This window comes from Xiphias gladius, chromosome 3 (assembly GCF_016859285.1).
Source record: "Xiphias gladius isolate SHS-SW01 ecotype Sanya breed wild chromosome 3, ASM1685928v1, whole genome shotgun sequence".
Lineage (NCBI taxonomy): Eukaryota > Metazoa > Chordata > Actinopteri > Istiophoriformes > Xiphiidae > Xiphias > Xiphias gladius.
The window spans coordinates 12,977,529-13,049,617 of NC_053402.1; the positions used below are offsets into that span (position 1 = coordinate 12,977,529).

Here is a 72,089-nt window from a genome sequence, read left to right on the forward strand (position 1 = left end):
CAGCCTGTCAGTCATGTATCTGTTCAATAATTCAGAACTACATTTTTCTTTCTTAATCTGATGGAGAGAAATCGCGGCCTATTGGAGCTGCGGAGACTGCCTCAACCTGAGACTGGGCCGTGAAATTGGAGTGCTAGGCAGGCATTAACCTGGCTGGGTATGTACATATTAATATGCTCATTATCTGCCGCATGTGGCGACATGTGGTCTGTGGCACACCAGTGACATTCAAGAGGACACAATGCAAAGGCACATGTGTTTGCACTGGAAAATATGTGTGAGCAACCACACAGGGAGTATATGCACAAAAGCTCTCCATCTTTAACCCGGCACACAAACACAAAGGAGACATGACCCAGTCCCCTCTCATGCAGCCAGGCTCATTTTCACTATTTTCTGTTAATTCCCTCAACAGAAGGTGTAGGACAGCATTATTAATCATGTGCAGCTTCTGACAAAAAGCCAGCCAAACAAAACCCCAGGAAACAAACTGTAACTTGTTTACGCAGAAAATTAATTCTCTGTCATGCACATCTTGTTTAAGAATTAAAGAAATTAGCCTGGGGTGAAGACATATCCATAGTGTGTGTTCGACCTTGTTCTCTGCACAGGGGTATATTAGGTTGCTGTAACAGACCAAAGACAAAATTAATGTGCAGTATCACCAAAGGATAGGAATTGTTTGGAGGACACAGTGGAGGGTGTAATGGGGAACGGCAGACTAAAACAAACAACAATCAAACACAATAGCTTATTTATGAATCACCTCACATTTGATAAGACACTGTTTTTATGCTGCTTGTGTTTTTGTAATGCTTTTGCCTTGTGGATTATCAATAGAGATTAGTCTTTTTGAGTAGCATATCATATATATTGTTTCAGCCTGTGGCAATGTATCAATCGCTAAATCTTCTTTGTTTCAGTAGCTGAGCTTACCCACTTAAGTTATCAGCTGCCCCTTTACCCCAGTGATCTTACGGTAAATGATTAACTCCTGACTGACAGTTTGACGCACCAGGGCTCTGCCACAGATGCCTGTTGTTGGGATTACCACAGTGAAGAGTCAGGGAAGATTTCCGTTTAAAGAGCACCTAGTTCATTCGTACTTTATTGCCCTATCCTGAAACACCGCTCATTTTGTGTGGGGCGGTTATAACTACTGAAAGCTGTTGGATTAGCATAATGACCATCTGCAGACTTTAAAAGCTGTAATCAAGTTCCCTCCATGAATCTATAAATGCTAATTAGACTAATCGAAGACTTAATGTTCAAAAAAGAAAAACACATTTTAATGTTCCTTTCAGTACAGTTTCATTGCAGAGTGAGCTGAACAAAGGAATCTGCGGAAGACGAAAACTTACTGAGACTGAAAAATTCCTTTTTTCTCCCCTTTCTTACATTGTATTTGTTTCTTTATCAAGAAAACATTACTTTTCAAAATATTATAGAATACTCTTTTGATTATGTCCATTTAAATATCTCCATTTACTATTCACAGAACGGACATAAACACATTTCTTATCGCCTGACTCATTGTCCAGTCTATCAAATGCCCTCCCAGTGGACTGGAGAAACATTAGTGCAACTCACTCAGCTTCGTGCCAGAGACGACAGGATAGGAGGGATGTATGTGGCATCCACACTAAATCTAAAGGGATTAAATCATCAATCATTTTATAAAATTAAAGGCTGATATAATATGTTTCATGCAAGAAACACACTTAACAAACTCAGAACTACCAAATCTCAAATTTAAACAATTTCTATTTGCCCACAACACATCTATTATTTATCCAGATGGAAGGTTTGTCATCATTAATGCATCTGTTAACCACACAACAGCTGCACTCGCGAGCATTTACAGCCCCAACAATGATGACCCATCCTTTTTCCACAACTTTTTCACCTTACTGTGTTACTCGACAAATATGATAATAGCTGGCGACTTCCACTCTGTCATTAGCCATTCAGTTGACCCCTCAAGTACCTCCAGTAGCTCAAGAAACTTGCACTCCACTGAAATAATAAAACAATACATGAATGATTATGGACTTGCCAATAGTTGGAGAATGAGAAACCCATCGAGAGAATTTTCGTATTTTTCCTCCCTCCATCAATCTTCCTCCAGAATTGACCTTTTTCTTGTTCTCAACCCGCTCACCCAATGTATCCTAGAAAACACAATTCATTCAGTCATGATCAGCTACCACTACCATCCTCCTACAAGATGGTGCTTCAATACATCACTTTTAGAAGATCTGGATTTCAACCAACTGATCAAGAGAGAGTGGTCATCCTTCTTGGAGATGAAAAACTCCCCAGAAAATTCATGGGAAACAGGCAAAGCAATAGTATATAACCAGCAAGCCAATATATAATATAATACCTCTCTCTGTTCTTCTTTTTTTCTTTTTCTCTTTCACCTCCTTTTTTTTCACCCATTGCTGTCGAAAACACTTGCTATATAAGACTGGTCTAATTACTTATGTTTTGTTTTGTTTTTGTTTTTTCCATTTGTCATAAAGGTGTTATTTTGATGTGTATTGATTAGTATTAGCCCTGTGTGTGCGTGTGTGTATATGTATACATGTTTATTTGTGTGTGTGTGTGTGTGTGTGTGTGTGTGTGCGTGGGTGTGTGTGTGTGTGTGTGTGTGTGTTTGTGTGTGTGTGTGTGTGTGTTTGTGTTTGTGTGTGTGTGTGTGTGCATCTGTTTTTGTATATTTGTTTAAGAGAGAGGAGGAGGGGAGAGGAAGTCAAGGGAAAAAAAGGGAAAACATTATACTCACACTCAGCCATTTGTTTATTTTTTTTTTCTTCTTCTTGAATTTTTGATAACATTATGCGTTTGGAGTGGCAGGTTGGCCAGTGTCCATCATGAGTTTGGGGTACATGCCCTCTGGGGAGGTGGAAGAAATGAGAGGGAAAAAAAAAAAAGTTAAAGTACAGAAAAGACCCCACACAGAATTAGCTCCCTCCTTGAGGATATAGGGGCAGTTCAGGTTGGGAGACAGGGTCTTGTCACCTGCTGGTCGGCCTCCTCCCAAGGGTCTGGAGCACGACCATTGTAGGGGAAGTTCTGTATTACTGTCCTCAAGAAAACATCTATTTATTTATTTATTCTACTACAAATGTATTTAAAACAAAATGAAACGAAAAGAAACACCTCTCATCTCCCCAGTGCTGCGCGCCCTGGGTCAATCTAAAAGCCATCTGTTTTTATCTTTTGTTCTTTCTTTCCAACACAGTTCTTCATCATATCAATTGTGCCGAAGTCTCTTTCCAATGTAATGCTTGTCCCACTGTTGTATCATATGTATGTATTAGGGGTGGGCGTTATGTCAAATATACTTGATGTATTGTGGCTTGTTCTACGTGGGATGTAGTAAATGACTATATTGTGAACATCAAATACAAAGTGTCGCATAATTTTTTCAAGCCGCCGGCACCAGACTCGCTTTGGCGTTTCGCTTCTCTTGCTCTCTCCTATGGCTCTCTCCTTCTCACAGACACAAAAAGAAAAAAAACTCATATATACATCACGCACACACTTGTCCAGCCATCCTCTCCTGGGAGAGTGTGTGTGACGTGTATAGGTGAGACATGTGTTTTTTTGTATCCGGAGGGAACAGGGAAAGAGCCTGGAGAGCGTGAAAGAAGTGAAGCACCAAAGCATGTTTATACGTGTTGAGTTCGGAAACAGTAATAGGAGAGGCGGACCAATTGTTTCAGAAAAGAAACAGCGCTGGATCTAACGTCTGGCAGTGGTTTGGGTATCGCATGGAAGATGTTGAACAAACAACGGGTTATCTGCAAAATATGCAGCAAAACCATTGCCACAGACGTAATATTACCACAAATTTATTTGACCATTTGGTATGCCACCCACTACATAACGAAGAGCGCCTGGAACTTTGCGTGTCCACATCCCCAACCCCACCCAATAAAACGCCAAAGAAGCCAAAAGCAAATGACTCCGGCTTCTTTGTTTTTCAAATCAATCACTTTTTTGTTGCTTTTAGCTCTGTTTTCTGTTAGGGGTCTGTGTTGAGCTTGAGCTCTATAGAAATAGGCTACAATATATAGGCCTACATCATGCCATTATTTATTTTCATTTAACAGCTGTTAAAAGCCCATGAATGCAGTTCACTGTTTTGAATAAATACGGTTTTGTTCAATTTAACTTGGTTGAGATTTCTCCCTCTTTTGCATGCAAGTTTAAAATTGTTCCAATAGAAACCTCTGATGAATATAAACAAGAATGTTTAATGCAGAAATATGTTGCAGGGACAATTAGAATCATTATACTGATGTGATTGTATACATCAAAGGGCTAAATCGAGCATTTATGAAGTGTTTTAGAGGACATTTCAAAATATCGAGATATATATGGTGTATCGCAATATTGCCTAAAAAATTGCAATATAATTTATAGCCCATATCGCCCAGCCCTAGTATGTATGTGGTGTCATGTAACATCTTTCTATGTTAAAACAGTCATTATGTGTTCATATTCCTTCCCCAATAAAAATTAAAGGATTGGGGGGATGGGAGATGGAGCATAAGGACAGCCTACAGTGCTGGTGAGTAAAGGCATTTAGGGCTACATTAATGTAGGACAGCCGGAGGTGTGGTTGTGAGTGGAGGGCATTTCCCACTTTGTCAGCAAGTCACATAAAGCTAATTTGAGATACTCCACATTATACTGCATTAGTAAATGTTGTAGATGAAATATGTATTATACGCAATAATGTATGAAATATTAAATATGCACATAATGAATATCCTACATATCACGTCAAAATAATATGGTACTGTGGGTGATAACACTGTTTGCTGCACCACTGGCTCTTAGCTATTGCTGCTATCACATTTTGACCTTTGCAGTTGCACAAACAAAAGGCTGTTACACACACAGTACATTTATGGGAAAAGATATCTAGACGTATGATCCCTTGACATTATTGTGTACTTGAATGACCATAATAGTTAGGTAGCGTCAACAGAATTTGCTCACAAGTAAATTTGAAAAAAAGTTTTGCTATTAAAGAATGGGAAATCTCTTGTTCAACTACTCGAAACATTTGTAGAAAAAGAAATTGAGAAAATGAGAAATAAAATGAGCTCAATGTTAATTACATGCTTACCAGCCGTGTATAGCTTGCCAAATTAAAATATAATTTAAGAATCAAAACACCAATAATAACTGGGGACATAAAAATTATGTGTGCAGAGTCTTATGAATGTTGAATAATGTGTTCCAATAAATTTATATTAAACAAGTTTGAAAAATACACTCTCCTCCAAGATTTGGTCTACAACACTGCTACTTATTGTACACAACTATGCGTAAGTCCAACTGTATTATTATTTCAACAAATCTCCACATGTTCCCACATAACCTGTATTGTAATGGACATCAAATCCAGACATTTAATTTATTCCATTGTTTAATTTTTTTTTTTTACATTTATTTATCTCTTGTATTTCACTCTATTTTACATATTTTTCTTATTGTGCAGCAACTGAATTTGGGTATTTTGTGGTCACAAACACACATGTGGCACAGTGGATTAGGAGTAAAACATGACTGATGTGGTGACGGGTCCTGCTTCAAGCTTCAATCATAATCTGTTTTCAAACCCTTTTTAAAAAGGAAGCTGATTTTCAAATTTAGGAAGAGGTGACACAACAGCACCTGGTGAGGGCAGATGAGTAGATTAACTCGGTGGGAGATTATACATTTGCTTAACATGTTGCGTTGGTCCTATGAGAACTGTGATCTAATATAGACCTGCGATAAGGCAAGTAAAAGCTGGCATGGGACATTTTGCCTTTGAGAGGAAGGCAAACATTAGCCAGTTCTTGATATTTACTTTACAGAAGACAAAATGTTAAGGGAGAATGATCATGACTAAAGAAAGTCCTTTGTTTGATTACACGTTTAAAATCTGTAAATGAATCTCAGACCACTGACCTTGTTGGTTTAATTATACTTTTTATTCATTTATTTTTTCAATCTAATAATTTATTATCGCTTTACTTTGAGTAAAGGCCTGAAAAATGATGAAAAATCAATAATACAAATCCAAAGAAAGACACCCTAAAGAGGCAGTTTTCGTTTTGTTTTGTTTTTTTGTAAAAATTAATTAAAAGAACTTTTAACAAGTCTAAATGATTTTGTTTATATATAAACAACCTAAAACTAAAATTTTATCGCTGTAACCTTGTTGGCACTGGAAAATGGGTCAGGGGAAGGCCATATCAGTCCCAGTGTAACAAGATGGTGAGGAAATAGACCTTAGCTGAATGTTAAACAGACAATACACACAGACAGATCAATTAACACAACAAAAGCAACAGTACAGACTTTAAAAAATTAAACAAGGTGAGGCAGTGCTAGTTTAGCAGGAAGTGGAACATTTTGTTATAAAGTTCAAACTGAAAGCTTTGACTCATATTGTCATATTGGTGACATCCAACCTTATAAATGTATCTTGAGCTGGAATTTTCCCTTAAAAGCAAGACAAGTGCCATGACTTTCATCATGTTTTAACATACAGACTGACATAATCTGAAATGATTGCATTAGTTTGTCGACGCCCATACGGTAATTCCTTAAATTGGCAGTGTCATACATAATCTGATTATATCAAAATTATTCTGTCTGTTTGCATTGCATGTTAATTTGGTGATACCAAACTCATTTTGTCTATTGCCATTGTAATGTACAAGCATGAATATGCATGACGGACAGTTTAATACAGTAATTTCTTCTGACGGTGCACTAATGCCTGTCAGTGGCAATGCTGAGAAATTATGCTGATGAGATGTATTTAAACAGCCCTCCCACCCTCAGCACATAAAGGCCTTTAGACTATCTCTAATAATGAATATTTTATCCCAACAGATAACACAAACATCTGGACCGAGTTGAGACATGAAACAGTCAACATTTTCTAAAAAAGCTTCAGGAAGAGAGCAAGCTATGGGCCCATCCAAACTTTTAAGACGTCTTGGCACATGCACATAAACATACACAACGCCCTTGTATTGGCTGCCCCGAGCCACCTTTGGACTAAAACCACTTGTTTACTCAGTGATCCCATGTTCGCTTCCAGACCACAGTGACCTGGGAGCAGGGTAACTTTTTGCGGCCTTGTCTGTCCTGTAGCCACTGTCCCTGGCTGAGTATCAAGGCTGTCTGGGTTTGCTTGAAACACACTACCAGCGAGAAACAAGGACCAAAACATTGTAGGAGGGAGAGAGTGAAACGGGCAGGGACACAAGATGTTGTTGAAAGCACAAATTGCATACAAAAAAACCACATCTGTAACTGTGGTCCTGTCTAAAGCCCACAAAATGTGCCTGCTCTATTATTTCTAATTAAAAATAGAGAACGCTAATATTATGTATTGGTGCGCAATAGTACATCTCCCAAGAGATATTATGTGTTCAAATTGTTTTTCATCCTATTTTCTTCTATTGGTTTGCTTTTTATTAGCTATGAAGTAGGAGTAGTGATTCAGGTGTTCAGAGCAAAACTGATTAGGCGTGGGATGATAAATATTGTGAGCAAAAGCAGAGTCAGCTGGACACATATATTGTAACAGTTAGCATAAGGTTTTGTTTATATTTCTCGAGAGGAAATATCGGAAGATCGATGGACTGATGGTGCAAAGGGAATTGCAGACCCAGCACTGATATCGCAACCACAAATACCTATCGACAGTTGCCCGAGGTGACCCAAAGGTCACCAGGAAATACATTGATCATAGTCAAACTCAAGCCTAATTGGTCGGTAATGGGAAACCTGGAGAATGCTTGGCGAAAGGTCATGTGGGATAGCTGTAAAAATGGGGACACAAGGAGGAATCATATGTACACATCGGACTGTGAGGGGCAGGCTTCCATAAAACACAGAGGAAAATCCAATGGACCATCTGTATATCTGTGTTAGAAACATTCAAACAATTCACCATGCAGTGGGTGAGAATTTATACAAACACTGAAAAAGTCTCAAATGTATTTCACAGTTAGAGCTTTAAACAATGTTCAGTGCATTCTGGGGTAAACAGGTTTCACACCTGACACACTGCAGCCTCATCAACAGGGCCAAGACTCACCTCAGCCATCAATAGGCAATTATTCTAATGCAATTAAACATGACTCTTCCTCTCCTCTTACAATCAATACAGATGATTTCCTCTAATCAAAGGAAATGTGTCATCAAGGTTCAGCGGGGGTGTCACTCCTGTAATTAAGCCTCAACACTCCCCATCGTGCTTATGAAAACCAGAGAGCAGACAGGTCACTCGCCTCCACCCCTTAACCTCATCCTTCCTTGGCAGCATCCGGTGCTGTCTAATTATGGGCTTCCAGGATGAGAAGTCATGGCCAAACACAACATATCCCACAAGCAGGAGAGCCACCATCACACACACACACACCGGCACTGTAATGAAAGGAGAAATGTCTGCGTGTTGTTCACTTGACAAGCTAAGCTGTGTTTGTGTGTGTTTTCTTATATATTTGTGTCTGCCATGTCTTTTTATATCTGACTGTTTGGAAGCATGGCCAACGCCCTGCAATGACCTGTATGTCAACAAGCGAGTGGGAGCAGAGCGGTAACAGGATGTGGCCCATGAGGGACACAGCAGTAGGACTAGAGCCATGCCAGACTCTTGTGTAACAAACAGCCTGTTAAATCAGTGAGAGCCAAAAGGAGGAAGTGAGGGCCAGTGGCTACCCTGTTGCAGACATATCCTGCGTGTACAATGAAATTAGTGCAGAGGATTGCCACATCATACTTGCTGTCTCTTAAGTGTTCTGATTACCCACAACATGTCATGCTAACCTGGCACTGCGGGTAAAACCATTGCCAGGATATCTTGTCCCAACAAGAGGCAGAGCATAGAGTACAAATGAACTTTAAAAATACAGGGTGTAACATACAGTACCATATACGGGTATGTATCTGTTGCTTTTAGAATAAGATATACGATGAGGCAAGATATCTTAAAAATGCTCCTCACATTGCCGTGCAATTGGGCATGGTTATTCCTGGCCCCAGGCAAATGATTTCTGTTAATTTTGGTAACAGCTATTATGTGAAAGTTGGACCTTGACCAGCACTTTGGTCAATGACAAACTAATAGCTGAATTTTCTTGCTTTTTTTATTTATTTATTTATTTATTTATTTATTTTTTTGTGAACATCCATGGTGCCCAGACAATTATCAGGACTACATAACTCTTCTGTGCCTTTGAAAACCATTACAAATCACTGTTGAAAAATAAATCCATTTTATGATTTGACAACATTATGATTGAGGTTAGGTTAGGTTAAGGCACATACACTGCTTGGTTAAGGGCAGAGAAACATTAAGATTTTGGTTATAACAAGTACTCAGGGTAGGTTAGGGTGACTATTGGTTGGAAAGAGGAAAGTCCAGTGTTTTGTTGACCCTCCCATCCACCCCAACCATTTGGGGCACTTGCACTTTGTTTTTCTTGGGAGGACAGTTTCTTGGATTTTGGACTTCCGGTATAGGTTAGGAGACACCAGTAACATATACAAACCACTGCAGTATTTTAGTCCCTCTTGCCTATGCCTTAAAGTTAGTACTGCTACCTTATGTATAGGACCTCATTGACCTATGATTAGACCATGCCAACAGTCTCTGGAACTGCACTGTATACTGCACTGGTCCACTAATTACCTGTATCCCATATAGACATTGATTTGGCATTGATTTGCTTATTGGCCATTACGAGCTATTCATCATTTTACTCCATGTACTGGATTTTTTTTCCACAGCATCGAAACCAAGGCAGGAATACTGTGACTCTAAGACTTTTATCTGGCCAGCTCAAGGCAATATCCAAAACATGCATTATTGGAAGTGACACCTCGCTAACAATATCATCATTATTCACTCATGCGCATTACTTTTGTTTGGTTGAGCAGTGATCAAGCTTCAGCCCTGCTGGAGGAAATACAGCCCATGATCTCCCTCCGAGGCATCACATTCTGACATCCAGAGAGCTAATATGACAGCATATTACCACTGCAACCCATCTTACAAATAACCTTGCTGAAATATAAGATTCTATTCTCCTACAGCGAGTGGTCACAGGCCTGTCCTCTCCCACTGTCAGGTTATTGTCATGTCTTTGGACAAGATGTTAATTTAACCTTCTGAGCGACTGAATGTGATGTGAAACAATAATAAATCTCTTTTTCAAGTCATTAAAATAAGTTCCTGTGATAAGCGTAACAACCTTTAAGTCAAATGGAAATTGAAAAAATATTCTTCTCACCTCATTTTCAATGTGCATGCATGCTGCTTAATTTAGGGTACAAGTTGTCTGCTCTGGCTGGCCTCACCTACCCTTTGGTGTACAAGACCACTACCACACAAACATGCATGCATGCACACACACACTTATACTAAGACATGTACATTTGAAGAACCAGAGAAGATAAAATCTGACCCAGGATAGATTGACAGTGGCTTATCTCTGTCCTTCCAACCCACATTAAAGAACAAAGGCTACACTTTCGAATCAATTAGCAGACACGTGGCCCACTCATTCATTATTCTGCTCCTGATCCATGTGTGTCAGCATTTGATGTCAAGAGAGGAAAGATGATCCTTTTGTTGGTAATTAGTCAGTTATTAGGCCCAACAATGAGAGTTCAAGATGTTCAATCAAGACACTCCAACATCAACATATGGTTTGAAATAGTAATCGACAAAGTTTGTGGGAGGCATACTAAATGTTTGATTCTAACAATCAGTGCAGTAGGTGACTTATTGTGCAGTTGCTCTTATGTAATTTCTCTTTGGTCAATATCTAATCCACATACTCAACAGCTTTAAGTCCTGCAAACAATTTTATATCTTTGAGGCAAGAGCATTAGGGGTGGTGGTTGGGGTGGATAGCAGGGGCGCAAAACGCAGGACTGGAGTTGTGGTTCGCATTCATACTAATCAAGAGCTGCCAATGCCTAAATAGAACCATTAAAAAGTGTGATAATGCTGTAGTTGCTACCAGAGGGTATTGTAGACTATTAAGATCAGACATTTTGATGGAAAACAAATGAAATATATTGGCAGTGAACGTTTTGCCACTTGCCAGATGTATAAATGAACAAGATGCCCCCATATGTTACTATAAAATGTAATCTGGGTGGCATTATGTTTCTTTCAAAACATATTTGTTGCTTCAAATTAGTTTTACATAAATGTGATTTTTAAGAGACAAGGCTGAGTAGCTACATTTACCTTGGTATTATAGGTGAACAGGTCATTAATAAGAGGAACTGTCTTGCTACTGAAAGGTGCTGCACATGCAAAGGCCATAATTTTTATCAAGAGCTTTGTAGCTTGGTCAGCTGTCCTTAAAAATCAAGTAGCTCCGTGAAGAAAACTCCTTCAATCATTTTGAAGGCATCAGCCTAAATTACAAACAGAGGCTGCAGCAGAGAAGAAAGTCTATCCCTTTGATTCATGTAATGCTCAAGTATATAGTGCTTCTCCCTCGACCGAATGTGTTGAATCAAGAGTAAAATAGAAAAATTTCCCAGTAAGAAAGTTATGACAAGAGATGTGTTCACATTGTTGTACTTTTGGTATTTTTTGCTATTAAGCAATCTCTCAGCAGGGTTGGTAAACATGAGTGTGCTCTCTGCTGCGCACTTATAACAAGTTAAATCATTTCTTCTCCACCCTGTGGGCAACCAACGGGATTGGAGCATATTCCACCATGTCTTTGGTGCAGACATGGTAACACTAGGTCACCAGTCCATCGTACCGTCTACACCCTACAGAAATCTTAAATTCACCTGCGTTGCAATTCTTCAGATAGCAGAAGAAAAGACGCACAAACACAGTGAAAACAAACAAACTCCACATAGGACCTTGGGTGACAACAAGATGTCAACTACTTTGTCAGTGGATGATGGACCACCCGAGCATTCTGGTGATAGATGGGCCAGTAGCTGTTGTAACACTGTCATGTCTCTTTTAGGAAAAGTCCTTTCATATACACACACATTTGATCACAGAAAGCACATACAACCGTCCTTTCTGTGCCTTTCAAGGTCACACCGTACTATCCCCTAATTTAAAATCCCCAATCTCAGTTTTACTCTTTGAGTCTTTGAGATAAAGAAATCAACACAGCAGGACCACCGTACTGCTGTGCATGACGCCAGTAGACTCATTATTCTAATTCTGTGTCATGCTGTGATTGGCAGAGGGTCCAAATGAAAGACTAATACATTCCATGTGGCAGAGTGATGCTTTATATTGAAATTCATTTTACACATTAACAAGCATGTAGCCTGTAACATTAAATGTTCAGTATATTCCATTTGATAGTATTATGCAGTTGAAAATTGAAAATGAAAGCATGTATTAATGTGCACTGACACAAATTTAAATCCCCACTCACACACACACACTACAACTGATTCTACTGCTGAGGTTGCAACCTGAAGGAAAACGAGTGATTTTAAAAGGTGCTATATGTAAGTTGTTGCTATCGCTACATAGCCAGCATTAGCATTAACAGCTGTTTACTTACCAGTCTAGAGGAAACGTTGCGCTGCCCAGGGGGCGTATTCTAACCTCTTGTCTTGTAAATGCAACAATGGCTGAAGCATTTGGTAAGTAAACAGCTGTTAATGCTAACGTTGGCTATGTAGCGACAGCAAAAACCTACACATAGCACCTTTAAGGTGAAAAGAAAGTGGGAGAAAATAGTTCTGATTAAAACTGGGTCTGTGCAAAAGATATTTCACAGAGGTAGTAGGTGGACTGATGGATCTTTTTCACACAGTTTTCCTCACTTGTCCCCAAAGAAGTCCAATTTTAAGCTTGTTCTCAGTCAAGTGAATAACTTATATTCACCACTCTCCATCACACTCGTTCTCTCTTTCTCCTTTGCCGTCGATAGTTCAGACTCGTACAGCCACACCCTCCTCTCTTTTAACATGCCGGCGCTGCCCAATGACAAGCCATTTGTCAAAACACAATTTTTATTGCTATTACTAGGTCACATTATTCCTCCAATTATAACTTCTATACTTGTGACATTTGCATTAGCCATTTATCCCTCAGCTTGAAATTAGCTGTTAACAAATCATCAGGCTCATAAAACTGCCTAACAGGACTTGATGTGACTGAGCTTATAGCCTTTTATTCAACACAGTAATAAAAACAGAAATATGTTTTTTTAATATTGCTCCCCAGAGAGATATTGTGAATGCTTTATTAATTGGATTCGGAAATAAGTTTTGTCCTAATCTGGTACCGAAGTTATACGTTTATGTTGTTATATAACCTTGATTCTTGCAGACCAGTTTGACATTATCGAGGTCTGGAAGCTCAAGTTGAACTTTGCAAAGTCTGCTTCTAACCTGAGGAACAGACGAGCCCTCGGGTCAAAATTTCAGACGCACAGACAGACACAGAAATATTCCTCAGTGGATCCCAATGGGACAAACCAGACCAGAATCCAGAGTATGCACTGATTTATTTATCCTTAGTTTTAGCTCATCTGTTTCTCCCTCTCCACCCTTCCTATCTTATTTTAAACACAAGGTGAGTCATTCTCTAATACCCAAGACTAATCAAAATGGTATAAGACCAGGTTCAGCTATGAAATGGAGAATGACTTTGGGTCCCTGCATAGCTGAACCACTCTATCATTCGTCACTGTTGGTTCCTTGGGTCAAAGGTTACCAAACTCAAAAATTTGATGCAGAGAAATTGCCCTGGAACCAAGAAATATGGTGTATACTGAATAACATTAACGCACTATGCTATCATCCTTCACTTTAGTTGAGATTAATAATAATAATAATATAATATAATGTAATATTATGGGCTTAAAAATCGATTATTTTAAGTATTATTAACCAAAAAAAAGGTCATGCAAAAAACTCAAACAATTTGTTGCTCATTTTTATTACAATATGTCACACTTAATAAACTCTTTTTCAAGCCAATGTAGAGTCACTGCAAAGATGATAACAAAAGGCTTGTGTGGCAGAAGCACGTTCCCATATCTGTCATTAGTGGATTATTGCTGTAGTGAAGGCGTATTCTTCGCTTGTTTGTTAATTGTGCTTTTGCAGCAGCTTGTGACTTGCTTATCTGTTAGATAACTACAAGATGATTTCTACAACAAAACATCTGGCACAAACTTTTTGTGGAAATTGCTGCTGGTTTAGCTATTCATTTAATACCTGCAAGTTGCTTAAGAATTGAACAAAGATTAAATTTAATGGGAACGCATATAGAGTAGCAATGCTGGATGTAAAAAGACCAACGTGATATTTTCATTTCTCTTGTGGTGTTTTATAAAATATCCAAATAGTTACAGCTTGTTCTAGAACAGTTTTACCTTTACACATTTCTCAGTTATACTGAGATCATTTCACTGAAAATTATACGAACATAACGCTTTGGCATGAATCCAAAGCAAAGGAGACACATCATTTTGTTGCTTTCTTCAGGTCATTTGGACAAATTGGATGCATGTTACTTTATTTGTTACCCTCTTGACATTATAATTCACCATTAATTTAGATGAAAATGGCATCCAATCTGAATCTCTCAATTCCCCTTTCCACAAGTGCTCTTAATTTATTTGTTGCCAAGAGCATAATTGATATAATTTCTTCATAATTAAAATATTTGGGTGGTTTTTTGTTTCCTATTTTTTGACAGTCACCATTTGCAAAAAGAGGTGAAACAAAACGTTTTTGCCATGAATTTATTTTTTAAACATGAAGTTCTAGTTCAGTGGGTGAAAACTGCGGTTTTAGAGCAGACAACCACAGTTTCTTCTATACTGTAGATTATGTCTGTGCTCATGTTAACGTGTATTGATGTTGTGTGCCAAAAGCAACTGTAGCGTGCTTACAGGCTGAGACTGCTGCCACAATAAAATGTACAAATTCTCATATGTGGTTAACCTTTTATTCTTACTCTTTGAACTGAAGCACATTGTATATTCCATGGAATGTCTTTTTAGTATCAGTGGATTCTAACATGTCTGCACGTGCCAATTTGTTTTGTTTGGAGCACAAGATGAATTGGGACAGCAGGGTCGCCTTTGGGAGAACAATTTATTTGCTTGTTAGATTTAAGATCCTGTTTAATTTAGATGCACAAATCTGGCAGTGGCATGAACTCCAACTCAGTGCCTCTGGGAGGAGGGGCAGAAGCCAAGCAAAGCTCTTAAAATCTAGCCCAGTTGGTGAGCCTTGTATATCTCACACACACCAAAGGAATGTGTATCATTTGCTCATTTTATTATTTTGTGTAATTCCAATGAGCTGAAAACATTTCCCGCTTCCCATCTATATCCTGTCTGCTTTGTGACAAAATGGTTAAAGAGATTTTCTGAGTGCGTTTGTGTTGTTTTGTCTGGCAGTCGAAAGGCCTGCAATCGGCAGCTTAAGTGAACTCCATGACACTTAAAATGTGATTCATTTAATCCTGTGAAGTCTCAGAGAAATCTAGTCCAGCCTAGCTATAGCAGTAATTGCTGTGGGTGTTTTGTCCCCCTGCAGTTTAAATGAAAGGTGTGTTAAACTTTATCAGCAAATAGAAGAAATAGCCTCTGAGAAGGCAGGTAGGTGTGTTTTGACTGCAAAACGTCCATGAAGAGGATTAATGTATAGGGGAAGATAAATAACCTGATTAGAATCCTTTTGATCAAAATGAAATTAATCAAGTTTTGAAAATTGTAAATGTTTAAAAAAAAGTTATTTAAGTTTAAGGGGAAAGCACAGTATGAGCCATTAACTTGGCTAAACTTTTAAGATTAAAGACACACACACACACACACACACACACTCATATTGATTATGATGGAGTATGTATGGTCACTCCGCGTTATAGATCAGTGTCTTCCTGATACATTTATTCTGTATTTGCATTTAAGTATCTAAATCTATTTTAAAACATATTCTTCATATTAATACCGATTCAAATGACCCTGTATAATGTGAAAGTCACTTAATGTCAAATCCATTCAGGTTAGAACCCAACTCTGCAGCTCTACGCTATGTTCAGTTCTTATTAAGGTTGTCTAGGCTTCACCTATATTGTATATGTCTTTTGCTTACAATGCTCACGGCTCAAAACAACTCACCAAATAAAATTGTAGACTGCCACTCCCTGCAAACAAGCACAGACGGGCCAATTGTACAGCTGGCTGGCATAGCAAGTCAAGCATCTACTTGTCAAAAATAAAGTATATCAAAAAGGCACATTATGTCAAAAAGAAAAACAGGGCAAGTGCATTTATCAATACATTTGCAACAAATGGTCACTTTGCCTTGTGAGTAGCTTGATAAATGCAGTTTTACTTTTGCACAGCTTGACACAATGTGCCTTTTTGGTGTTGGATATTATAACTGTGCACTGACTGGCGACCGCCATTAACCATTGTTTATTTAATCTCTTTTCTGTCATTATCACATTTGTGCTTTTAAATTGTTTATTTTGTGCACAAATTCACGTTTGTAAACTTGTTTAACTCAAATTGCCTCCTCAGGGATTAATAAAGTATTTTGAATTTAATTTAACTGAATTAAACTGACTCAACTGAAAGTTGCAGACCCAGATTTTGAAAGACCAAAACAGAGCTACAGTAAAAGATGGCTCAGTGTAGGACTTAAATTCAGGTGGCCATGAACACAACTCCAAACTCAGTTTCAGCTTTGTTGTGTGTTTACTGGCTTATTGTCAGATTGTTTGCTGAGCAGCTCTATTTATTTAATTATTGTACTGTTGTGCTAGAGACATGCAGTGCAGTTGGTGCTGAAACAATTTTGGATGTATCTATTAGTCAATCCACAAATTAGCTTGTTTTTTTAGAATCACTTAATGGCTGAAGCCATTTATTAAGATAAATATTTGCTGATTACAGCTTGTCAGTTCGATCGGAGGTTTTGCTGTTTTTCAGTTGACAACTGAAAACATTTGGGTTTTGGACTGTGGCTCAGACAGAATGTCAGAAAAAAGATGTTTGATGATCTCCCCCTGGGCTCTGTCATATAATGACGTGCTTTTATTTCTCAATTTTCAGAACTTTTATAAACAATGATAATCAATGAATCCAAAAAAAAAAAAAAAAAATCAACAGATTGATTCATAATCAAAATAACTGATAATAAACACGTTTTCGGTGGCGTGGCATGACCCCGTATGACAGAAGCTCCCAAAGACTTTTAGACTCACAAATGAAAGAAATTACAGTTTGTTCCAGCATAATATTCTCCTTCTGTCTATACGAGAGTGTAGTAAGTACAGTCCAGTACAGTGGTCATTCTGCTGGTGACCCCCTTGACTCGTCCTCAAGGACCCGTCGGGGCCCCCAGAGCCCACTCGGAGAGCCAGTGGCTTATTGCACTTTGAAGAATGGCGTCTGGTAGGCAGGCCATACATACACATTACCTCTCAGACCATATATTATATCTGCAGCATGGCGTTTCGGGCGGTTGCGGGTTGTGCCAGCGCCCCCTGGCGGCGCCCAGGGGCCCCGCAGCCTCGGAGACTTGCAGTCCACGGCTTTTCCTCTCCGAAGCTCGCCTCTCGTGTCACTAGTGCTACTTGTGTGTGCAGACGCAGCCAATCTCGTCCTCGTGACGCCGCCGAGGCTGGGCTCAGAGGACTCTGATCATAATATTTAACACACCCACCCTGGATGAACACTTGGAAGGAAGACAAGGCGGTGTTAGGAGGACAAAACGACACACAGGATCCCTGCACCTGCAAGCCGGTCCCCGATTTGACTTCACCGAGGCTTCGCAGACGGCAGCGGCTCTTGTCAAGACGCGGGACAGTATCCGAGCATCTTTGGATCCGCGGATCACCTGTTATTCTCGTGGAATTTTTTCCTTTTTCCTTTCTCGATTATGAATTTATCCTAAGTACCAGGGAGGCTGTGTCTTCATGGACTGTATCAATTTCTCTTGCTACTCCCCCCCCCCCCTCCCCAAAGAAACAGTTGGGACACATTTGACATCTCACTCCGTGTTGGCAGCAACACAAGGAAGCAGGTTTGAGGAAGAATATCGTTGCTTTTAACAGGGACACCCCCCCCGCGCCCCCATCCTGTTAAATCTTCTTAACGATTTATTTAGTGGTCCTTCCTCCTGAGACTGTATCCTGTTCAAGAACGCAATGAATGAAGAGCACTTTTTGAGTCCCTGCCGGTGAAATGTCCAGTGCTCACAATGTGTCGGTCTGTCCACCTGTCTGGGAAGAATTGAGACTATTGTTAAATAAATTAAAGTAAATAAATAAGTAAAAATAGATGAAAATAAATAAAGACTGAGCGCATCATGGAGTTCCTCCCATAGGCTGACACGCATTCGCCTGTGTGCAATGATCCTAAATCGTCAAACCAGCATCGCCGCTTTGTCATCGAATAACGCTGCCGGACATCAAATGTCGCTGCCATAAGGTTTCCTGCGCCTAAAGCTCACTCAGTGTAAGGAAAATTGAGAAAGATGATATTGTTTCGTAAATTCCGAGTGCTGATACTGATGGTGTTCTTGGTAGCCTGCACCATGCACATCATGATAGACTTGTTACCAAAACTGGAGAAGCGGGCGGTGGGAGCGGACGGCGGGGACGGCGGCTGCCAGTGCGCTCATCACCCGGGCGGGGAGTCGCAGGGCTGGGGCAAGCAGCGCGCCAGGTCGGCGGCTGAGGCGGGCTGGCCTAACAAGCACACGCTGAGAATCTTGCAGGATTTCAGCAACGAGCCGAGCTCCAACCTCACATCCCATTCCCTGGAAAAGATCACCGCGGCCGGGGACAGAGCGGACTCCCTCAGGCGGGTGAGACAGTCGGCGGGGAAGGCGGAGGACCACAAGCCGCTCATCGGAGACGCAGGCGGGGGTCGGACCGTCCCTGCCAACGGGGTTTCACGACTGGCTGCCCTGTTTGAGCATCCCTTATACAAGGTTGACCTTCCTCCGCTCACGGACGAAGACACTTTGTTTAACGTCAACACTGACATCAGGTTTTATCCCAGAGCAACAGGGAACCAAGGATGGTAAGATGACGGGAATCTGTTAAACTTGAAGGGTTACAAGTGGGACAGTGAACAGTCAGACTGTCTTCAACATATGTGATGGCAGTGGGAAGGTTGAGGGGAATCCAGTGAGCAGTTCCATCAGCTTTTATGTTTTTTAGGCTGGAATGCCGCTATAGTTTGAAACTAGTTCTAGTTTATACTGGGTTCTATTCCTGCAGGCCTACAAATGATGAGACATCACCCTATACGCCCTCTTCACACATCTATCTATCTGTTTAAATACTATCAGCCAGCAAACAGGTCCTTCCGTCCATCCTGTCAGTTTATGTCTCTTCTCTGCCTCCAGTATAGTGTCCACTTATCCAGCTGCTGCATCCACCCATCTCTCCGCTCGTCATGCCATCTTATCCATTTGGACAAACCAACTTATGAGTTATCATCCTGTTGGATTGTTTGATAAACTTGGATTGTCTGTAGTCAGTGTAGCTGCGTACATACAAAAAAAAGTAATCTTAACAGGAATCTGCTTGTACCACAACCTCTCATTAGACCTCCTCTCCTCTCCTCCTTTTCAGGCACAATGAGGACGGGAAAGAAGAGGAGGAGGAGTTCTCTCCAACGGGAGAGGTGACGGCAGAATCGTACCCCAACTGGTTACGTTTCCACATTGGGATCAACCGTTATGAGCTGTATGCCAGACACAGTCCTGTGCTTGACGTCCTACTGAAGGACCTGGCCACACAGAGGATCACTAGCGTGGGTGAGTCAGTCAGGGAGAGCTGTGTTACCAGGGTGTGTGTGTGTGTGTGTGTGTGTGTGTGTGTGTGTGTGTGTGTGTGGAGTGTAGCTGATGATAGGATGTATGGAACATGTGCACAGGTTAGCCTAAGCATCTGGCTGATATTGATTATTTTTTACCTATTAGAAATTGACCTGTGTGTTCTTCAACATTAATGTGATGGAGGTTTGTTCCTTACCGGTGCAACAACAGTCCAACGGTGAAATTTTACTTAATTTTCACATTTATTCACATAACTGATCAACTGTCAGTTTAACTGGTATAAGAGCTGCAAACTTAGATAGTCAAAACCTTTAGTAACCCATGATATAAATGCAGCTAAAATTCATTGGGTTAAATACAATAAAGAAAATTTATACTTTTGGCATTAAAAAGGAAGTGATAGTCTTTAGAAACCCAAACTGGTTAAACCCCAGTGTGATGTGACTTGTGTGAGTGTACCATGAATCACAATATGGATGTTCCTCTGTGTGTAGGATGACTGTGTGTGAGAAGGAGGGCACAGTCACACACATCTGTTTCTTAATCTGCATTTCTGCTTATGTGTGCGAGTTTATAAATCTGTGTTCACATGCCTTTTCCCTCCGGGGCCCAATTTAGATCCTAACTATCTATATTTGTCAAATGATGTGGGTGTGTCAGTGTGTGAGAGAAAAGTGTGTGTGTATGGGCCAGCATGTTGGTTAAGATATGTGACTTAATTGTTAGCAATGATAGACTGTGAAGTTTTGTTTCTGTAAAAGCTATGATTTTATTCAATAACGTTTAAGTTTTTCACATCCCCTAAAATAAATAAATATCACATGTGCCTAAAAAAAAATGTACACAGCTACTTAATATTTTCACATAAACTTAATGGCAAATTAAAGGGAAAGAACATTTAAGAAAAATTTGCTTCTACCAGTCTGAATGTAAAAACATTGCTTTCATTCCTAAAATCCATTACTGTCTGTCATTTGGAGGTACTTTGCTTTTGAACCAGCCATGAAATAAGTGCAAATTCGTTTCGGAAGTGAGTGAACGTGAGCATCGAGACATTACACTGTAACTGCAGAAAGTGAGCAAAGTAAAAATGTGTCACGGTGCAAAAGTACCATTAAAACAAGGTCCTCTCTGTATGTTATTTGACTCTTGTCTGTACTTTGTAAAAGACAGCTCTGCTATAAGACCGACCAGTATTATTCTCCACTCTTTTTTTCTGAAAATGAAAAACACTGTAAATGTGCTTTATTTTGTTTTTTTTTAGCTTTTCATTATATTGATACCATCTTGGCCGAACCTTTGTTCTTCTCTGTTAGTCCACGTTGGTTATCTGTATCGGCTGTCTCATTGTTATTAGTACCTCCATCCCTGGCAGGCAGCCCACACCATTCATACTTCACATCTCGTTTTTTTTTTTTGTCCCCACTGTTTATATTATATAAACCATCAATCTGGTTTGCCCAGACACACCTATAAAAACTGTCTGTCTGAAGAAAAGAAAACCCAGTGCAGTGTGTGTGTGTGTGTGTGTTTGTGTGTGCTTGGAAGCCTGCATTACAGCTTTCGTGCCTCTTAATTGGTGCACACACTTACCACTTATCTGTCTCACAGAAATTACAAAACAGAGCCAGCATTAGAAAGTTTCCCCGCTCAGCATTTTCTCTGCAATAGTGCTCCCCTCTCTCTCCCTCCCTCCCTCCCTCCCCTCGTCTGTGTCTGTCTCTCTGTTGGGGCAGGCTGTGGCCTTTTGTTCAGTCTTCAGCTGGACTCATAAATCATACGCACAGTACCGTGAGGTGGCACAGGTGAGAGAAGGATGGATTTATCATCACGGCACGGGAGGGGAATTTGGTGACGGGTGAGGCATGGAGCTTTATGAAAGACCAGAGAATGTGAAGGTGTAGAGACAAAGACTGGGACGTCGATTCATTTGTGGGCGCTTGGAAAAACAGCAGGAAAATAGATATTTAGATAAACAGAAAGACTTACAATCACAGATACAGAGCCCAGTGGCCTAAGGAGAATCAAAAGAATGTCATGGTGAAGTTCACTGTTGTTCATGTTTGAATGCATGTCAGCACAGATACAATCCAGAGAAACAATCAGCTGAGCTTTGGCTAGGCTTTCCACAGGGGATTACCTTTCGTAGTTTTCGATTAGAAACAATATTTTATAAACGGCCAGGACCAAGCAGTGAATTGAGGTCAGTTCATTAAGGATTGTGGCTTATGGGTTCAAGGTCTCAGCATTAAAACATAGTTCAGTCATTTGCAATCTCTCAAAGGTTTTAGGCTTGATGTATAGCTATACCAAGTTTAAAGATTACTCTGGGCCAATATCCACTTGACCTGGCTTCAGCAAATCTGGCACATGTGTAGGCCTAATACTTTCAGTGTTTTCTTTGGCTTTGATTTCACCCAGTATCCATCCTCTGTCGTAAAGAAAAGGCACAGACCTGAAGTTATGTAGGTTGTACTTTGTGCAACAGGGTATGTAAAATTCAAAAGCTTTTGAAAATGAGTCACGGTAAATGGAGAGGCTTGCCAGTGGTGAATAAGATTAAGTGAGACGGACAGAGCATAACAGAGAGAATACGAGTAAAAGGATGACATATACAAATGAAGAAGAGGAAAAAACAGAGGAACAAACTGAGACAGTTCTGAGAGAAACAGAAAGAGTCAATAAACACTACAGACAGCTCTGTGCAGGGGGTAGAGTGCAGCCAGCTACTCAGCCAGCAAGCCAGTCAGAAAGTGGGTCCACTACAGGGGGCTTATGTTGATATTGGGGTTAGGCAGAAACGCTGTGTTGTGTAATATGCTCAAGTTAATGCGCTGTAATAAATGGACAAATCCCCCAAAATCCTGTCCATTATGACAGAAATACAAGGCATTTAGACAGGCCTTGTGGTCCCTTTGTTTGAATCGGACGAAGGCAGGAAGCTCACAGTGAGTGTCCTTCAGCCTCCGGGAGACGCCATGGACATGAGTGATCACTGGAGACATGTGCCCCGGCCCCTCTCCCTGGTTACATGAGGTCAGTTTGTGCGAGTGAGAAGGGAAGTGGTCGCAGAGAGTGGATCATGCAAAAGCAATCGCTGAGAATATGTACAATCCATGGAGACTTACAGAGAAACATCTGGTCAGAATCAAGTCTGTTATGGTGCATGTACACACAGGGATGGGAAAACACAGCTGGGGTCAATTCAGTTTTGATTTTCAGGAAAATAATATTCCTCAACTTGTGATGCAAGAGGATTTTCTTGCGTATTGAGCGTATTGAGTCACAGTACAGCCACAGCCACAATACAATCTAATAGCAGGCTGCCGAATTGTAGTTTCAGTGGACTAACAAAAAGTGAGGGGACTTTCATTCATTTATTGTGTATTTTTTTGTCTGTCTCAAAGTCACAGTCACTCTCTTACACTCAGAAAAATTGTCCATTTCTATCTTCATCGCTCAGTTGTCAACAGATGCTTTTCATGACACTTTTTGCTCTCAGTCACACCCAGCTCTTAACTGCCACAGTTGCACTTTGATTGTACATTGCCTGGCAGATTGGACGGCAGATGTGATAGCTCCATTATGCATTCATGCAAAATTGCGTCCTCCAAATTGGCAAATAAGGCAACAGCTGTGCATATGTGCGAGTGTTTTCGTGTTTACTTATGTTTATATGTTTATTTGTGTATGTGTATTGTGTGTTTATGCTTCAAACGTTTAGACGGTGGTATCTGACATCTCAACTGTTTTCTTCCCAGCCATGAAATCGGGAGGCACTCAGCTGAAGCTGATCATGACTTTCCAGAACTATGGACAAGCACTGTTCAAGCCCATGAAGTAAGTAGCACAGCAACTGACTGCATGATAGCACAGTTAAACGACATTTATATGTTAGCCTACACCACATTTTCTGGGTATTACAGACATTGTCATTGTTGGAGCATCCATGGTAAAACATCTAATAGCAGTTTCTTGGCTTTGAACACATTTCTCAGATTTCAGCAAATCTGCATTTTCCTCCTAAAATAACTAACATCAAAAATCTGTTTGATACACTTGGTTTGATGCGCCCACTTATAATGAATATGTTTCAAGAGGGCTACACAAAATCTCATCTGAATAAGTGCCAAGCACTGCCGCTGCATCTTTCGGTGCGTTCAGATACACAACACTCCCCTCTGTGTGATCTTTTTCTGATGGGGAATCGTCTGTCTGCTTTTTAATTAACATCAACAGGCTTATGTGTTAATTAAAATGAGCACTGAGCCATCATGAAGACGTCTATGGGGAGGCATATATGCTGGCAAAGGCGCATTGCACATGAAAAAGAAACACCCTCCCTCTCAGCTGTCGGTGAGTTTTGCTTGATGGATTCCTCATGCCAGCAGGGATAAACAGTGTCCAGGCCAACTGGGCTGCGATCAGAAGTAATTGCTCAGGAACCTTGTTTGATTGCTATGAAATGCAGAATGGTTTTCTACATGAGGGCCTCAGTGGAGAGTATTAGACTCTGGGAGAAAGAGATGGTGACAGAGAGAAAGAGGTAGAGGCAGATGGAGGGGGTGTTTGTGTATCTTTTCTTGCAGAAACCGTGAGTGATGCTTGTGAAAGCTCAGAGTGTCACATGACGGCCTGCACAGATATAGTTTGTGACTGTTCTTTATTTCAAGTGAACCAAGGCCATTAACGTAGCACCCACAGTCACATTAGTGAGATGATAAGGAATCCAGGCCTGTGAGTTCAATATCAACTTGAAAATGAACGATGAAATGTTGCTACTGAATATCTTTTCACTTTCAGGGCTTGATTTATGGAGGGGTTGCAAAGTTCATTCAAAGTTGATTCGCCTGGTGTTTGGTGTTCATATGCCTTATTCAGCTCCTCTTTACCTGAATGCAACCTGAATGCAAATCTATCCCTTAATATTAAACAGCAGCAGTGGCATGTCAGATTTGTACATGTTTCAATGAGTCATTTTTCTGTGTCCTAACTTGACATTGCACTTCAAGGTCAATCAGTGGCTGAATTTTGCAGCCTCTTAGGATATGAGGCATTGTTTACAAAACTGCCCTCAGAGAATATGGTCCAAACAATGGCAATCTGAGCATCTATTATAGCTTTCATACACGCAAACCTTTCAAGTCAACAGCAGCACCCAGCAGGCATCATAGGGCATAATCATTTATAACAAGAACTGAGATTACCCCGTGGTTGTGTTTTTGTGCGGGTATGTTTGAGTAGCTATTAGACGGGACTAGACATTCAGGGGCCGCTTCTAGGCAAAATGGACAATTGGACAATATGTGCAGATGCATGAGTGGTATGTATGAGTGTAAGTGTCATGTTGAGGTGGCGTCAGGTCCTGGGCTGGTGCTCAGGGCAGCCTGTGGTATTAACAGTATAAGGAGAAAGTCACACATCATAAGCCGTAATCCAGTGTCTTGTTCTAGACATGTAGATCACATGCGGTTTTGACATGCAGAACACAGATAATGAGACCTTTGAGAAAAAAGGTTGTGTCAATCTGGGACATTTCATTGCAACTTATTAAAATTACTAAAAACTCAGTGTCGAAAACTTGCTTTAGATTTATATTGGTTGCTGTTCTGAATTTTACGTTCATAATAAAGCACAATTTCAGCGGTACAATGGCATTTTTCAATTTACCTTCAGATGATTGAAAGTTTGAAGTCTCAAGTTGAGAGTTATGCGAATCTACGTAGTAGATGAGTAAAGATGATTAAATTAATATGTGCTCTAAATTACATTTTAAAACTTAAGAAATTTGATACTGTCCAGTAAACTTGAAAATGTAAGAGAAGCGCTGATTACTTAGTAGATATAAGTAAAGCAGTCATTCCGAACTGCCGACAGAAAACTATTTTGATAGTAATTACATGTAAGTGTCTGAATTATATGCTACAGATTCCTGTAGCTCTTTATTTAGCCTGTCATATCGCCTTGCTTTGACTGTCACTATCAATTATCTCCAGTGTTTACAAGATCAAACAAAAGTCTTCCGGGCGGAAATACAAAAATATCTGAAAGAAATAATGTAGAAAAATAACCATTGTTCTGCTTTTTTTAAAGCATGTCATAAGGTTTCGTTGTTTCTATCATGGCATTGATGTATCCCACTTTTATTTTAGGAGCAGTGGTGCATTCTGGGTACAGTAGTTCCAGGCGTTGCTGTGTTGCAATGTTTTTCTTCACCTGTCCCATTGTGCAGCATCAAGTAGTGCTTCAAAGAGGCTTTGATGTTCCCGGCCTCCTTTGAGCCAAATGCAAATCTCTGCACTGGCATGGGCCAGGAGACTGCACAAGCTGACAGCTGACGTTTTAGCTGTTTGACTAAGTCTATGATTGTGTTTGGTGATGGGGCAGAGGATGCTCATTTAGTCTTTCAAACTGCAATTTGGTGAAGTGTTTTATAATCACTTCATAATGCTATGACAACCTAAAAGTAAAAGTCTGAAATCTTAATGGTGTCACAACGGGGAAGTGTTTCCTTTAGCCATAAAAAAGTTATATAAAATAGATTAAATTTGAACCAAATATGGGAATATTGGATGGCTTTGAGAGAAAATGGTCAAGGGCTGTAGAGGAAGGATGGCAATGCAGTGGCAAGCGAAAAAAGAGAGGACTGGTGTTGAAAGACAGATGTGAAGCAGTGATAGACCAGAGGGTAGGGGAGCAGTTAGCGCTGCCAACCTGTCAAGGAACTAGGTCTTCCAGCTAGAGCCAGGCTACCGGCCGAATACGGACCCTCCATGCCAGTCCTCCGTGTCTGTCTGGCTCATGTCTCTGGTGCCCATCCTACCCATTCCCTGCCAAGACGTTGGCTATAGTGTGTATGCAGAACCATAATGTTCGTGTCATGCTAATTGGATTTGTCAGATGAAGGGTTGAGGGATTGAGGGAGGAGGTGTAAGCCTCAGATATGCAAAGAAAGAATTAATTTCTCCATCATGCGCTGTCTGACAAGCCTGTTTCCACCCCCCTTGCTTTGATTTGGTTGATAGTCTCACAGTTCAAAATGGTTTATGAATTGCAAGAATAGCAGGAATGACTTTGATCGTTCCTGTTTGTTGTGTGCTTACCCCAGTCCTGCCGAGAGCTGTTATATCAACACACAGGGTTCATTATATGTAAACACGTGTGCTAGAACATATACAGGGCAAACATGCCCATCCTGTAGCACTGTGGGGAATCAGAATACGTCTTCATCTGCATTTACCCAATCAGTTTTGACAAGCTTCGCCTCTTAGCGCTAGTAAAGCCAGTGGGGTTGGCCGTGGAGCCTCTTAACTGTAACACCCAAGAGGCTGCTTCGTTTTTATCAGCCACAGGCTGTTTCATAACCACAAGTACATTAGAGGCCTCATCATATCTACTGTGCCCCAGTTGGGCTATGACTGACATTCCCCCGTGGATCTTCTCTGTCGGGAATTCAATTAGGACTGAAAGCATCTAATGTCCTCTAGAGATAGCCTCACCCCGCTATGGTTATTGATCCGATCATGGAAGACTGATGATTTTATTATTGATTTACATGCATTCATGTAAAGTGCAAGAGGAAACAGCACTGTGCATAAAGTGTCTTTGATGGTTTTTAGTTTTTATGGTGAGTTTGATGCTGGAGGATTCACCTACTGCCTACAAATATTTCCTCTATACAAGAATTGCCATTTAATCTTCTTCAGCTATAGAGATTTTAGATCCATATGCCTGATTCACAATCCTGTACACTTGTGGCTTAGATAACAAGCATCTGTGGACCAAATGACAATAAAAGCTGGTCCACAGATTGAGTTGTCCCTGTTCACAAAAGCAGTGACGATCATGTATAAAAACCCAATGAAATCCAAAGAGAGGAGAAGGATAATGGCCTCTCATTATGTAGAAAAGCCAAATCTCATCAAGCTTCAGATGATCCATCCCAATCAAACCAAGTCCCATTGTTAAAAACCTACATGTCTCATTTCATGGATAAATATGGCATGATTACAAACACATGCGTGCATAAACACTCAATAGAATATGCATGTAAATATATGCATGCGATGCATGCACTACACGAACACACACAAAATCCTCTCCTGAATTCATCATCATAGCTTAACTGCCCTCTTTTTCACTATTTTAGGCCTGGAAGGGGGGAAATATTTTTGAGATTGTAGATTTTTTTGTTTTTCGTCTTTGGTAGACACTTGTCTAACAGTGTTCTACTAAAGAGCCCCCACAAGGGCCATATGAATGCCGCTGGTTCTCATAAGTTGGACACACTTTTGAAAGGTGCCATCTGAGCTCATCTTTGGGCGTGTGTACAGATACAGATGACGCATATTACTATAGACAGCTGTTCGCACAGCTGCACTCACATACATGCACATACAAGCTGCAAAGAGAAGGACGCTGTGGGGGTTATGGAGTTCATGCACCCTCCATCACCCAGGGGCTGGTACTGGAAAATCCACAAGCAGCGAGCCAAGCCGCAGCTGTAGCCACTCACTCAGAGCTGTGGGTATATTACACAGGAGGTGATGACTATGAGCCCACACTCTGCTTGCATACACAATAGAAAACTAGCTCATTCACTCCCGACCACTCACCATTTAACACTCCTCTAATGATTTTCACTGTGACAAGTGAGAAAGCCTCGAAGCGCATGTAGAGACTTTAAATGTGATGAAACGTAAAATCTTTTTACATTAACATCCTCATTCTATAGTCCATGATGAGGTTTTCTTTCTGACCTCAATCTTGCATATTATAAAAAGCTTCAGCTGAGTCTATCTTTTCACTTGCTGAACGGTTATGTAAACTTGGGCTTCAAGACTTTGTGGCTTCATTAGCCTTTCTGGTTGAACGGTACTTTGGCAGGGAGAGACTCCTCAGGTTTTCAGCGGCCCCGGCTTTGCTGCCCTGGCATCAGAGCAGTCTCACAGTCGTCCCATTGAGTCCGCTCATGTCTCACACGCACACAAGCCAAATCAGCAGGCAGGGGACAGAGCGGCAGCTCAGGATGCCAAGCAATTTGTTTGACCTGGCTTTTGAAATGAATGGCAGTCTGTGGGGCGCAGGTGTGGTCAGAGATGGAGGAGGTGATACATTTAAAGTGAAGAGTGTGTGCAGGTCCAGTATGTATGTTCTTTCAAATGTCTATTTGTATGGCAAGTGGTTTTGGATTCTCTTTGTCTGTCCTTACTTTAGGGAACGTATGTCAGTGTTTATATTTGTGAGTCCATTGTGTGAGCGGTTTTCCATATTTGTGCGTGTAGAAAAAGTAAGAAATTATGTACAAAACGCAAAAGCAGCATTATGTCAGATGTACGAGGTAGTTAGAAATAAATCTGTCTAAACTGTGACTAATCCATGAAGACAGAGAAACAGCTAAATGTTACTTAACAGTCTTGTACAATGTTTCCCAACAGACAGTTTCAGTGTGGTGACATCCTTGTTGGGGTTAGTCATTACTTTTCCTTGGTAATGCTGTGAAACTGTTTATTCGAAAAGTGTATGTTTGGAATTCAACTGGCGAATAGTTTGTGCACTTTAAAAAGGGAACAAAATTAAAGTATTGGACCTCATTACTTTTGATTTCTAGTGTGGGCTTTAGCTACAAACTAGCTTTTGAAATTGATTTTTTTTTAAACTTCAGAACTTCTAGTACTTACTGAAGCAAGGGATGAGAGCCACTATTAAGTTTAAGCTCGGCATCTGGAAATCTCCCACTACTGTTTATTTTGTATCAGACATGATGAATTAACAATCTTAATCCTTGATATTGTTAGTTTATGGTACAACAGGCCAGTATCCCTGGGAATTACATCCATATTGGAGGATTTTGATTAACGTATAGTGCCAGAGTTCAGTGCCAATGCAGGAAGCATTGAGCCTTTTGTGTAGTAAGGGCAGAAAGCAATGGTGTGGACACTGACCTGCAATTAAGATTTACGTTTATACTAACCATAACCACAATTTTCCATATCCTTAACCTTATGTTTTGCCATATCATAACCCTACCTTGACCATAGCTTATCTGCCATAATCACAACCTTTCCCAAACCTTAACCATAGTTGCCAAGCACAGGTACTGTCGAAAGTGAAAAGTTTAAAAATGTTGGTATGGCCATAAGAAAATTTGAACTAAATTCAGATTTTAGTCGAATACCAACATTCTTATGGTGAAAGGGTTGGGTATATCAGATCATTTAGGTCAAAGCTATCTTACCCTTAGGAGACTGATATTTTCTTTAACTAACAGTAAATTGTAGCAAATGATTTATCTTTCATTATTCTATGTTTTAGAAAGCTGGGAAAATCAGACAAAGAGAAACAAATGGGGCAAAGATAACATCTGCTGTCAAACATTATCTGCTGTGTTTTTCCCCATCTCTCTTCCACATTTTATTGTCTCTGTCTTTCTCTCTCATACACACAGACACACACACCCACACACACACACACAGAGTGAGAGTGTTCTGGTGTCAGGCATTCACAACATCTGTTTCTCATGCAGCTTTGTACTTGCAGCCAGGCAGCCAGAGAGGGCCAGACCCAGCGGCTCTTCTCTAGGCTCTGGGCACAACCCTTTGCAGGTCTTTGAGATTAATTTGGTTTTTAAGCTGCTCTAATGTGGCTGAAGATTGCTCATTTTATACAGCCCCTTTTCTCTTCTCCCCTCCCCCTCCATGCTCCTCTTTCATCCTCTCCTGACCTCTCTCCTCCTTCTCCTTTATTCAGTCTATCAGAGACTTTTGTGTCTACCAACTTCAAGCTGATAATGTCAACAGTCTCAGCATGACTTTGTACCATGTATGTAAATTCTCTGTTTCTCTTTTGCCCTTTATTACTTTCTGATTTATATTTCTCTTATTTCAGGCATCCGTTTTAAACAAAGCCACATAATTAAATCCTTGATCCCGCAGCTTCACACTGTTTCCTAGCAAATGATGTGGGTTGTTTGCATGTGTTTGAACTTGAAGCATGTATAGCTGGGTAACCATCCATGTTCGTGTGTGTGTATGTGTGTGTGTCCGTGTGTGTGTGTGTGTGTGTGTGTGTGTGTGTGTGTGTGTGTGTGTGTGTGTGTGTGTGTGTGTGTGTGTGTGTGTGTGTGTGTGTGTGTGTGTGTCCAGTGCAGTTAGTGTGTGGGCGCTGTGATGCCTTGACCTCTTGTAGGCTGTGAGATGAGCCAGTCAGTTAGTGCGCTGCTTTAACAGTCATGTAACCAGCTGCATTAAGTGGTTTGTCACATCTGCCTAGTCATCCGAACACACACACATATACACACACACACACGCACTATTTGAGTTGAGTATTAGAAGTAGCTTAGTGAAGTCTTAATAAAGTCTACTGCAGCATTTCAGTCTGCAGCATTTTAATTGAAGTGTCAATCGTTTGTGTGTTCTGCCTATTATCTAATTATCTTGTCATTAAAGTGTGTGTTTGGGTGTAGCCACACGTTTGGGTGTTCTGCAATCAGTCATTTTATACCATTCTTATCTGCTATAATTAATTTCTTTTCCATTTGTCGGACGTGCTGAAAAGAACTTCCATCTTTTCATGTTCCTATGTTCCTCTTTCTTCCTCTGTTTCAATCTTGTTCGGTTTGTCTGTGTCTCAGTTCAGTGTCTATTCTTGATTCGAGAGGTCAACAGCGTGGCATCTGGGACTGAGCGTGCTTGTATGCCATCTCAAATCTCAAATCTTTTTTTTTTATTTTGAGATGGCACACTCACACGGACTCCCAACACAGACACTGAAACACAGAGGACTGTCTTATTTTACACTCCCAAGCATTAGACTCCCCACATGCCCTCCCTACTCTTGCACTCACACTCACACACTTCACATAAAAACATTTGTCATGAATGTTTTACTAAGTCAGTTCTTGAGGAAGTGGTGTTTTTCGTCACCATCCCTCTCATCCCCCCCTCTCTGTCTCCACCTCCTGTCCATTCTCCTTTATGGACTTGTTTGTTTGATTTGCTCAGGCAGTACTAATCCTCGGCTTGTCCCTCGCTTCTGTTCAGAGCCTCTCTGATCTGTATTTTTAGATTCTCTCAGTTTTCTCTCTCTCTCTGTCTAACAAGTGTTTATGCACTCACAGTGTATAATGTGGTGGAGATGCGAGTACCCTAATCATAATGTGATTACAGGCCAAATGAGTTGCTGGAGATAATACTATGAGGGATTTTCGTGTGAATGTGTGTGTGTGTGTGTGTGTGTGTGTGTGTGTGTGTGTGTGTGTGTGTGTGTTTACGTATGCGCGTGTTTGTAGTTCTTGGTTATGGGCAATGACCCCGAGTCACTGGCAGCCAGATTCATACCTCACCAGGATCTTCGTCAAACATGATGCATGATATTATGTCTGTTGATTTATACAACCACCAAATAAATCACTTTTTTCACAACCTGAATCTTATTTCAATCGATTTTGCTGTTCCCCCTATTAGATATTGTAACATTTTTCACATTCACTTCAGTGATGTGATTGTGAGCAAATGTCCAGTCTTTTCAAATTTATCTGGATGTGAAAATAAAGGCAAATATTATAAAACATCAAGCAGCCTGCCAATGCACGGTCGATTTTGAACCAACGTTGTGATTGCACACAGTTTATACAAAAAAAATTTTTAAGGAATTCTGTTCAATAGCTAGAATAGTCTGCTCAGTAACTTTCTGGAGTCTTGTTATCCCCTTGAGGCTGTCAGGGAACCTGCGACGAGTTACTGTTATAGGCAAAGAAATAGTCTGACGCAGAGCTCTCTGTAGAACCACAACATGTCATTTTTACACTTTGGTTTTTGTTTGGATTAAATGAAAAGATTTTAATAGTAATCTTTAGAGGTGCTGGCAGGCACATTTTGCTGTTTTCAGTATTTGTCCTAAACTAATCTAACCGTTTGCTGGCGGTAGCTTCATATTTACCGTACAAACTTGAGAGAGGTATCAACCTTCTCATGTAACTCTCATTAAGAAAGAAAAGTAGTATATTTGCCAAGTGTCAAACACTTCCTTCAATGGATTTTGGGTGTAGTTGCATGCAGGTCACCTAAAGGAAAATGGACATGGTTTCTTTTCAGTCTCATTTTCAAGAAGTTTATATTTAGTGATTAAGTAGATCCTTATATAACTCTAATCAGGACATGATGGGTCACCAACTTGCATGTAAATGTATGCAACTTGAGTGTTGTGGTGGTTTGGAGTTGTCAAAAAAGTTTCCCTCAGACATCCTCAGAATGAATCGATGAAGATTTGATGGACAGATCAAGAAGTCTGTTTTCTCTGGAAACCAACAGATTTTGTCCTGATATTTGAATCACAGACCTACAGACTATTTGTGTATTTTCATGGATTTTTGTTAGTCTCCATGCCTGTGGGTGTGGACCAGAGCGTGTGTGCTCCTCTGTGTTACACCACATCCAGCGGAATCAAATTTCTGCAGTTGTGCATGCTTGTTGAGGTTCCTGACCCTGTCTTTGTCACTGCTTTAGGTGGTTACGTTGTTCAGCCATCCTATCATATCATTATAGTCTAAAATACTGGATGGGGGAATTCCTAAGCTTCCCTCCAGGAATGTTGCTACCACATTTGTCTGGAATGCCGAAAATTCATTTCGCTCAAGGAGGTGAATTCTACATGTCCCAAATAAGCATTTCTTTTTATGAGGCTAGGAAAGCAGGATAAACCTTGACTTATGTTGAAGGATATTTTGTGTACTTTCAGCAGTATCTGCTGAAATTACACAAAATATCCAGGGTTGGTTATCTTAAATGAGCACTCAGGAACGCTGCATTTAATTAAGTGGAATTTTCAAAGGTGAATTGTCATCTAAGTGCTTAGGTGAATCCACTATCTGGGATTAAGTCCTTGCATTTTAACAATTTATCCTGAAAAGTTAGACAGCAACTTAAGGGATGACATACAATTTTGCTAATGGCTCTGATGTTTTTAATTTTAGTCTTTCTCAGAAGCCATAATGAGGATAATTGTTTGGGCTTAGCCAGCCATAACCGGGATGGTTCTTCTTCCCTTTTTTCATTACAGCAGTCTGAAAATTACAGAGCACACATTCTTCATTGTTACTTTACCACTTGATCAACTGTTGCCCCTTAACAATGGGACCACACGCACTGCACTACCCCTTACAACTGAGCTCAATCATTAGATAACAACCTTTCCCAGGTAGATCTATCACAGCCCACCGGAATCTCTCTCCAAGCCGAATGAATGACACAACAGTTCTTCGACAGAGAGAAAGAGAGAAAGCATTATGGCCCTGTAACTTGGGCCTTTTGTGATAGCGTACACAGAGGTTAATGCATCCATTGTGAGCCAGGCCCATGCGTGTGTAAGCCTGTCGCATGCAAGGTGGCAATTAGACTGTGTGTGAGACCCCCCTAGCCCCTGACTGAGGCCAGGAGAGGGGGAGGAGAATGCAGTCATTGTCTACCAATTAAACCAGAGGAGGGTTTTCCCTGGCTTTGCCTATTGTCAGAGCAGGATGTGGGTGGGGCTGCCATGGCCAGGTCTGGTATCACCAGGCCAGGGAAGCAGGAACCTGATCCAGGGGCTTTCCTGGGTCACCCTTGCCCTCCTATGCACCCTCCTTTTTGCAGCTCAGGGCAGCAGTGACACAAACAGAGGAGCCTCTGTGCTGGAAGTGCAGAGAGACTCTCAGTCAGTGTTGCTGCTGCTGGGAAGATTGTTCACAAAAGGAGTGCTAGTCTGAGATATGAAAAAGCAGCAGATTAATGAATATGTGTTTTTGCATGTATTACCTCCTCTTGACCCTGTTTAAACATGTTGGATGTAACGAAGGATAGACTAGACTTTCATTCTCACTTCACAGATGTATGATAATTATTTTTTTACATCTGAGAAAAGAATATCATCCACAACTGTTTTACTTGCAACACTGCTAACATGCTGAAGTTTGGCAAGTTTATAACCATCTTTGTTTAGCATGTTTGCGTGCAAAAATTTGCTAATTAGTGCTAAAGAAAAAGTACAACTGAGGTTTATGGGAAACTCATATTTTGATATAACGGCGGCACTAGAGGAAAAGTCAAGGGATCACCAAAGTTCACCCTTAGGGGGACATGAATGTCCGTACCAAATTTTATTGCATTCCATCTGAAAGTAGTCAAGACATTCCACATAAAACCACAACCTCAACCTAGTGGCGCTAGAGGAAAAGTCAGTGGATCACCAAAGTCATCAGCAGGATATATGGTCCAGTAACCATAAAAGTCTGTACAAAGTTTTGTGTTGATGCATTTACTGTAGTATATGTTGAGTTACCAATTTGTTTTTAGCTGACTAAGTGAAAATGGTGACTTGCTGGTGGCGCTAAATGAAAAGTCGGGGGTGACAAAAATCATTAGAAGTCATCCTATACACACCTTCCTTTGGATATCTGTAAAACCAAATATGTCAACCTGCTGGTGGTGCTAGAGGAAAAGTCAGAGGATCACCAAAGTCAGGAGGCTTTATGCTCTGGAATCCAAGATTGCCTTTACCAAATGTCACGGCAATTCATCTCATAGATGTTAAGATATTTCGGTCTGGACCCAAGCAGTGGACTTAAAAACCGATAGTGCCATCCCTAGAGCCATGCTGCTGGTGTGGCTAAAAAAATAATGCCACCTGGTTTTAATGCTATCCAGTGCAAAAGCCAAGTAAAAAATACTTATTGTCTCAAGCTTAAGTATTGTCACAAAAGTCTTGATTCACCTTAATGGTTATTTCTAAGACAGTTTTTTCTTTGGCGTACTAGATAATATTATATTGTAAAATGCTATTGTGCCTCTCTAAAACGGTAAATAGACAAGGAGTAGCAATGCACCAACAACATGTCACCATTAAAGGTCAAATTACAAAATGCAGCCGTCACATGATGATGCATGGACACTGCCTCATGATATTCTGTATGACCAATAATAGTGCAGAGAGCTTTTGAGCTTTTTGCTTGGATTCTTGCCTTTTTTACATTTGAGGCAATGTTTCATTTGCTTTCATTTGCATCGTGAGCATCACTTTCTGTAATTTATCTTTACACTGATATCTTAGATAGATACTGAACGTACAGAAATTTGTCAGTTTGAAATCCATTCTTGGTTCCAGTGTGAAGACATCCAAAGTTTCCTCCTTATTCCTTTCAAATACAAATTAAATCTATTTATCCTCAAGTATACTGGATTCGTTCCATCCCACTTAGCTGTTACGCAAGGATAAATGCAACCCCTGGAACTGTTTTTTCAGTGGTTTCACCACTTCCTTCTTCACCGCTGTCACCCACTCATGACCACAATGACATCTCTCATCCACCACTTAGCCTCTGATAGATGGTTTCTATTTAGGAACTGGCATCTGACCACAAACCATCAAGCACAACAAGACTGTTGACAGGTTTAAATAGCAAAGTTCAGCTGAGGGAGAAAAGAAGAACAAACACCCATGCCTCGATTCGGGGGCCTCACGCGTAAAACAGCTTTCTGGAAAGACTGTTTTGATTGCTTTCTTTGGTCGAGGTATCGAAGTTTTGAGTTTTATGTAGTTAGGTTGCACTCGGTGGTGTGCAATCCATTTTTGGACAGTGAAGAAAAATGGCGTTGAAAATAACTGACAGCCCGCTAAAATTGAGCTGTTCCTTCTCCGAGCTGAGCGTAGTAGTGGATGAACTGCAGGAGCTTGTAACTTAAAGAACAGGTTGTTGTGACTACCCCAAAGCTTCTCAGGTAATTAATAAACACATTCATTAGGGAGCATAAAAAAAGACAGCGATACTAAATCAAACACTATTCTATCATCAGTCATATGCTGCTTGAATATGGCATTTTAACAAGCCTCACACTGAACTAATTAGTGGAAAATGGTACCAAGCCTCTCAAGCCGTTCTGGCTTGTTAAGGATTAAAGTCTTCAGAGATAGTCAAAAATAAATTGCCACCATGTTACTTTGTGGATCTGCTGCTGTGTGCATGCATGCATGCGTGTGTGTGTGTGTGTGTGTGTGTGTGTGTGTGTGTGTGTGTGTGTGTGTGTGTGTGTGTGTGTGTGTGTGTGTGTGTTTGTGTGTTTGTGTACGTGTTTGCATCGGAAGGTCTCTATCTGCTTTTGTGGTGCGTCCAGGGTTCAGTTTAAGTAAACACAGTTGGGCCAGCAGCCACGGTATCCTTCAGGAAAAGGAAATCAGAGGGAGGAGGAGGAGGGAGAAGAAAGACAGGGAAAGTGATGAAGATGTAATTGTGGTCTTACATGGCTGGACACTGCCATGTAAGAGAGATAGGATGATCATTGTGGGAGAGGGAAAGATCTCTAGCAGCTGCAACAAGTGATATTAAACATGATTTTATATATATATAGTGTGTGTGTGTATGTGTGTGTGTCTGTGTGTGTGCGTGTATTTGTGTGGCAGAGAAATTAGTTGAAACTCTTTATCAGGAATAACCCTGAAATAACAAGATTGAAAAAAAAAAAACAATAAATGTCAAACAATATTATATTCTAAGCAGAGCATAAAAATTGATCATTCAATCATAGATTATAAAAAAGTATTAATGTCAGTGATAGCATTAAATAATAAAGTTATAAAACATAAGTATAGAGGTATTATCATGGACATGTAAAACTGATCCTATAATAAGAAGACAGGGTATTAAGTGGAAAGATGATATGGGCCAAATATTTACAGGTAGATTATTTAAATCAGCGGGAGTTTGAAACATAAAGGGTTTCTTAGCTATTGATTTAGAGACTGCAAGAACAGAAAAAAGAGCTGTATTGAGTGTCTCAATCAATAATTAGAGGAGAAAAGTTCCATAAACATTTTTATATAGTGAGGGTAATTGAAAGGTATATATTTGAAAATAAACTGGAGGAAGTGTTGTTGTCTTCTTATGATGGCAGAGGGCAAATTAAGAGTTTCATACATTGTACAATGATGACTTATCAAAGCACAGCCAAGAACACGTGAATAGTCTATTATAAACTACATTTAGAGGAAGAAGATTAATTTTAGATGCAGCCTAATATACAACATCAGCATAATTCAATATTTGTAAAATGAGTTTCAACGCAAGCTTCTTTTTAACAGTAAATGAAAAACTGTTTCTGGAGCGGGAAAGAACACCAATACTGAGGTTAAGTTTATTCACTATATAATCAATATGACATTTAAAAGAGAGTTCAGAGTCAAGCCATAGGCCCCGGTATTTGGTGTGTTAAACTCTTTGCAGGGGCATACCATCAAGACAGGCAATAACACATGCTTTAGAATTGTATTTAATGTTTTTGGTAAGTTCCAAAAATCACAGTATGTGATTTAGTTTTATTGAGTAAGGATTTATTAGCTGCAAGCCAGTGTTGTAGGGTAGTAAAATCAGACTGCAGAGCTGACTCAATCTGTACTAAATTAGTTTTAGATGTGTATATTACCATATCGTCCATATAAAGCAAAAAAAAAGAAGTGGACCAAGAGTTGAGCCTTGAGCCACGCCTCATTGCTGTACTAATGTATTAGATTTTCTTCCTTGTATAACAACACACTGTTTTCTGTTACGAAAATAGGAATTGAACCAAGTAACGCATTATGTGACAGAGGAACCCAGTGAAGTTAATCTAAAAGAGGGTAGTGATCAGATGGATCAAAAGCCTTGGTCAAGTCAATGAAAATTGCAGCTGTTAAAATACTTTCATTAAAAGCAGGAAAAATATAATTTGTAAGTTTTAACAAAGCATTAATTGTTGAATGATTTTATCGAAAGCCAGATTGAAAAGGTGATAAGATATTGCACCTAATAATATGACAATCGATCATAAATTAGTTTTTCAAAGACTTATGCAATAGAACAGAGAGAGATAATGTGTGTGTCAAGATAATAGGATTGTTTTGGATGAGGCACCTCACAATATTCACCACCACAGATGGGCAAAAAAAGTGGACATCGAAAGAATTAACTTCTCTCAGCTCAAACCATACAGACACACTCCATGTCCTAGATAAGAGTGGTGACTGTGTGTGTGTGTGTGTGTGCGCGCGCGCGTGAACGCGCTTACACGCGTATGTTGGGGCACCGGGTCTGGAAAATTAATGCTTGCCAGGATTTAACATAATTTGCTCTAATTGGTGTTTGCTGTTAAGCAACTACTTAGCGATAATCAAATAAATTCTTACTGGTCTGCACTGCAGGCTAGTGTTGAGAATGGACCAGTATGCAGAGCCTCTCACTAAAAAAATTCTCCATTCAAAAAAGCATGATTTATATGGCGGGTAATTCAGTGTCATTCTGGCCCAGTCATCTGCCAGTTTCCACTCTGGGAATCTGCTTTGAATTTTACACCAAGGGGAGAACATTATTGTATTTTCACAATAGTCAGAGATTTCTTGTAGGCGTTTATATCCTCAGATTTATTTTATGACTATGAGAAAACATGCAACAATTGTAAAACATAGAATTGCTCCAGCTGTGACGAACTTTCCAATTAAATGTATATGTTCAAGCTTAAGACATGGCAGCATCAACCCTTTTATTTACCCATCATGTTTCACATCACAGTCAAATGCAGAGAACGATTAGAGGGAATGAGGGAATTCAGACTGTGAGAAGGTACACAGAATTGTGGCCACTTTCTGTATCTTTCCCAAAATGCTCCTCAGTCAAGTGGAGAGACTACTTTCCGCTAACCCTGCAGTTTCTGCAGTTTACTGACACTCTCAGACCAGGATTGTTTTCACCTCCGCTCATCAGTTTCAGCTTACATGTCGTGCTGAATACCAGAGCTTGTTACTCAGTCCCTGTGAGTTGAAGACTCATGGTAATGCCCATTGATTTTGTGTGCAGGCAGACACAAAAACTCGCACACACAGACACATACAAGGAAAGCTCTTAAAATCTCTATTGATCCCAACAGGCTGTGAGCTATCCAGTTTGTTTTCATTATGGTGGTAATGTTGGCCTTTGCGGACTTTGTTGATCTTTTGTTGCCCTTCTAAGACCAGAGGTGTTAAGGTGGATGCCATCTTTTACTTTTTCCCACATTATTCAGTTTGAATCAGGCTTTTGGTTCTTTGAAGCTTTAATCCCTCCCTATCCTCACCTCCCTCCTTCTTTCACAACTTCGGAAGCTGTGAGGGATAATGACAACTGGTCGAGGCTGTCTGGAGGAATTTCCCTCTGGAAAAATATCGTAGAGGGACTGTGTTCCCCTGTTCCTGTGTATTAGTTCCTTCTTCTACATAAAGAATGCTCTTTTTGACAGTCTTTCAGGTGGTTAGGTGTGTAACTCGTGATGGTGCGGAGGGAAACGACAATCCACATCACTCTGACATTCCCCGTGAATCTTTTCCATATCTCATTTCATGGTGGATTGCCTAGTACGCATGGACAGTTTGGTATAGCTGTCAAAGTCCTGCGACTTTTTTGGGACAGGTGGCTGGAATTAAAAACTAGTGCTCAACATGCAACTTTGGTGTTTATGTAGAAAAATATACTGCGGAAAGCTTTAAGAGAAGCTTATTGTTCTAAACATCCCCAAGTGCATTGTGCATTTTGACATCTAACCACTGTTGACCCAAGAATACCCTTGATGTCTGTGTTTGTTCTGCATAATTCATAGTTCATATTCTGTGCCTGTCATGAATTGCGCATCCTGTGAAGGATTGCCTCACCCTCGTGCTATTGAAAAGGGTTAATCCTCTGCGGATGGATATGTAAATATGACGAAGTGTGGCTCTATGTTGCTGGAACACTCCTGATTGTTGAGGATAAACAGATGTGCAATTTGTTGTTGTGGGTGATGGTGTGGGAGAGAGGGAGAGAGACAACAAAAAGGGAAACTGTAAGCATAAAGATCTGTCCCATCCTTCAAGTACATGAGAATATATAATCCCCTCAGTGAACACTCACACAACGTACAGCGCATACATGAAAAACAGCAGTAATATTCCAGTATACTGTATGAACCTACAGTAAATGCACTTCACTCCCACTGCACCATCAAAACCCACTCTGTATTTAATCATTCCTTTCTGTGTATTTGCATAGCTTTTTCACCACGTCACGCATGTTAAAGAGAGGTGCAGAACTGATTTCCCTTTAATCAATTCTGAGTGTATTTTCAATTTCATAGAATGTGTGTAAATTTTACAATTAGTTTGTTACATTGTAGTATGGGGGACTTCTTGGGGGGGTTTCAGTGTTTGTCTATGAATCTGTAAAAGAGATCAGGACCAGGCAATTCTCAGCCCAACTGGTCATTTTTATGCTTTAGCGGAGAGATGCCAGGAAATGAGGGAAGAGAGATGTGAAATTACATGTGACAGTGCAACAAAAGTCCCTGGACAGACTTGAACCCCATTATAGTTCTTGGTCGGTGCCTTGAGGCGGGGACACACATTGAGACTGCTGAGCCAATGATGAGTGTGATTTGGATGTGACAATTCATCACACCAAGTTGGACCAGTCTCCGCCAGTCGTCCTCATAAAGATTTTTATAACCATGTTTGATATTTGCGACTCGCATCGCTGATCGATGATGTCACTTCTGTGTCACTTAAGGGAGAAATACAGCTAAAAAAAAATAGTGTCACGTAACTTGAACATAGTTTCGTTTAACAAAATTCACTCACTTTCCTTCTATAGGCTATAAAGTCTGCATTGCCGCTAGTTCTCCATTAATGATCTTGGCCAAACTTATGCTTTTTACCTCTTTTTTTTGCCTTTTCAGTGCAAATTGCACTGCATATAAAAAGTGCAAGCTGCCAGTTTCCACCCGTTTGTTTTGGTAAAGGAACACACAACACTTTTGTTTTTGTTGCGTTCTTGTCGGATTTGCATGGGGGTCTACCTCTAAAGCTCCAGTTGTTACTGAGCAGTCATTTAGTGCGTCGTCTAGTCTATTTACTGTCTTAATCCCCTTCCTGACTGTCAAAGAGGGAAAAAGGTGTTGGTGTAAAAAATAATCTTTATGTGTCTTTGTAGGTTTCAGCTAGTTTTCCAGTTTGTTCCAAGTTTTAAACCAAAAGGCCACAGGGAAACCCCAAAGAAGTCTGTTTTTTCACAAAAAAATAATGCTTTCAACAAAGTACAACAGCCTGATGGCAGACAACTCACTGACATTCTATATCCAGTATGACAAAGATAGGAGAGGAAAATTACATTTCTTTTAATACATATAAATCCCCAGACACTAAGAAGATCCAGGATATTGTTTTCTGATGCTGTGAAAATACCTGTAATGTTAAAAGTGTAAAATATTCATGGTGCAAATGATACAATCAGTCTATCTTCAAAAGGAAAACACGTCAATTTTAATAATTAGCCTGACTAAAATAATAGGTTGCTTCTCCAACATCTGTTGCTGTGAAAAAGAAAGTCTTTCTGATGTTAAGCTGTGGTTATGTCACACAAACTGTACTAAGGCTTATTTTCTGATTATTCTGAGTGAGTGAAATGCAATTGAAAAGCAGTTCAGTCATCAAACATTTAGTCTATTGATATCAGAAAGCTGCCATTTGGTAGCAGTTCTTACTGAAAGCCACCAGTGAATGTGCTTATCGAGTAACAAGCACAACACTTATTTTGACATGGAGAGCGCTGATGCGTTCACCAAAATGTGGCTTTGTGAAAACGATAAATACGCGCTGATACTAATAAGATTTACATTTTTTCTCATAAATATTGCAGGTGCACGCGCAGCGCGGGGAACCCGTTAAGATGATTGTAGGGAAGGGATCCCGAAACCCAGATATAATTCTGCAGCTTTGCATCAGGTCTTCATGTCGATTTCAGGTCTTTAAACACTGTGCTCTATGGATCGTTAAGGCCCGGGGAATAAAACTGACTGTCAAGACAGTCAATTAAGGCAAGCAAAACATAAATAAATAAATAAATTCACAGCAATTTTAGAAATAGCTCTAAGAGTAATGTAGAGCAGAGTAGATACTGAGAAGAAGGAATTGAGATTCTTGGCAACATTAATGAACATTGAACACAACCTCAGGTCTAAAACTAAGACAACCATTCAGTCAAATGCACTTCACGTCGACTCTTTTCATCCACATTGTCATCGCAGACACTTCGTAATAGCCTCCCAACGCCAGACTACATGATGCTCAGTTTACACAATGATATTTAAGTTGAGATTTAACATCCACTCAACACTTGTGTGGGTGGGTGTGTAGACGATGGCATGACTCGCTGCGTCTTTCAATACCTGGGCCTCCTAAAAAAAAAGTATTTAAAGCCCAGTAACAGTGTTTTTTTACTTATCGAAAATTTGAAGCAAGGAAGAAATGTTCATTTTATATCTCCCCCTAAAAGAGAGAGCTGTCCGCCATGTATTGGAAATGACGGCTTGCTCTTTCACTCGTTTTAGAGAGAGGAGAAATTGTGGGCCGGGATTACAACAAAACTCTTTTCTATATATGAAGTACTTTACTTTTAATGTACCTAATGTGTCTCAGGGCAATAAAAGCTTTTCAGTCACTGACAATCAGATTTTGATTAGAAGTTTTATATTCATATATTTCTTATATTTTATTTATTGAAGTTGAGCGCAAGTTTTATTCACTGATCCCCAGCCTTTCAGTAGTCATATACTATTTTGTGTGTTTTCAATCCAGCACCCTGTGTAGTCTGTCTTGTAAAACCACATACACAGAGGGTAGTTAGACAACAGCAGAGCTTTGCAGACCCAGAAGCCATGTCCTGATCCCTGACATATACAGACAGGGACTGCCAGCCATCTGGCCAGATGAGACAGTTGGATAGGCACATTCTCTCTCACTCTGACTCTCAATGATGACTCAACCACACACACACACACACACACACACACACACACACACACACACACACACACACACACACACACACACACAAACACACACACACAATACACACTAGTTCTGAGGTTTTCTTTCATCTATCTCAAGGGTTGCCAGAGAGCTCTGGTGGTCACAGATAGTGACCTAGCCCACAGCTATGCAGCTTCCCTCAAATCCGTCCATTTAGACTCCAAATTCAAGGCCTCAGTTTGTGCCTGCAGCTATTATTATGAAGAGAAGCTCAGGCAGCCCAGAAAGAGTGATGGAACTGTGGGTAATTGGGAAAGGAGGAATAATTTAGATAAACTGAATGAGATAACTGTAAAATAGAGAAAAGAACACCGTATGTCTTAAAGGAGAAAGTTAGGTTAAAGGGGTTACGATAACCTTTGACACGTTGTTACTTTCTCTGTCACTCATAAACTTTGTAACATACCCTAAGTGCATATCTTGTAAGTGAGGATAAGGTGACATGATCTACATTTTTGCCGACTGCAGAGGATGGTCATGAATATTGACAGTCAGTGACAATGAAAGGGACCAGTGCACCAATAAAACAGGAGAAAAACAAACTGCAAATTAATGTGGTATTCAGTGCAGGTGTATAAACTTTAAAAAGACTATGCAAATAATTATGTAGTGGGAAGTTCATTCAACATGTTTCTAAGGCTTGATGGATGAACTGACCATGTTGATGAGAAACACTGAATATAAAAAAACATGTCTACAATGATGAACTTTAAATTGTGACTTTTTGTACAGTCCTGTACAGTTAATAGTTACCTAGTCTGACCCTCTGAATGTAGGCTGTGGGTATAAGCCTGCCATTGGCCGCGTGTCTCTTTCGACATTCTCCTCGCCCTCTGCTTCCGGCCTGTTACCGTTTTCAGACTCACCTCCGCTACGGGAAACAACAACAACAACCTCCGAGCTACTAACCTACACACTGAAAATGGTAGGTTTTGAGGAAGATTTGGATTGTGCAATCACACAGTTGACATCCCTCTTTTACTGTTTTTCGTAGCGTTTCCTGGTGACAGCGATTGCCCTCCCACGTGCAAATGTTCCACCAAAACAAGTTCCCAGCAGACACAATTTTTCAGGGACACCGTCGCCGGATCCCGGGCTTAGCACCACCCAAGACAATTGGAATTGGTTTAAAGGAATACAGACAAGCCATAGTGTTTTTTCCCCCATAGCAGAATGATAATGGGTGCAGCCAGACCATTCTCCGGCGCTGACAAAGCGCTGTGGAGGTTCGGCTATGCCAGACTAATAATTAACAGTTTCTTCTCTGTGAAGGACATATCCGTACCAGCAGGATGTTTAATGTGTAATGTATTACCTTCATAGTGGGACAAAATTTATAACCTCATGTGCTGCACTTTTGTGCAGTGCTGCAATGACTCATTTTTGTAATGCCGATCATTAATGAAACATCATGAATCCCCAGGGCGCGCTACTCTGATAAACGATCAATCAGTAGATATCTACAAATCTAAAGTTGCATGCACTGAATACTTCATGTAGCAGAGAGCTGATCACTGATAATCTTGCTCAGTTTTCATGTTAATTTTACACTTTCTCCCACCTCATGAGTCTCTGATAACTTGAAGCACTGACTTAGGCCATCATCATTCTTCTTGAAGTAAAGTCTTCTTTACCAGCATTCTTGTGATAAGATCGCACATACAGCTTCCCACACATGCAGATAACTTGCATTTCCCTCTTGGCAGTGTCTCACCCTGTGTGTCGAAAATAGCTGAGACTAGAACACAACTTGTGTAACATTGATTTGAAATTCAATCTAGACGGCTTCCTCAGGGCCCTTGGGTCGGTTCTTAGATTCTTCTCCTATACGGAAGCTGGAGGAAGCAAAGAAGCGGCATGCGTGGAGGAAACTAAAGAGAAATAAGCAGACACAGATTCAGAAATACACACAAAATGTATTTATACACATACAGTTTGCTTATTTTTGCAGATGTAAACAAAAGCACAGACACACACAGCGACTTGCCAGTCTCCGCCCGTGTTCTCTCTGATACTTCTGTGTGTAGTGCTGCTGACAGACAAGCATCCTATGACACAAATCATCAGACTGAACAGGTTTTATCTCACAATCTTTTATCTGGCTCCATCCTCCTCCAACCTGTATGTCCCCTTGAAGGGTGTTGCGAGTTACTCTACAAGATGCCATTCATCCCCGAGTGTCCTGAATACATCACACTAATCGCTTGCATTTTTCCAAAACCCTCATACACAAAAAAAAGCAGACTATTTCACAGCAGATAAGGCATAACTCATTTTAAAACATATAGTAATCAATGTCAATAGGGGTGGAAAAGGGTATACCCTGTGGTAAAATTTGTTTGTAAAACATCAGCCTGTTGTCTTTGTTGTGCCGTGATGAAAAAAGTGGTGAGGAGGAAAAAAGAAGGAGGTGGTTGATGGGAAAAATCGGTTAGGGAAGAGAAGAGCAAGGGGAGTACGGACAGAGATGAGATTTATACGTGGACAAGAAGTAAGTGGAAGAAGAAGAAAGGAGTGGAGGAACAGAGGCGAGAAACTGCTGGATGCTTGATAATTGGTGTTAAGTAGGGTCAGACTGGTGAGAGGTAATTTCATTTGGCTGCACGGAAATGAAATAGAATTGGTAAATCAAAGCAGGTTAGAAAGCACAAAGCAGGGTCTAATATTCTTGAGTCTCCTTTTATCCTTTTCTCTCTCTACATATGGAAAACCAGATTTCCAGGAGCCAAAACCCACATGCAAATATTCTCCTCTTGTTATTCGTGTATTGTAGCCCTGTGACTTTTTACCGGTATGCTTTGACCACTAAAATGCCATATGTTGTTCAGAGGATTCAATAAATTTGGCTTGTTACGACTCAGAATAAGGTAAGCCCAAAGGACGCATCAGAGCACGCTTGGCAACCCGCTGTCCTGTTAGTTACACCCATTTACATGGCTGATGGGATTGATTGCAGGTCTGTGGCTCATTATGTCTGACTAAACGAGAGAGCTAGGCTAACGCTGCATTCATGACATAAAAGGGTTATCGTAATTATGATTTTCCAACTTTTAAATACCGTTCATGCCGACATCCAAGTTGTAATCACCACTGGGACTTGGCAGGTTTAGTGAAAACTAAAGACATATGAATGCATCAGCCAATGGCCATTATTCAGTGTCATTAAACCCAAATTTAATGAGTATGATGTTATATTTTTATATTCTGGGCCATCTCTACCATCCATCCCACATGACGTGAAGGTGGCGTAATGTTAGTGTGTGTGTATGGGTAAAGGCAAAAATATAAAAGGTAAAGTCAAGGCATGCTCTAAACTTTTAAAATACTGATCAGAGTTAAAAAGGCTTCAAATTGCTCATCTGTCATCTATTCGAAAAGCAGCCGCATCAAAACATTAAGCTCAGACAACAAATATTTACGCTGCCAGCGGCTGAAAAACATTTTCCCTCGTTCTTTTTCTTCTTTTTATTACCATTAGCAAACACGAGCAACTGTGTCGATCAAATTAAGCTCTCTGTGCGATCCATTTACTGTATGTCATTTAATAAACACTTTGTAATTTTGTAACCACACACACACACACACACACACACACAAAAACGGCTCTTCCATGAGGTTTTTGAAGCCTGATAGATAACATTCTGTGCTTAAGATCTTTGTAATTGTTTGTGTGCATGAATGAGTTGCAGTTGCATATAGCCAGACCGCATAGCACTCCCCATGTCTTCTCAGCCACGCACACGCACACGCAAATGCACACGCACGCACACACACACACACACACACACACACACACACACACACACACACACACACACACACACACCAACAGGACAGAGGTCAGACAGAGACAAAGAAGCCTGTCAGCGGGGTGCTAAAATCTGCTGTGGATTACTAATAGATGACAGATCTCCTGTATGGTCTCTCCCTCTCTCTCTCTCTCATTCTATGCGTTGGGTCAGTAGCTAGATGTCATCACAGCACTAGATCAGTGGGAGTAGGTATTGTATGGCCTTTTTTCTTCTGCTTCTCACTGCAGCTTTGGCCCCTTTTTCCCTGGGTAGTGGTTGAACAGTGCCTGATTATTGCTGTCCTTTTAACCTAACTCTTGCCACCCGGCTGGGAAAAACAAACTACATACTGTTTCATCTTCATTCAGCGTGCACATGTGAAGAGGGCTGCTTATCTGCTCTCATTGGCGTCACTCCAAAAGGTGACATGGAAGTGGTTAGCGTGTGGATTTCCTCTCGCTGAGTTTGTCTCTACTGCCCTCTTTCTGTCGCCAACACGCATCATCAGTCCCGGCTGTGCGGTAGTGTCTTTGCATGTCTGTTTGTGTGAGAGGGAGAGAAATAGCAAGAAAAGAGGAGTACATACGCAGAGCCTGGGCCACAGCTGTTGTGGTGTTCGCCCCCCTTCCTCCCCCATCTTCCTCTAATATAACCCTCCACTGTGCAGGTCTAAGCTCATGAAAGAGCATTAAAACTGCCAAGTCAGCGCAAACTGAGTCCACATAGGCATGCAGTTCAGATTCATCACTTCTCACACACACACACACACACACACATACACAGAGAGAGAGACAGAGAGAAAGAGAGATTCTGCTAAACTACAAACAGTACCTTTGCTGGAGCCTAATCACACACTCCTTCTGATAAAGAGGCTTTTATTATCAAGTGCAGTCACTGACAAAGGGGATGTGTGTGTACACAACCCTGATTTGGGATTTTTCAAAGCATGTGTGTGTGTGTGTGTGTGTGTGTGTGTGTGTGTGTGTGTGTGTGTGTGTGTGTGTGTGTGTGTGTGTGTGTGTGTGTGTGTGTGTGTGTGTGTGTGTGTGTGTGTGGGTGTGTGTTCGCATTCGTGTTCGTGCTACAGCTTTTCACATCAAACCTGCTATTGCCTACATTCAAAATTCTAAGGAGCTTCCTCCCAGACTGGAGATTGCATTTTTACATGTTGGTGACCATGGCAACCAAAGCCTGTAATGCCTGTCAGTCAGGTTTATGTTAGACATTTTGCAGAGTGAAAAGTGAATTTGGGAAAAAAAAAACAGTGTGTGTCATAAATCATTATACCAAATAACTGAAGGCGAAGAAGCACTTCCTGGTTGATTGCAGAGAGAGAAACAACATCCAGCTTTAGACTGTCTCTCTCTTTCTTGCTAACTTTCCATGAGGAGCAACTTTTTAAAGCAAAGGCTGTGATTATGCACAACTCAGGGAAAAAATGTGAAGACAAATTTCACATCTCAGTGCTGGAACTCAGCATCTTTTTTGTGTCCACTGAGCCTTTTCAGCAGCCCTGATTATCTATACATGATAAGGCGCCTTGATAATGGCATGTTTGAATGATGAGATGCATCACAGGTGCTTTGAGTTGTCCATTTCATGAGGACACCTTTTATTCCACTCCCTCTTCAACTACATGGTATCTTTTATCCCCTGCCATGCACCCTGAAAGTAAGAACCCCCCCCCCTCCTCATTCTGGGTGGGAAAGGAGGGATCACAATAGCAGCAATTGATTTACTGGTGAGCGACGGTTCCCCTGACATGTAAATGAAAAGGAAGAGATGTTATTTAATGCACCGCTCCACCCTGAAGTCCAATCCACACTAATGGAGTGGAGGAGGGGAGGAATGATAAAGGAGGGCAGAGAGGGAGTGGATACAGCATGTGGCAGCATGTGTGAGTATGTGTGTGCATGTGTGTGTGAGGTTTAGCTGACTGTGTGCAAGCAGAACAGTTACAGTGCAGGTTATTGTCAGGTGTGTCTACACGAACATGTGTGTGAAAAGAGAAAACAAGTGTGTGTGAAGGTGGAGAGATAATGTCCTGCTGCCAGACGAGCAGCAGAGAGAAAGACGGACAAAAAAGAGGCTTCTCGCAGTGCCTGTCTCAGATCCACGGCTTGGTTGGCAGAGATTCACATCTCCTGGATGTGTGTCAAAGTGTGTGTGGTCGTGTCTGTGTTTGCTGGGAGGAACAGCGGGATGTGAGCAAGAGTCTCTTCCAGATTCCCTTCAGCAGCCCTGTCCACACATACGCTTTGGTCTCATGCATCAGTTTGTGCCCTAGAAAGGGACGCTGAGATGAGTGTCATGCTGCAGGAAACAAGAATTTGAGGAAAGCTGAGGAGATTCGCATAGACAGGAGCAGAAATGTCTCAAATCAAATGATGGCGTACTTAAAATTAAAAGATGTCTGATTTGAAAAATCAAGGTCAGTGTAGAGATATTGTTTTGAATTGCCTTTTGATGTCTTTGTGGCAATATTGTTGATGAGTCAGTACTCAAGAGGGATGGTACAAGGGAAGAGCTCTAGGACTTTTTTGTGAACTCACATTTTCAACTTTCTCATCTTTCAGCCCCCAATTTTCAATTCAGGGTGAATATGAATATAGAAATGTGAGGGCTTTCCAATAGGTCTTCCTCTTCATTATTATTATATTTCCTATTGTTCTTCTTATCTAAACAGAAAAATGTAAAATATATGAGTACAGAGAAATCCCATTAAAAAGAAATGGATGGCTTTGACAAAAACATTTTCCTGCTGATGTTATGTTTAATATTTCCTCGTAACCACTGTCTTTCAGGCAGACCCGGGAGCAGGAAACCCCTCCAGACTTCTTCTACTTCTCCGACTTTGAGAGGCACAACGCTGAGATTGCTGCTTTTCACTTGGACAGGTGAGTTTTACCCGTTTTTTTCTCCTCCAAAAACCTATTGTGCTGAGAGTGAATTTTCAGAATGGTAGGTCACACATGTTCCTTCACACAGAGAGTGACACCTTAACCTCATTATAAACCAGAGGTGCGCCATAATTGACTTAAACTGTGAACATTTGAATAGGATTAAGTACATGAGGGATTATATAACACACAGGGGGCTGGGAACATCTCCTCTACTTGCGGCTGAGTCTATTGATTTACACATGATCCTTTTACTCCAAGGACAAATTAAAAAAACAAACTTCCCAACGGAGAGGCAAACTAAGATGTGTCGAATATCATAGTTTGGGATTCTGGGGGAGGATGATAAATGGACTACGGGTCGTCTTAAAGTCCGCAGTGGGCATGGTAATTACTTCACACATGATAACACAAACACGCACTCTCACTCTCTGTTGGATGAGGCCAGTGGCATGTGTTCGCGTGGGCAGGAAAATGGAGCCAAACAGGAAATCCCAGGCACGCCATTACCACCGGGACATAGTTTTAGAGCTGGGGGGAGGTGCCTGTGATAGCCCTAAAGAGCAGTTTGTTTTTAGTTTGTGTGCTCCATGCAGGGCTGCCTATGAATTATAGTCCAGTTGCTCGACCGCAGCAGCCACTGGATACCCGTCTGAACCAATGCTTAGTTTATGGCTTCATGTTGAGTAAGGAATGCGGAGTAGAAGAATGTTTTTGCTCTCCTAAAACTTTCTTTTATTTGATTTTGTAATTCTAGACAGCTCTGATGAAATGTACTAAAATATCCTGAAGATTTGAAGGGGGAGCTTTCCAGTAATTACTTCTAAATCTCCCTGTTCTTTGCCTGTGTACTATCTTACCATCTGTTGTGCACTCCCTGTGTCTTAGGGGGTGGCGGAGTGCAGACAAATAGATGCTTGGGTGTGCTCTCGCAGGCAAACGCGCAAACACGCGCGCGCACACACGTGCACATGCACACGCACTCACAGGTGCCCCTTTGTCGCCTGGGCCCAACATGACAGCGCAGTTTGCAGCTCCTGAATGCTGTCCTCTGTAGGCTAAAGTTTCGCCAACTCTGATCCACTCAGCCCGTCTGTCTGTGTGTCTGCCTGCTCCCAGGAGGCTTAGCTTTAGTCTCGTACTGCTCAGGGTTATTTGGACAGAAAACATACAGTGAGACGGGCCAAACGGGGGCTGGTGAGGTATCGTGTTCTGACATAGGAGCATAGGAAAAGAATGAGAGAGAAACGGATGCAGGCAGAAAGGGAGCGAGAGAATGGGAGGACAACAAGTCGAGAGCAGGTGGAGTAGAATTAATAAGCAGAGGGTAAGAATAGATAATGATTAAGTAGATGTGGTTCATAGAGTTTTGTATTTGTCTATGTTTGAATGTGTGTCGGTGAGACAGACGCACTGATCTCCTTGTTTTGCTTATGAGCAGTTGTTGATTGTCAATAAATGCCGCTTTTGATGCCAACCACACAAGCAATCACACTATCTTCTGTAGAAGATGACGAATTATTAATACGTCTTGTCTGCTGAAAACATACAGATCAGGTTCTGTACTGACAAGTTTGATGGGAAATAACTAAATATTATTCTTCAGTGAAGAAAAGGATTCTGATGTCCCACTTCTTCTTTGGGCTGTCTCCGTTTAGACAATAATGGACATACAATATGTATGCAGATAATGTACATTGCTGCATATGAGAACGAGCTGGAGGCTGAAGGTGCTTTGTCGCTTCATCTGTTCAGAGGTAAATAAAGTGGGAAACATAATGTTAGACAGTGAAATTTGGAATTGATCTTCCAATATGCAACTATGGCAATATTGATATCCTTGCCAATGGTATTGTTTCACATGAACAGTGCAAGTTAGTTCATTCATCTCTCAATCCAACCTCTATGTAAAAAAATATCTTTTTCCCGCAAAAAGCCTGATGACTGTGTTTTAAATATTATATAATATGACCGTCTCTCGGGCTTGCTCCCGCTTAAGGATCCTTGACTTCCGACGAGTGCCCCCGGTGGCAGGACGACTTGTCAACATGACGAGGGAGATCAGAGATGTGACACGCGATAAGAAGCTGTGGAGGACCTTCTTCATCTCACCAGGTAGAGACTCTTGCCAGCCTCTGCAGTTTGGCACAATGTTGTAGCTGCTTGGTTTCATCCCATTAAGACAGTTCCAGCTCCACTTGTAAGACAGTCCTGCTTTAAGTAAACTGGGTTATGTACAAAGTGGGTTGCGCACATGTGTTTGCTTGTATGAAAATGACAAGAATATGGCATATGTGTGATAATAAATGAAGCCATAGCTAAAAGTCACCACAGGGTGGCACTGTAAGTCAGGATATTCACAAAACCACTACAATGCAGGAATTACAAGGGATTTTATATAACCATATAACTTAATACACAAAATTAATAAATGGTGAATAAACTTAATTTGTGTCAAGCAAATCAAGACATTAAGTACAATGACAGGGGAAACTATAGGCTAATTGTGTCAAATAAACGTGGACTATACAAGGAATTCATTTGTCACAGGAGTAGCTGCCAGGGTACAATGAAGAGGCTTACAATTTCTCAAAGATGTCATTGCTAAACATTAAAGCAACTGTTTTTAAAACTATAAAGATACAAAGATAAATTACGTCATTTGGTTTGAAGAAAATCGAGGACAAACACGGAAGGTTTTACGAATCTTTGATTAAACAATTTAAAGAAAGGAAATGTAAAATTCAAATGAAATGCTTTGAGAAGCTAGTTTGATCTGTGTTCACATCATCTTAGTAGGAATACATTAATAAAGGATGCCCAGGTTCTATTTGACTAAGAGTAACAACTTCGCTGGGTCAGCTCTCACATCCCTGCCTCCGTGACCCGTGTTGAACCCTGAACCTCAGACTTTAAAACCATCACCATCCTGGCTTTTCACCGTCTTATCCTTCCCTTCATATCTGTTGTTATTTCCTCCTCTCTTTGCCCATGTTTACTTCCTCATTCGCATTCAGCCACATGTGGAATTGTCAAAGCTCTTCTTGCTCTTCCTCCCTGACTTCATTTCTAAACCAGTAAGTTTTCTTTTCTCTCCTCAGCCAATAATGTCTGCTTCTATGGTGAATGCTCTTACTACTGCTCCACTGAGCATGCTCTGTGCGGGAAACCAGACCAGATTGAAGGCTCACTGGCAGCCTTCCTGCCAGACCTGAACCTGGCCAAACGCAAGACCTGGAGAAACCCCTGGAGACGCTCCTACCACAAACGCAAGAAAGCAGAGTAAGGAAAAGACACTAGTGAACCGCATTCATGAATCTGTCAGCACAGACTCAGGACACAGGACACACTTCATGGCTTCCGAGACAATGATTCGTCTCTGCTAATTATCTAATCATCTATTCTCAGGTGGGAAGTGGACCCAGATTACTGTGACGAGGTGAAACAGACGCCCCCCTATGACCGTGGCACTCGACTGCTGGACATCATGGACATGACCATCTTTGACTTCTTAATGGGTAAGAGGAAAAGAGTTTGGGTGAGACATTGCATATAAATGTATTATTATGTCTCTCTTGATAACTAATTAATTAACTACAGTGTCCTTACTCTGAATCATATATCTTCACCATTTTCCTCTCTCGTTGTACAGGTAATATGGATCGTCATCATTATGAAACTTTTGAGAAGTTTGGAAACGAAACTTTCATCATTCACCTGGACAACGGAAGAGGGTAAAAAACATTCATCTGCTTCCGTCTTAGCAACCAGTAAATGTTTGATCCACTGTCTGATACACTGGCATCTTGCAATGACTCAGGCAATAATTAGAAAGTAAATTAATTAATTGAAATCTAATTGCTCACTTTAAATATTTCTCACGCTTTGGAGATCTAGAGGAAACGCATCCAAGAAGCTTCATCAGAACTAATGAAGCAATAGTCTGAACAGCTGTCTAAAAAGCCAAGTCCAACATAGAGTGATGGTGTTGTTTGTGATGATTCCCGATTCATCCTTTCATCTTTATCCCCACCCTCGTAGGTTTGGAAAACACTCCCACGATGAGCTGTCCATCCTGGTGCCCCTCAGCCAGTGCTGCAGGTCAGACTTTAGGTTAACCGTGAATTTCCAGCTCTTTCGTTGCAAGGATGGTGTTTATTTGTCCTGCTAACGACGCAATGTCGACACTGCAAATGTGCAGTGTCTGTTCATGGATCTTAGAGGATAAGTCATTATGTACTCGGTCAACTCCTGGCGGCTCCTCCATCGTCACCATCGGGCCTTTCGTACGCAAGAAGTATCAAAATCTAAAGGGGAGATTACCATAAAATATGCTCCTCCCCAGGGGATAAAACCTTTTACATTTTGGACATGACCCGAGCTTTTGTCTTGCACTACACTCAGACATGTCAACCTTAGTCACGGAAATATGCCTTAAAGGTGGATTTGTAGGAAATGAATGCTCCTATAAGAATTAACCCTTTTGTTTATCAAAAGTGTGAACTCCAGATAAATGTTAAAATATATTAATGTAGCTCTCGTTTTTAGAATATATGCAGCAAACAGTAATTATCCTGATACTAGAGTTAAATTTGAAAAACCTGTTCGGTTATCCTTTCTCCCATGTTTCCAGGGTGAAGAAGTCCACATACCTGCGTCTTCAGCTGCTGGCCAAAGAGGACTACCAGCTGAGCTCCCTGATGGAGGAGTCCCTGCTGCGTGATCGACTGTCCCCTGTCCTCATCCAGCCCCACCTCCAGGCCATGGACCGCAGGCTCCGGCTGGTGCTACAGGTCCTCGCAGGCTGCGTAGAGAAAGAAGGCTACAGTAATGTTGTGGAGGAGGATTCGGTTGGGGACACAGCCACCCACAGGAGCCCAGGTCACAGGTAGTGAGGGCGAGGCTCTAGGGTGACGGGGACCACCAATGACACATGGACAGTTGACCACGTCTGTGGATGTCTGACCAATGGGATTGGACCAGAAATCTCACTTCTGATATCAAGCTGAATTCAGTGAATTCCAAGACTTGCCATCATTGCCTCTATGGAACCTGCTTTTAAGTGTGTTTATAGAAGAAACTGTCCACAGATACAATGAAAGACTGTGCTCACACAGAAGGCTTAGTATTTGTTAGGTACAGATGTATTTTTGTTTTTCCAGATGTTGTATAAGACATAAAGGAACCACTGCTGTGTTCTGATTTTGTCCTGTTTGTTTTGCATATGGAGGGTATCAGCTTGTTTTATGTGTTTTATTATATTAATGCATAACCAAATGAGAGCTTACACTGACTGGGCATCTTACGGTCAGACGATAAACTTCATCAGTTATCACGGTGTATTAAAAAGGTTAAGAAAGTGTGTGGAAGTTGCGAGATATTGATCATTCTGTAAAACATGTTAGAAAATATAGCTTTCACCTTCTGCAGTCAACTACATCAGCCGGAAAATCTCAGTCAGGACTGGCACAAGCAACTTACAACCAGGAGAAAGAAAGGGTTTCCTATTAGTGTGTTCGGTTTATCTATCTTCATAAGCTTTTTGTCTTGGCACATACTTGAAACAGACCAGTTGAAAATGTTACTTTAGCATAAATCTGAGTTCAAGTATATTTCTTACTGTAGATCAAACAGTACCTTCACTTTGCCTTATTCCAATTTACTATCTCTCTTTTTTTTTCTTTCTTTTTTTCACTTTACCATCTCCCCTGAAGGTTTTGCTTGTGCTACATGCAGTACAACAGCACAACACTAAAGTATTGTTTTCCAAACCAAAAAGACTCTAAATGTAAAGACTGGAGCCCACACGGATGTGCCGGCTAGTGCTTATTAAATGGTATGTCGGTTCATTCAAACGCACTGTCATCCCTACCTGCAGAATTGAAACATTTAGACTTGTCTGCTATGATATAATTTACAATTATGCAATGCAAAATGTTAAAGTTTGTATGTTGTTTGATTTTATTTGATTTCATGTCCAAATGACTATTTATTGGGGTGTTACTAAGAGTGAAAAGATGAAATTCTAGGTTATGGTTTTGCTTCATGTTGCTTTATACATTGGGGAATATTTAGAATTTGTCTACTATTTAAATTGACATTCCTTTTGGTACTATTTTTATGTTCAGTTGATAGAAAAACAACTAAGCTGTTTGATTTTGGGACAGTAATTTGTTGAAGTGGTGCCAGTGCAATTTTCAGTTTCCTCCTAAGAGTCCTGTGTATCGGCTAACCCAGTACCTGTGCAATGACAGAAATGGAGTACTTGAATGTTTTTGGGTTGGCAGTACGGACAGGGTTCGTAGAGCTACAAACAGTGTAGGAGCCAGGCTCAAGTCTGCCTAGGGGGTGATAAAGGAGTTAAAATCCCTCGTCCCACCACAGGGATAACCTCGGGCACAGTTCTTGGATTTCCATATTCTCGGTGTAAATACCTATAAATAGTTTGAGGACCTAAAAAGCTGCATCGCACAGTGATTTGCTTCTGTTTTCTGCTATTGCATTGTTACTGTGAAGATCTGTTTACTAAATAATTAACGTGTGCAATAAAAACTAAAGTGAGGACAAAACTCTCTGTCTGCAGGTGGGTGCAGGCGTATGGGCCTTCCCCTTCTCGATTTTATGTATGGGTGGAGGTGAATATGTGTCTTTGTTTGAGGGTTGAGGAAAAACAATACACTATACAAAAATAAAGGGGGTCGAGGGTGAGTGAAAAACATTTAACATCTGTACAACTCATCCAGCCAGTGGGCAACCTTAGAATAACATGAGAGAACCCAGCCTTCACCATGAGCTTTACCCGTTAGCATTTAATAGCATAAATACATGAACAATACATAGGCAGCCTCAATCACACACACACACACACAAACATATTTCTCATAAAATGAAAGCATCACACGGTATGCAGTCTTTGAACACTAAAAAAAAACACATTGAACTGAGAGGCGAGAAAGTTAGTCGAACCTTTCACTTTTATTAGATACCAATTATGATTTCACAGGTCTATAGCTACAGATTGTGATTGCTCTATGAGCAAGGTCTCTCATCTGACATATCACACAAAGTACATCCATTAGGCTCAAAGCTGAATGTCTTCCAGCTGCTAACCACTAAGGCTGAGTCAGATCCACATGCACTCCTACGCAAACTGCACTTTGCATGTTAAGCCAATGGTTACTTGTCATTACAGCACTCAAATATTCATTTTTTGTCATCTTTTATTCCTAAAGGCCAAGACTACATTTTATTCTGTAACTGATTTGAGCATCAGCCTGTGTAAAGACACTTTGCTGCCAGTCTCTTTGTCAGTATAAATGCAGTATATATCTTCTCAACCTCCCTGATTTCCCTTTGATGTGGGTCCAAGAAATTGAAAGTACTGCAAAGCGCAACAATGAAGGATTGTAAATAAGTAATGCTTTCCCCAGATATACCTATGTACATCCTTGTAATTTGATGTCGCCTCCCGAAAGTATTGGACCTGTCAAGATCATTAAAGGTTCACATACTTTCTGGCATAAAGTAAAGCTGCAGCGATTTCTTCATCCCCAAAGGCCTGAGCCTCCGAACCTGTGTTTGAAATGTTTAGCAGAACTTGCAGTTTCGCTCCACCAGACAGAAATGCTTAGCTTAGCGCGTGGCCGCACGCTAGTCATGAAACCGGCTCGGCGGCCCGCGGCGCTGTCCGCGGTGCTTGGGGCGGGACGACGCCGTTGTCCCCGTCCGTGGAAAGGGCCGCCCGGGCGCTGTCCGCGGTGCCAGACGAGTTGCAGGACGCCCGTCGGTTCGTGGCGGAGGAAGGCCGAGGCGCTGTCCGCGGTGCTGAAAGCACCACGCCGGCGCTGTCGGCGCGACCGAAGCGGCGCTGCGCTCATCCGCGGCGTTCGGGAGCCGACGGACGGAGCCCGAAGGAGGCGGCGAAGACGATCAGAACACTCTGGTGGTTGTAAGGTTTGTTTTTATTTATGGATAAATCGTATTTATAGCCTCATCATTCCGCATCCCTTAGTCGCCCTTTTAACAGGGGCAGAGACACAAGAGGAGCTCAAAAGAGAGAAGATATACTACAGCTCTTTATTTATGACAATCCGTTTATCTGTAAAATATAATCCGTTATAGTCTGAACAATGTTCAACAACGGGCAACTTTTTAAATGCCGCATGCCTTGTTTCTGGTGTACTGACGTTTCCCCAGGAGAGGGAGCGAGGGGACCACATTTGTGACTGTGGAGCTCAGGAACGAGAAGCTGTTCTGGGCAAAGCTCACTAGGTGGCGCTCAAGCCGCGTGGTCCTGGTGGAGAGGTTTACGTCGCTGTAGCAGGGATGACGCCGCTTGTCGTCCCGAGTTAAGGGTGAATCACACTCCGGGCCTCGGTGCGATGATCTGATTTCTCAAGCGATGTCTGGACCAGCTCTCCTGACGTCCACTTATACTGAAGGACACAGAGGCTACAGACATAGGACACCGACGCGAGAGTGTCACAAGCTGTCCACATGAAGCTGTCCGCCTCCTCGCCTTGTGAGAACGTTTAAAATCAGACACCTAAAGAAAAGTAATGTAATTTAGAAAAAAAGAGGGGGGGGGGGGCTATCAGTCTACGATGTTGCTGCACTTCGTAGCAGTGACCATTAGATTGCGCACTAGACTTGTGCAATACGGAATACACGATACTGAAGTGAAGCTAACACAGTTTATGGCCATTTAAATTTTGGATTATATGTTTAAATTTGTCGGATTTGGCATTGTGTTGATTTAATTATTATTATTATTATTATTATTATTATTATTATTATTATTATTATTATTCACGTGGCACGCGCTTCTTAACATCCTTCCAGGTGTCATTTCCAACCCAAAGTGGGGATTATTTTTATTCCACCTGCCCCGAGGAAATAATCCAAGCAGGAACGTAGCCTGGACACTATTCCCGGTCGCTCCCACTCAGCCCTGATGTTGTTTACCCTCCACGGGAGACCACCCCACATTCTCCCACCTCATTCGGTGGCAGCCTCTCTTGCCTAGTAACAGTATCCAGCGCCACTGTCCTCCCGTCTCTATGGCAACGCAGAGCAACCCCCTTTCCTGCCTCTGACTCCGACTGATCCAAGGTGTGCGCGGCTGAGACCCCGACGACCCTGACCCTCACACCTCCCCCACTTCCCCCCGCAGTGAACTTGAATTATGCCTGAGTTGGCATACACGTCTCTTGAAAACGAAAATAGCTGCGGTGAATCGAAAATACTTTTTTTTTTTTTAACTGTTGACAACAATGCCACGGAAAACAGGTGAGTTTATGTGGAACCAACGTTAAGTAATGTTCAAGTATTATTAAAAATGCTGCAGAATTATTATGTCACACGGGGCAAAACATCACAAATCCTCTTAAATCCATTAATACGTGGCCTGCTTCATATGGACTACTTAAAACAGTGTCATAATATCGTGATTTGGAAGTCGAATAGCGTAGACACATTTCCTTGTTATTTCAGAAGGCCTCACCGTACCATCAGTACAGCTCTCTGGAAAACACTAGTATACGGATAGCAAACAGGCCAGTGTGTGTGTGTGTGTGTGTGTGTGTCCGAGCGCATGGCGAGCTGAGATGAGAGGGGCCTTCAAACGCTTCTTCAGAGGCAGTCGTCTTTAACCCCATGTCCATCTCGACTGATCTCGGCGCTGTGGGCAAAATCACGCCTCACTCAGCTCCGCATTGATCAAAACAAACGCATCCCGGGGAGGGTAGCTCGGCGCAGTGACTCTCACGGGCGCGACGACGTCTACGCACGGCTGCCGTGCACCCGGTGGAGGGGATCTCCACGCCGTCGCGCACTCGTCAACGCACGGGTTGAAGAATTTGAATTGTAAACGGCTTTGCGGTGGCCGGCTGTTTCAAACCGAGCTGGGGACAAGGTGAAGGCCGATGCCCAGCATCTTCATTTCCTCTCCTGAAGGCGTCTGACTCTTTCTCGTGTCTAAGGAAACAGCGCAGTGGCCCTCTCTGTAAAGCCAGGCTTCTCCGCCTTGTTTTTCAGGCGGCTGAGCAACACCCTGCCAGTAAGCGTGCCAGCAGGAGCAGGCTCCGTGTCTGAGCTCATGAATGATTAAAAGACAACTATTTCTCGGCTGCAGCTAAAATTAGGAATAGCCTTATGCGGGCTATAATTAGAAAGCAGATGGAAAAAGGCTCATTTATAATAGTACATTGTAGGTTTTGACTTTTCCAGGTGAGGATGCTGTGTGTGTGTGTGTGTGTGTGTGTGTGTGTGTGTGTGTGTGTGTGTGTGTGTGTGTGTGTGTGTGTGTGTGTGTGTGTGTGTGTGTGTGCATGCGCGCGCGTGAGTCTTCATAGTGAGCTCGGCGACAGAGACAAAACTCCCCCTGTCTCTCGTCAAGGTCAGACGGAGGCGCTTGCTTTAACGTCAAGAGCACCGGGAGAGAAATTAAACTCCAAATCAATTGCCCTTGAACCGTTGCGCGTGTTTGATTGTGTGCGCGCGTGTGCGACTGACTGACTGCCAAGGCGTGCGGGCACGAATTTGTTTATGAAAGTGAGAAAAACACACACACACACACACACACACAGAGAGAGAGAGAGAGAGACACACACACACACACGCACACACACAGGCTAGGTTGTGTGCTGTGCTCTTCTACGCATCTGTCCATCCCAGCATGTGTGTGTCTGCAAGCCAGGAGCGATCACGGGCCATTGCCGTAATTGCACAGCGCGCAATATATTCGGCGGGAGGAAGAGAAGGGGGCGCCGCTTGTAAACCCGATCAAACACCCTTGGCTGCACAGGAGAAAATTCAGAATGACCGAGATGGGCTCGGGCTCGTGCGGCCCGGTGCGTTGAAGCGCTCCTTTTGCACGACGGAGCAAATGAAAACGCGGAGAGAAGAGGATGCTAATTATTGACGCGCGCCTGAGCAAGCTGCCAGCAGCCCCCTCGTCTGTCACTCAAGAGGAGGAGAGGAGAGAGGGAGAGGAGGAGATGGCTGAATGGGTGGAGAGTCACACTTCCACTCCCCCTCCTCCGCCCCCTCCCCTCCCTCACTCCTTATTTTCATTCATGGCACAATCAGCGACATACGCATACACATATCTCCCCCACGCAGTGGCTGGCTCAGCCCCTCTCCATCAAAAGACCGCTCTCTCGCTCACAAACACACACACACACACACACACACACACACCCTCACATGGGGACGAACACACTCTTTTCTTTTTCTTTTGTTGTCTAATTTTCTCATAAACATAGAAACACACTGCCCCCCTCCCCGGCCCCGACCAACCCGCAACCCATCTTTTCCTCTCATTCTCACTGGGATTTTGGCCATCTCTTTTCATACATGAGTAAACACACAATCCGCGTGTGTCTCTCGCTCACACGTACACGCAAACACACATCACAGATAATAACAAATAGAGATAAACACATCCAAGCCAAGCACGATAAACAAAAAGGACATAACAAAATAAACACAGACAGGAGCAACTGCACATCGAAAATTGCATGTTAAGTTCCCTCTTTCCCTCATGCGAGAACACGCACACAAGCACACACACACACACACACACACACACACACACACACACACACACACACACACACACACACACACACACACACACACACACACACACACACACACACACACACACACACACACACACACACACAGTTTTGTTCCACTATCCCCATGGGTACAATCATTGACATAATGTATTCCTTAGCCCCTTACCGTCACTTTAACCATCACAAATAAATGCCTAACCTCAACCCTAAAACCACGTCCTAACCCTCAAAATGCAGTCTCTACCAGTGGGGACCTCAATTTTTTCCCCCAGGGTGACACGAGTCCCCCATGGGTTAGTGCGCATTCAGGTCCCCACCGGGATATAAAAACAAGTGCACACACACACACACACACACAAACATACACACAGTTGTGTCTCCAGACACACATGCAGCTTCCTCGCCACCCACTTGGAGAGAGAAAGAGAGAGAGAACGTGAGGGAGGGAGGGAGGAGGGAGAGTAAACCTGAGACAGAAGCACTCCTGCCGGGTGCTTCTGAGCGCAGGGGGAGAGAGAGAGAGAGAGAGAGAAGGAGCAGGTGGTCCAACAGCTCAACCACTCCTCTCCTCCCTCCCATCAGTGTATCATCAATCTCTCTCTCTCTCTCTCTCTCTCTCTCTCTCTCACCCTGGCTCTCTTTAGCCCAAACACACACACGCAGTGCAATGGCAAACGCTCCACACCAACACCCCCCATCTGCTCTCTCTCTCTCTCCCACTCACACACACACATTAGCGCGTGGTGGCTGTCGGACAGGCTGCTAGACTCCCTAGCACAGGCTGCAGGATGAGGCACCCCCACAAACCCTAGACCCCCCCCCCAAGCTAATTCCATTATACATTCCCGACTGGAAGGAAGAGGGGCTGTCTTCTAATTGCTTTCTTATCCCCCCGAGTCCCCCTCACTCTCTCCTCCTCCTTCTCTCCTTTCTCCTCCACCACCACCACCATCCTCCTTCCCCCCTCCCCTCCTTTCAGCCCGCCCTTCGCCCTGCATGCACTCAACATGGCAGCAGACAAGCAGAGGAGGGAGGCGAGCTAGAGAACAGCAGAGAGAGAGAGGGAGAGAGAGAGAGAGAGAGGCAGGCAGGCAGGCAGGCAGGCTGCCGCTATCAGGGAATACTGGTGCCATTTTCAGCATCGCAGGGTAAAAGGATTGAGCCTCGCTGTTGTACGCTCGGCTCGCCTCGGCTCAGCTAAGCTCGCCTCGGCTCACAACAGCTGAACAAGAGGGTGATAGGAGGACAACAAAAGGAGGAGAGAACGGCTTACCCCTAACACAGGTACCACGCTTTTCCCTGTCATTTGTTTGTCCTCTATAGCAGGATACAAGATGGGCAGCAGCACTGTGCAGATGAAAGTGAGAGCATGGGGGGAATGGCAGAGGGGGCGTGTGCCTGTGTTTGTCTGTGTGTACATCTGTGTCTGCGTGTGCATGCCAAATAGAGGACAGCGGGGTTTTCTCATGGGACTGCGTTCTATTTTCATATGGTGGAAGAACATTTGCCTCCCACACACACACACACACACACACACACACACACAAAACACAAACATACACTCCCAATACCAGACACCTGCCTGGACCCTGTTTTCCACCAGCATCTGTCCAAACAACAGGCACAAAAAAAGAGTGCAAATACTCTATCTGCCTGCAAAACACACGGAGAACATGCAGATGATGCATGAGCTGCAACCTTTGTTTGTTTGGTTTTTTTTTCTTCCCCAGCCGCGTTCAGCGTCCTGAGCCTTAGGATGTGTTACGTAGTGCTATAACGGGACGCTATGTCAGAGCAACGATGTGTCATAGCACGCTGTTTACTCTGCCTATTGCATAAGGAGAAATCTGAACTGCATACACACACTTGCACACACGCACACACACACACACACACACACACACACACACACACAAACACTGATCTTATGAAACCAGTGACGAAGATAGATTCTGGTTCTTCTAATCTGTGCTTACTTGTGGTGTATGGATCTGTTATAGTATATGTATTACTGCATTTTGTATGTTGTGCTATATAAGGAACAGAAGGTGCTGCATTGTCAAAAATCTGTAATCATCACTGGGAAACAGAGCATCCCCACTACCTACTATAAGCTATTTTTAGTATGGCTTTACCTGGGCAGGGATACACGCTGTATGTCATAGATGTATACCGGTCCTGTTTGTGTGTGTATGTGTGCGAGAGTGTGTGTCTGTGCGTCTGATATGCTGCATAGGCGCACTTCAGAGTTGGCTTTACTACCATTAAAATTGCCATTAAAAGATGCACTGAGACTGCAGTGTCACTGCTGACTGAAAGTGATAATACCAACAACCTCACTCGCCCTCAGGAGAGGGGAAGAGAGGATAAGAGAGAGAGAGAGACAGCAAGAGAGGAGAGGTGAGGAGGTGGAGAGGTGGGCTGGGAGAGGTGTGACAGAGAGAGATGGGAGAGTAAAAAAACAGCAAGAAAGACATGGGAACAGCAATATGTGTTCGTTTGTGTGTGTGTGTGTGTGTGTGTGTGTGTGTGTGTGTGTGTGTGTGTGTGTGTGTGTGTGTGTGTGTGTGTGTGTGTGTGTGCGTATGTGGGCATGTCTCTGTGTATGTGTGTGAGAGAGAGAGGGAGAGTGAATGCAACAGGGAGGAGGGGTAACGACAGAGATAACGCAGAGAGGGTGTAGAGAGGTGTCAGGGACAGAAAACAGAGGTGAGATAGAGAACAGCGGTGGTGTGTGTGCAGGTGTGTGTGAGTGAGTGAGTGAGTGTGTGTGCGTGTGTGTGTGTGTGTGCCTAGAAAGATAGGCACAATGTGCACAAAAGAGTTTGAATGAGTGAATGATAGAGCGGGATAGGGAGAGTGATAAGAGGTGAAGGGAAGGAAGAATATATGAATGGAAGATGATCCCCTATGGCAATGCAGCGACATGGCCACCCAAACACGTAAACAGCTGCAATGTATGTGTGTGTGTGCGTGTGTGAATCTGTGGACACCTATATGTTTGTGGAATGTATCTTCGTATATAAGCAAAATACAACAATTTCAGGTAAAGTAATATATATACATATAAGGATATATATATACTTATATGTTTATATATATACATGAATCTTTTTTGCAAGGGTTGTGATGTTTTCAGTTGTTCAGTTGCGAGTGAAGTTGTTAATGGTTTTGTGTGTGTGTGTGTGTGTGTGTGTGTGTGTGTGTGTGTGTGTGTGTGTGTGTGTGTGTGTGTGTGTGTGTGTGTGTGTGTGTGTGTGTGTGTGTGTGTAAAAGCAGTATTTTCTGTAGTCAAAAGAAATAGATAAGACAAGAGTGAGCCCACTGGCTTGGCACCACATGGAATGACAAGGCAACATACCTCGAATACACAATTACTGTTACAGAGACAAGGGGCCGGTGCACACAAACACAAACACAAACACACACACACACACACACTAAAAGTGTGCTCTCCTTTTTTTCTGACTTTTTCTCCTTCACACACACATTCAGGCTAACAGTGGGTTTGTTGCATGATGCAACACAATGAAAGGAAGCTGATTATCATGGAGATTTGGAGGTGCTTGGAGAGCAGATTTTAGTGTGTGTGTGTGTGTGTGTTAAGGTGTGTGTGTAGGTGTGTGTGATGGTCAGTAAAGGGCATACTGAAATTGGCAACTCACTGTTGTGGTGAAATTAAAGGTGAAAGTTCCCTTCTGAGTCTCTCTCCCTCTTTTTCTTTCTCTTCCTCTGCCTCCCTTCCCTTGTCTGTCTCTCAGTCTCACACCAAAACAAATATATGAGGTCAAGGAGCGGAGAAGAGAGGGAAGGAAAAACAGGCAAAATGATAGACTGAGCAACAACGCAAGACAGGGAGAGAAGAGGAAAAGCCAAGATCATTGTTAGAGACTTAAAACATCAAATGGTCAGCTCTCCCTCCACACTTTCTCTCTTACTTTTAGTCTTTACATTGATCTGTCCTTTGTTTATGTCCAACTTCTCAGTTACTCTAGCCCCATTTTTTAACTATATCACCATACTTTCCATCTAATTGTGTGTGTGAGTGTGTGTGTGTGTGTGTGTGTCGGTGAGAGTGTGTGTGTTTACGAGCACCGCGCTATAAGCCCCTAGTGCCCACCTAATTGCCCCGGAGGCTCATGGTTATTTACTGTGGGGGGTTATTAGGCAGACGGAGAGAGAGAGACAGAGAGGGAGAATGTTTATCCCTCATTAAAGAGAAGTGCCATGAACACAAGCAGGGCTGTAGGGAGCAACTGGACCACAGCACCGTCATTAAACACCGACACACACACACACATACACACACACACACACACACACACACACACACACACACAGTCAGCTACTAATGAATGTGGACACGCCACCTATGACTCATAGCATGCCATTTGTATTCATACTGAATGACAATCCCTTTTACTTTTTATAAATAGCAGCAAGTCTTCCCTCCTCTCATTGCTATCCGGGCTTTTGTTACTTATCTTAACTGATTTCTACATCATGTGTTTTGTTGAGGTTAACAATAACTATATGAATCCACATCATGGTGGCAGCTTAGCGTTTACACAATGCATGCACATCTTCAAACAGGGCCAGATTAACCTGCACAAGGGCACAGGGGCAAAAATAAGATGTGGGCCCCTACTGAGTTTTAGTATACTTGGCCTATTTATGAGACAGGACATCAAGATTGGGTAAAAGTGTGAAAGCCACCTCAGGGCCCTTACCATTATGCTTCAGTGGTGTCGGTGTTGTTTCTTTTATCCATGACCGTTCCACAACCTTTACGGCGTGTTTATCATGGTAACCATGACAACAAAGGTCCTCTAACCTTAATGGAAGTACCTATTTCAACCCAAACCACAATCTTTTTCTAAACCTAAGTACATAAATTTTGTGCCTAAACCTAACCAAACTGTGACTGTTCCATGACCTTAACTGTATGTTTATTATGGTTACCATGACAATGAAGGTCCGGTACGCCTGCCGCCATAGGGGCACTATTTCAAGAGATGCTCCTATGGATCATATCAGAGGGTAGGGACAAACGACCTATACAGAATGGTCGTTCAGGTTGAAGGACTTGCTTTTTTCTGATAACAGCATGATGTTTTATGTAAAGGCCTGTTTCAAAAGGAAAGCTGAAACTTGGTTCAGCTGTTACAAAGTTATGGTACTTGCCCCAAAATATGGACAGTAAAAAGGCTTGATTCAAAGAACGTATCGTCCCAAAATATGAATAAAGAAGTGGTAAGCAGTCATGGTGTTAGTTGTATAATCCAACCATGACCCATGTGTTTATGAAAAAATAACACACTCTCTGGTGGCTTACTGCTCTCTTTTTTTGTCTAAAGGTCATGAGCTTCTATGTTTTTGTCAATTACCTGCATTGATCACTCTACATTATCCGTTACATAAAGAATACATACATAGGATCACGCACATGCTCACAAAAGTATAAACATGTGGTCTGCAACAGAATGTCGCACCCAAACCCAAATACAAACAAATACAAACAGACAAAACAAAATACACACACTTCTCTCTCACTTTGCTTCCACACACACATATAAACACACACACACAAATGTAAATACTTAGCCTCCATCTTCATGTGGATCATACAACCTCACACAAACACACACACATACACAGCATATTTTCCAGGAGCTCAGCTTGAGTGCAGTGTGAGAGGGCGGGTACACACTGTTCCAGTGAACAGTACACCACGGCTGCTAACCTAGATCTGATTACACACAGTAGCTCCTAACATGCACAGCTGTGTGTGTGTGTGTGTGTGTGTGTGTGTGTGTGTGTGTGTGTGTGTGTGTGTGTGTGTGTGTGTGTGTGTGTCCATACATGTCTGTATGCATTTGTCTGCACTTGGGCCTAATGCAGTTTGCAGGTAATATGTTTTTATTGGACCAGCCAGGACAGTGTCAGTGTAGTGTGTTTGTCTAGTGAGGACTGATGTATTCCCCTCCACCAGAGTGAGGAACATCAGAGAGAGAGAGATGGAGACGGGGGGGGGGGACCAGGGGGATGGTGGAGAGGAAGAGCAAGGGGTTACTGCAGGGAAGAGAAGACAGAGGTTGTGATGAGAGAGAGGAGGGGGTAGAGAGGAAGAGAGGAGAGGAAAGGCTCATCTGTATGCTGGTTACTGTGTGCTGCTTGTTTGATCTGGAGGGAGTACTTAGTGCTGGATGGTGGGATGCTGCAGAGTGGAGAAGGTAAAAATAAGGTTCCTGTAATAGTGTGTGTGTTTGTGTGTTTGTGTGTTTGTGTGTGTGTGTGTGTGTGTGTGTGTGTGTGTGTGTGTGTGTGTGTGTGTGTGTGTGTGTGTGTGTGTGTGTGTGTGTGCGTGTGTGTGTAATTAGGTGCAAGGTGATGGGTGCAGCACTTTGCTCATTAAAAGGATCTGGCTGCCGTCCAGCTCTGTGCAGTTCATCAACTGTCCTTCATGTCTCTCATCCTCTTCCTCCTCTCAAGTCATCTGTCTTCTCCTTACTTCCCCACTCTTCTCTTCTCTTCTCTTCTTTTATCTTCTCTTCTCTCCTCTTCTCAGTTTTTTCTTCCTCTTCCTTCTCTGCACTCCATCCTCCCATCCCAGTATTACTGCAACAAAACACTGCTTCGCAATGGTGTTGCTGACAGACAAAAAGGCAGGAACAAGGGCGGTGGGGGCGTCTTTCATCACTGATGAGTATTTGATCAAATGCGCCTTATTAGAGCTGAACATATCATGCTTGTAAAAGATCAGTAATTAATACACTTGCACATACCCATACTAATAAATGTATGTGCAAGTATGGAGACACACAGACACTTCGTTTGTAACCGTGGGTGAATGTTTTTTGGTAAATTGTGTTTATTCTTGACAGCGTGTTAGCAGAATACTTGTATGGTTATATTGTCAAAGAAAAAATTACGCATATGTTCCAGTGAGAAATAACACATACAGTTATGTGTTTGTTAAACGCACAAAATAGAAATGCATAATCAGGGCTTTCACTCAGCATCAGCAAGGAGAGGAGTAATTTTGCTCATGAATACAGCAACTTCACTTGCATTTTCTGTTTTGCAAGCATATGGTGAATGATATAGGCTTATTATTATTACAATTTTTTTGGTGACTGTGCAATCGTAGGGCACAGTTTTATTTGCATGCACAGCTGTTCAGCACTATAACTGGCAAGCAAGGTCGTACTCATAAGTTAGGGAGTGCTTTAAAAGACTCAAGTGTGTATATGTGTATGTATGTGTGCATTCAGCTAAATGAATGACTTGCTAAGTAAAGCCTGTGCCACTGCTGTTTAGCTGTCTGCCAGAGAGAAAAAGACTGAACGAGAGGGCGATGAAACAAATTAGGCAAAGGGAAAAGAAAGATTTCAGGAGGCAGAGAGATAAAAACTGTACTGGAGGGAGTGACAAAGAAGGACAGGTGCAGAGGGAGAAAACAAGAAGAGATGAGGTGAAGAGAACAAATAAAGATTGGTGCCAAAGCAGGGATCAGGGAGATGTAAAGGGAGAGAAGGAGAGAACGAGGTACAGGAAAAAAAATGAAAACACAATGCAATATGGAAAATTTGAACAAGATGAAGAAAGAGCCTAAAGTCGAAGATGGGCAATCTTTTCTGTATGTTTGCGTGAGAAATAAGAGAAACAGAGAGATGAAAATAACAACAATTATAGTGCAGAGGAAGTGCGTGTGATGGGACCAAGCAATTGTCAAGAATTGTACTGGAACCAGAAACTGTCACCATTGTCTCTCCTGTGTTCTGATCATGCAGCTACAACAGTACTTTGAAAAGTTTTCTACCCCCCCCCTTCCGTGCCTTCAAACAGCTGCTGGAGTTACATAATGCTGAAAGAAAGGTTGAGAAAAAGCGAGATCAGAGACAGACAGAAGAATGAGGTTTTGGTTTGTTTCCATTTTCCCATTTTGACAATGATGCTGCTGATGTTATCACTGCCATCTTTGCCAAATGAGTTGTGTTACATTAAAAAAAAAAACAAAAAAAAAAACAGGGACAGGACAGGGGGTGTGTCTGTGTAAGCACGCTGAGAGTCAGAAATGAGTGCAGGAACAGACGGTTGTGAGTGTATGTATGTTACGTGGTTGAGTTTATTTGTGCGCGTGTGAATATATTTGTGTGGTTGTTTGGGTGCCATCTACAGTATGTGTGCTATTTTGTTGATGGATGCGGGTTAGAATAGAAGAGACTCCTGGGAAGAGCACTTAGGGCACAGGTAACTGCCTATCTGCCTGAATTTTGTTCCCAAAGTTATAATGAACGTGCACACACGACCTTACATTAATATGTATAATGATCCTTTATACTCTTCTCCTGGGTAGTCATGGGACAGATTGCACTTCACAATCTCTCATGTTACCTTAAAACCTAAAAATAAAACATTTAACCAGTTTTTAAAACCCTTGTTTCCATCTATGGATTCATTAAATGATCATATTGCTACACCTCTTCAGTCCCCCACATTCATGTCCCCCACATAAAAAGATAATCATGTGTAACTGAGGAATTCAAACTGAAGTGCATCCATCCACCAGGCAGGTTTAAGGGCTGCGAGCTGCATAGCTCAGGTGCAGAAACCTTTCTCCTGCACATAAATATATAATTATCTTTCTTTGAACTTTGACCTGTTGTCTCACAAGCCAATTACAGTGCAGTACTGCAAAATCTTTATTTCTGTGATGGTAATGTGAATGATTTTGCGAGAGGAATCAAACAACATGGAAAGACGTTGCATCCCCCTCGTGAGTCCCCGCTGAGAACAATAGCCATACCTCATATTCAGTGCTGTTGCTAGGTTGCATGTGCGTGTCTGCTCACATGCATGTGTGCGTATGTTTTGCTTGACTGCCTCCATGCTATAGACACAAAGTGAGTTCTCTGCCTGTGAATTAGCTTCCATAGCAACCAGTGCCACACAGCCAGGCAGGCAGTGAAGTGAAGTGAATGAACGGCGCTCTGCTTGTGTGATCTGAAAGTGGGCACAGGCCCGATGCCAAATCTGGGTAGGGTGGGCACACTGGCATGCTGATGGGCACAGACAATGGGCCGTTGCTGTGGTGATAGGAGGGCTGGTGGTTGGGGGGGGGGGGGGGGCAACAATGTGCATTGGTATGTGGAAGGTAGACAAAATCAAAAGCAGCGTTCAGTGTGATAATGGAGCCTCTCAGTCTGTTTGGCGCTCCTTCAGTTTGTTTTCCCACTGTTTCTCTTCCTCCATCACTATTTTTGTTTGCTGTTCAGTATCTCTCAGGTTTTCATCCCCTGTTCTATCTCTGCTTGCTTTCCTTCTTTTATCTCTCTCTCTCTCTGTGTGTGTTTGCTTTTCTCCTCTCCTCTCTCTCTGTGTCTCTGAGAAAGAGGTTGCGGCATTGCGGAGGTGGGTGTAGTGCGGGGGCAGAGGAGATTTTTTTTATCAGAGTGTTATTGTCAGAGCTGGCCCATCACCTTGGATACACACACACACATATGCACCCACACTCACACACACAAACACACACCTCAGACGTCAAACTCACGTCAAATGTTAACAACTAACAGTCAAGGTTTTGGCACAAAACAAAAAACCCTCAGAAACATGAGCCCAACAGTACAAAACTCACATGGTGAGTTGTGGAAAATCAACCAAACTGTTCCAAACAAAGAACAAAACACCAAGTTAAAAAAATATAAACAAAACAATCATGGCACAGACGTCAGAGACGGACTTCATGTTGGCTTGTGATTTGGATGATATCCACATCCCAAGGTGTGCTTATCAGTCGCCCAGAGTCAGGCTCTGGCTAATTGCTAATGTTCTCATGCAGAGAAAACATGAGGGAGATGCTAACGGCCTCTCACTCAGATGTCTATCGACTGACCTAGCCATAGCCATGGTAGTCACGATGGGAGCGCACACACACACACAGATGCACACGGACGCACACGCGCACACAAACACACATTTTCACACACTAAACGCAAAGTCACCTGCTGAGGCTCAGATAAGGGATAAAGCCTCAGCCAAAATTTGAAATTAAATTATAATTCGATATCATCAATTATCTCACTTTCATG

At 41.9% G+C, this 72,089-nt stretch overlaps 1 protein-coding gene across 1 annotated transcript; it reads left to right on the forward strand.

Moving 5' to 3' along the window:
* The first annotated feature begins 18,129 nt into the window (after positions 1-18,129).
* fam20ca (FAM20C golgi associated secretory pathway kinase a) lies at positions 18,130-57,883 on the forward strand. The gene is made up of 10 exons (XM_040122788.1): positions 18,130-19,091; positions 19,649-19,833; positions 23,616-23,694; positions 50,321-50,413; positions 52,416-52,531; positions 53,518-53,698; positions 53,825-53,934; positions 54,069-54,150; positions 54,458-54,517; positions 55,050-57,883. The coding sequence occupies exons 1-10, from the start codon at positions 18,541-18,543 to the stop codon at positions 55,306-55,308; spliced, it is 1,716 nt and encodes a 571-aa protein (XP_039978722.1). The 5' UTR covers positions 18,130-18,540; the 3' UTR covers positions 55,309-57,883.
* Positions 57,884-72,089: the final 14,206 nt, after the last annotated feature.

Coding starts and splice junctions, on each gene's coding strand:
- fam20ca (XM_040122788.1), top strand. CDS start 18,541: ATGATATTGTTTCGTAAATTCCGAGTGCTGATACTGATGGTGTTCTTG. Junction 19,092..19,648: donor GCAACAGGGAACCAAGGATG/GTAAGATGACGG, acceptor CCTCCTTTTCAG/GCACAATGAGGACGGGAAAG. Junction 54,151..54,457: donor CACCTGGACAACGGAAGAGG/GTAAAAAACATT, acceptor CCACCCTCGTAG/GTTTGGAAAACACTCCCACG.